The sequence below is a fragment of the Hyperolius riggenbachi genome, chromosome 6, assembly GCF_040937935.1.
Source record: "Hyperolius riggenbachi isolate aHypRig1 chromosome 6, aHypRig1.pri, whole genome shotgun sequence".
NCBI lineage: Eukaryota > Metazoa > Chordata > Amphibia > Anura > Hyperoliidae > Hyperolius > Hyperolius riggenbachi.
In genome coordinates, this window is record NC_090651.1 from 381710319 (window position 1) to 381777472 (window position 67154).

At 45.1% G+C, this 67154-nt stretch overlaps 1 protein-coding gene across 1 annotated transcript; it reads left to right on the forward strand.

The window, feature by feature from the left end:
* Window positions 1–5282: 5282 nt before the first annotated feature.
* Window positions 5283–49233, forward strand: LOC137523103 (phospholipase A2 inhibitor and Ly6/PLAUR domain-containing protein-like). The gene is made up of 5 exons (XM_068243320.1): window positions 5283–5404; window positions 12166–12282; window positions 34176–34325; window positions 37898–38041; window positions 48497–49233. The coding sequence occupies exons 1-5, from the start codon at window positions 5353–5355 to the stop codon at window positions 48730–48732; spliced, it is 699 nt and encodes a 232-aa protein (XP_068099421.1). The 5' UTR covers window positions 5283–5352; the 3' UTR covers window positions 48733–49233.
* Window positions 49234–67154: the final 17921 nt, after the last annotated feature.

Below are 67154 nucleotides of genomic sequence, written 5' to 3' on the forward strand. Positions count from 1 at the left end.
ACAGTCAGCAGGCACATTGTAGCCAATCAGGCTACACTCCCTCCTGGAGCCACTCCCCCCCCTTATAAAAGGCAGGCACCACCGGCCATTATGCTCACTCGTGTGCCTACAGTAAATAGAAAAGGGACAGCTGCTGCAGACTCTCATAGGGAAAGCTTAGTTAGGCTCTTGTAGGCTTCTTAGCTTGCTCCTTGCTGATTCTTATTGCTAAAATAGCTCCGCACAACAGCTGTTTTGAGAGCTAATCTTTTTCTTGTGATCTATTTTTTTTTCTGTGTGTCCCACTGACACTTGTGTTGCATAGACAGCCTTGCTAATTCATACTGTGTGTGTGCCACTGCCAGGCCCAGCACATTCAGTGACTACCTGGTGCACATTGTAATACCCAGTACTGCATATACCTACCTACCTGTTGTTCACAGTGCACCCACCTACCTACGTGAGCTGAGCGCACGCAGTGTCACTGTGCCTGTCCGCCAGGGCCGGCGCTACCATAGAGGCAAAGGGGCAATTGCCCCAGGGCCCCAGAGCTTGTAGGGGCCCCCAGTAGCTACAAGAGGAAAAAAAATTCAAATCGACCTTATAGTTTTTGAGAAAACTGATTTTAAAGTTTCAAAGGAAAAAAAATACACATTTAAAAACCCGCCGACTTTAATGGTTAATAGCAAATCCACCTTAAATGCTAGAAACCCTAAATTTGTAGGATATGTTAAGGAGATCATTGGGAATAAGAGGAAAAAACGATTTTTCAAAAAGACCTTATAGTTTTTGAGAAAATCAATTTTAAAGTTTCGAAATAAAAAAGTATACTTTTAAATGCGGTAAATGTCACTTTTAGTAGCAAACCTAACGGTAGTGTAATTTTACATGCATCAAAAGAAAGAGCAATACATTTTCTGGCAGGGTTTCCAAAGAGTCCATACGCAACTGCAGCACTTTGGCCAGGGATTGCTATATAGCCGCAATATGGCTGTATGAAGATCCCTGGCATTTTTTCCTATTTTCCCAATTTTTTTTTATGTTCAGAGTGTGGGAATTTTTCTTTTAAATTATGTGGGGTCCCCCCTCCTGAAACTTTTTAACCCCTTGTCCCCCATGCAGGCTGGGGTAGACAGAATGTGGAGCTCCGACCGATTGGGGCTTCACACCCTGACTATACCAGCTGCAAAAAAGGTCCCTTAATGCCGATTTTTGTTCCGGGGTATCTGTTGGGGGCCCCCCAGGTTTATTTTGCCCTGGGGCCCCATTGTTGCTTAAACCGGCCCTGCTGTCCACTACCTGTCTGTGTGTGACAGGTGCACATTGTAATACCCAGTACTGCATATACCTACCTGTTGTGTTCAGTGCACCCACCTACCTACGTGAGCTGAGCGCACGTAGTGTCACTGTGCCTGTCCGCTACCTGTCTGTGTGTGACAGGTGCACATTGTAATACCCATCACTGCATATACCTACCTACCTGTTATTCACAGTGCACCCACCTACCTACGAAAAATCAGGATTTTGTGCACAGCAGCGTTTTAAGGGCAGAAATCACATTGCAATGCTAAATTGGGGGCATACGTGCCTTTAAAACATCTTGCATGTGTATACATCAATCAGGTATTGTAATTAGTGTACTGCTTCACACTTACAGACCAAATTCACTGTGTAACGCACCGCAAACAGCTGTTTGTGTAGTGATGGCCATGCTGGACTGGTGCGCACCATGGCGAGAGTGCAGGCGATAGCGGTTTTCAAACCCATATGGTCGCCGGGCTGAGGTAGCTCAATGATAGAACAACAGTGACTGTCCAGCTGATCGAATTTGGTCTGTCTACAATGAAGCAACAACCTTATTATCTTGGGTGTGCCCCCCCAACACACTCATATAGCCGGCGATCATTAATTCATTGTGATACGCAAGCCCCTTCACCACTGCAAGGTAACGATCATGAAGGGGAATTGACACATGTACAGAGCAGGGACAAGGTCCTCCAGAACCCAAGGCTGAGACACCAAAGTGCGCCCCTCCATCCCTCCCACCCCAGCTGTCACACACTGATTGCTATTACACTAAGAGGGCCACAGGGCCCCCAACCTCCCCAACACCTTAATCTCTAGTTATCTGGCTTGCAGTCACTGCTATGTATCCCCTTTTCTTATTTCTTTCTGCTTAATACACAATTAGGAATGACAGGTGAATGAATTGTGCGCCCCCTCCTACACTGTGCCCTGAGGCTGGAGCCTCTCCAGCCTATGCCTCGGCCCGGCCCTGCACATGTACATGCCTTTTGTTTTGTTGTTGCAGCCGCAGTGCATCCAGAAAAATTAGGCAGGCATGTACACGCACCAAAAACATTTTTATTCTTTTTGTTCAGGAATCCACCTGGAGTCCTGGACCCTGTTGGTGGTGGCGGAGAAGGGAGTCAAGCGGCCTGCAGACAGAGGACCACCTGTGGGGACCGACTTAGTCTTGGGGCAGGCAGTCACACGGCGTGCAGGCAGAGATGCTGTGTGTGTGGGGACTGACTCTTCGGGCAGGCAGTAGCCCCCCTGGGATCTATGCCTCATTCATTTTAATAAAGGTGAGGTGCTGAACACTTTTTTTGACCTAGGCGACTTCTCTTCTCACTGACAATGCCTCCAGCTGCGCTGAAGGTCCTTTCTAGGAAGCTTGAGGCAGGGCAAGCCAGAAGTTGGATGGCAAATTGTGACAGCTCTGGCCACAGGTCAAGCCTGTGCACCTAGTAGTCCACCGCTGTTCATACTGTCGATGGTTCTTTCTCTACCATTGTTAAAGAAAGGGTACGGCCGGTGAATCAGGGTCTGATTCTGGTTCGGAGTGGGAGCCTGAGAAACGGCTACCACCACACATCCAAGGAAAGCAGCAAGCAGGCACGGCACACAAGTCCCAACTCGGGGAGGTAGTGATGAAAAATAACAATACAGAACTCTTTTGAGGCCCTGTATAATGATGAGTACACTTGAAATCCTTTAACGGGAATCTGTTATGGAGGGCAAGTCATTCATTCAACTGTGTGGTCAACTCTCTTTGGTACTTTCTGCACCATAATGGCCAGGGAATCAGGGTTCGATTCCGGTCCGGAGTGGGAGCCTGAGAAATGGCTACCACCACACATCCAAGGAAGGACCCAATGTGCTGTATAAGTAATGTACCTGCCTTGACCGTGCTTTGCAGACCAGGCATCTGTGGGCAAATGGACCCTTGACCCAACGCTGTGTGCCAGAGATGACACCACTTGCCTTTAACGAGAATCTGCTTTGAAGGGCAAGTCTGCTATCCATTCAAGTGAAAGGTATGCACTGACTCCCAGCTATAATGCAATGTGCAGTCACAGATGCAGTGAAAGGTATTCCGTGACTGCTGGTATAACAATGTGCAGTCACACAGATGCAGTGAAAGGTATGCAGTGACTAGTATCAATACAATGTGCAGCTGTCACACACACAGGTACAGTGAAAAGGTATGCATGGACTGGTACAAATACAATGTGCAGCTGTCACACACACAGGCACACTGAACAGGTATGCAGTGACTGGTATCAATACAATGTGCAGCTGTCACACACACACAGGTACACTGAACAGGTATGCAGTGACTGGTATATAACACTGCGTGCTGTCACGCAGGTGCAGTGAACATGAACAGGTATGCATGGACTGGTTTTACTAATGTTCAGCTGTCAGACACACAGGTACACTGAACAGGTATACAGTGACTGGTATATAACCCTGTGTGCTGTCACGCAGGTGCAGTAAACATGAACAGGTATGCACGGACTGGTATTACAAATGTGCAGCTGTCACACACACAAGTACACTGAACAGGTATGCAGTGACTGGTATATAACCCTGTGTGCTGTTATGCAGGTGCAGTGAACATGAACAGGTATGCACGGACTGGTATGAGAAATGTTCAGCTGTCACAAACACAGGTACACTGAACAGGTATGCAGTGACTGGTATATAACACTGCGTGCTGTCACGCAGGTGCAGTGAACATGAACAGGTATGCACGGACTGGTTTTACTAATGTTCAGCTGTCAGACACACAGGTACACTGAACAGTTATACAGTGACTGGTATATAACCCTGTGTGCTGTCACGCAGGTGCAGTGAACATGAACAGGTATGCACATACTGGTATTACAAATGTGCAGCTGTCACACACACACAGGTACACTGAACAGGTATGCAGTGACCGGTATATTACCCTGCGTGCTGTCATGCAGGTGCAGTGAACATGAACAGGTATGCACGTACTGGTATTACAAATGTGCAGCTGTCACACACACAGGTACACTGAAAAGGTATGCAGTGACTGGTATATAACCCTGCGTGCTGTCACGCAGGAGCAGTGAACATGAACAGGTATGCAGTGACTGGTATCAATACAATGTGCAGCTGTCACACACACACACAGATACACTGAACAGGTATGTAGTGACTGGTATATAACACTGCGTGCTGTCACGCAGGTGCAGTGAACATAAACAGGTATGCTTGGACTGGTATTACAAATGTGCAGCTGTCACACACAGGTGCAGTGAAAAGGTAGGCACTGAATGTGCTGTCACACAGGCAGAGTATAGCAATTAGCTAGGGCCAGCTGCGACAGACAGAGCTGTATATGCAAGTGTCAGTGGGCCACACAAAAAAAAAAAAAAAAAAACAGATCACAAGAACATTAGCTCTCAAAAGAGCTGTTGAGGGGAGCTTTTTAGCAATAAGTATCAGCAAGGAGCAAGGTAACAAGCCTAGCAATGGCCTAACTAAGCTTTCCCTATCTCGTCTCCAATGTCTCTCCCTTCTCTCCCTAATTCAGCAGCAAACTGAGTGAGGAAATGGCTGACGCAGCTACCTTTTATAAGTGTGTGGGGGGGTCCTCCAGGAGGGAGTGTAGCCTGATTGGCTACCATGTGTCTGCTGACTGTGATGAAGAGGGTCAAAGTTTAGCCCAATGATGTAGTATAGGGGCGGGTCGAACTCGCATAACGTTCGCGTTTGGTCGCGAACGCGAACCACCGATGTTCGCGTGGATTAGTTTGCATGCAAACCGTTTGGGCCATCTCTAGTCTGGTGTCCACTGTCCAGTGTGTGCACAGGTTAGCTGCTGGGCTTCTATCACCAGCCTATAAGTCAGGTTCAGCGCTGTGGAATGTGGCAGACAATCACAGCTCGTCCTACTGACACACCTTACATTTCTGCTTTCTCTGCGTTTACCTCATTCCTGTACTAGTGATGACATCTGGTCTCCCCACCTCCCGCTGCTCTGTACAATATACCTCACCTGCTCTGGGCCCACGTCATTGTCCTGTGTGAGCAGAGCTGCAGGCTGAGCAGGTCAGCATGAGATGGGTTCTGGGCACTACTCTGCTGCTCTCTGTCTATCTGGGTACAGGTAAGTCATTTACTAAACTCAAATACTGAAATCCACATGAGGAAGAGAACGCATACATACCGTATTACATCTTATCTTGATGAGAACCTTGTGTTCTCAGGAATATAAAGTGTAACTCTAGAAAAAAATAATATGATTTTTAATAACCTGGTAGGAGTAGAGTCGATCTTTGATATTATGGTGAACACATATCTCTGTGCTTCTGTGCAGCTCTATCTATCTATCTATCTATCTATCTATCTATCTATCTATCTATCTATCTATCTAATTATCTCTCTACCTATCTATCTGTATTTCTGTCTGTCTTGTCTAGTCTAGTCTGCCTGTCTGTCTATCTATCTATTTATCTAATATATTTTCTTTCTTTTTCTTTCTTTCTTTCTTTCTTTCTTTCTTTCTTTCTTTCTTTCTTTCTTTCTTTCTTTCTTTCTTTCTTTCTTTCTTTCTTTCTTTCTTTCTTTCTTTCTTTCTTTCTTTCTTTCTTTCTTTGCATCTTCTCTCTCTCTCTCTCTCTCTCTCTCTCTCTCTCTCTCTCATCAGTCTATCTATCTATCTATCTATCTATCTATCTATCTATCTATCTATCTATCTATCTATCTAAAGTTAGAGAAACCGAGAGCCCAATATAGTGTAGTATGTTCAGCATAAAATTAGTAAAGATAATCAGGGCTAAGAAGTCGCTCTTTGTAGATCAGAAAAGTGGTAGATCACCCCTCCACCAGGGGTGGACACGGTACAGCAAACGGGGAACAGAGGTGCCAGCAGGATAAAAATGGATAAAACCTTTAAAATTTGCTTGGAGGAAGCGGTGGAGTTACCTCCTTAACCACTTTACCCCCACGCATACTAATTTCTCCGTCCCTTTTTCCATCCTTTAACCCCCAGGGACGGAGAAATCCGTACTTTGCGCACTCTCGCCGCTGCCCGTGCTCCCGCTCGTAAACACGCCGCCCGCCCCTAGTAAACACGTCGCCGCCCGCTCGCCCGGAGATCAATGAACGGGAAAATCCATTCCCGTTTGTTGATCTAAGCCCCGCAATGATCCGCTGCTCTCCGATGGGCAGCGCGATCATTGTGATCTTACCCAGCCTCCAAGTACTTCCTCCAAGCTTCCGGAAGGACGCTTGGAGGTCGCATTAAAACAAAAAGTTACTGTGGCCATCTTGTGGCCAAATAGTAAAACTACACCCTAAACATTTTTCCCATACAAATAAATTACTTTTACACAAAAAATTAACTCATTACCTCCCACACTCCCAATTTTTTTTTTTTTTGTAATAAAAAAAAAATTAAAAAATGTACAATAAAAAAAAATACATAAATAGTTACCCTAGGGACTGAACTTTTTAAATATTTATATCAGGAGGGTACAACGCTGTTACTTTATAAACTACGGGCTTGTAATTAGGGATGGACGCAAAACTGAAAAAAAATGCACCTTTATTTCCAAATAAAATATTGGCGCCAAACATTGTGATAGGGACATAATTTAAACGGTTTTATAACTGGGACAAAAGGGCAAATACATTTCATAGGTTTTAATTACAGTAGCATGCATTATTTAAAAACTATAATGGCTGAAAACTGAAAAATAATTAATTTTTTTCCCACATTTTTCCTATTTTCCCATTAAAACACATTTAGAATAAAATAATTCTTGGCATAATGTCCCACCTAAAGAAAGCCTAATTGGTGGCGGAAAAAACAAGATATAGTTCATTTCATTGTGAAAAATAATAATAAAGTTATAGACGAATGAATGGAAGGAGCGCTGAAAGGTGAAAATTGCTCTGGTGGTCAGGGGGTAAAACCCCTCAGTGGTGAAGTGGTTAAAGCAGACACGAAAGACTGTCTGTATAATAATAATCGCCCACACTGAGGAGCTACTCCTGCTACTGCTGAAATTCTGTTTGTCCCCACTTTTATTGCCTGATGAAGCGGGCTGGGCCTGCAAAACGCGTTGCATTTTTGGGGTACCATATAATAAATGTGATTACTATTATACAGACAGTATTTTGTGTCTGCTTTCTTGAGGCTAGTCCACCGCTTCCTCCAAGCAAATTTTAAAGGTTTTATCCACTTTTACCCTGCTGGTGCCTCTGTTCTCCTTTTGCTGATCTATCTATCTATCTATCTATCTATCTATCTATCTATCTTTCTTTCTTTCTTTTGAAATAGGTTTTATGTAGTTCCGTTAGACAAACATTTGTAGCGTAGAGAGTTTTGCCTGTTAAGGTTCTCATTTATCTGATGGTGTATTTAAGAAACCTAATCATGTTTATCAGTGTATGTATGACTCATGACTCAGTATGTCCAAATCCAGAACTCTCAGAAAGTAAATTATCCCTTCACATTTACTCTGTATAACACAGGACTCACAAACAAATCAACTTACAAACAATCTCCCAGAACTGACCCTGTGTGTAAGAAGGGGACAGTCTGTATATATTCATTTTCTGTCCCCAGATGAGTATCATAGTTTTTTGTTGCGCTCCCAGCATGGTATGATGATTGTGCAGGTCGCTTAGTAACTTGTTGGACGGGTTTTCCTGCCCTCTGGGATGTGTCTGTCTCTGATCCCGCTGCATTCCTTCCTCACACTTACACACTTTTATACCATTTTTTAACCAAAATACTTGTAAAGTAACTTCTGATCAGTAAGGCAGTTTTGTTGTATAAGGCCTAGATCACACTACAAAATGCAATTACTAAGCGTTCAGCGATTGCGATTTTGCAAGGCTATTTTCAGAGCGTTTTTGCACATTCCGTTAAGAAAAATCACTCTGAAAATTGTACAGGCAGCACTTTTTCGACTTTCTCAAAATCAGAACCCTGCAGTGAGAACACCCTCATAGGGTGACACTGCTGTAGCGATTTAACGATCGCTGGTGATCAGCAAACTGAGTGCAATTGTTCACAGTGTAAACCAGCAGGGAGCACGATGGTGTAGTGGTCAGCGCTCTCGCCTTGCAGTGCTGGGTCCCCGGTTCATATCCCAGCCAGGTCAACATCTGCAAGGAGCTTGTATGTTCTCCCCGTGTATTTGTGGGTTTCCTGTGGGCACTCCAGTTTCCTTCCACATCCCAAAAACATACAGATAAGTTAATTGGCTTCCATATAAATTGGCCCTAGACTATGATGCATACACTGCTGAGTACCGATTTCCGAGTAGTCTTTATTTTGGGGGGGATTGTCATGTTTTGCATTCACTGATTGGCCAAATACACCAGAGTTGCCTCTGCACTCCCTGATTGGTCCAATGCTTTCGAGTTCTGTGATTGGGCTACAATTACCGAGTTGTGGTAATGAAGTATTTCTGCAGAAATACGATTTCTGATTTCCATTTTCCGATTTCCAAGGAGTCTTTCTTTGGTCCTTTTTTGCATTCTCTGATTGGCCAAATACTTCCAAGTTCAGTGATTGGGCTGAAATTACTGCAATTCAGTATTTCCGAAGAAATCTGATTTCCAATCGAAAATGCTGAATCGGAATGAGCATCCCTACTTTTAATCCAATTACTGTATTTAAGGATGACTCTATTGTTCCCAGAGCTGTTACTGAATAACCTTTTCCCCCCTAATTATCTTTGATTATCTGTTGACGCAATAAGAGGAGTTAATTTGAGTGTTTAAAGTTTCTGCACTTAATAACTACTGAAAGGCAAAACATTTTTTATGTTATTCCCATTGATTGCTCTGTTTAACCTTTTTGGGACCGGCCGCCTACCCCCCCTTAAGGACCAGGCATTTTGCGCAGGAGGGGGGTGTGCGCGTTTGGGGGGGTCAGGCGGTCGGATCCCGTCTGTGGCTGCCTGAATTTGTGTCCCCCCATGGTGGCCTGGGCCTCCCTTCTGCCAGCAGCCTTCAGGCCTTACCTTCCAGGCTCCAGCGATGAGCCGCACAGGACCCTCTTCTCTGGCCGGCATCTCCGTTCTGTCTGACGATCAGTTCCGGGTCGCGGCTTGATGACGTCATCAAGCCAGGACCCGGCGCTGACGTCAGACGGAGCGGAGATGCCAGCCAGAGCGGAGGGGGTGCCGATCATCGCGGGAACAGCAGGGAGGTGAGTGGATCCTCTTCTTTTCCCCCCTGCCGCCACAGCTGTCAAACTGATCACTGCGATCCGACGGCGATCGTAGTGATCACGTGATCAGCAGCCATACGCGATGGCTGCTGATCACTCGTGGGAGATGTCGCCTGTCATATGACAGCTTAATCTCCCCCTCCGGGTACGGACGATCGCGTCGGAAGCGGAAATTGCGGGCCGGCGTAGATTCTACGCCGCATCAGGTTAGAACAGCCACAAGTGCGGCGTAGAATCTAATGCACTCGGTCCCGAAAAGGTTAAGGACACTGTATAGAACTATTGTTATAATTTAGCATTCATGTTGCGTTGACATCTACCGCAGCACTTCACCACAAGTACCAAGTCCGGAGATGTGACTTCTCTAATGACGAAGACCTGTAGTGAAAGACACTTCTCTTCTTATTAAAGGGTACCTGAAATAACCCAACATGATGAGATGAACATGTGTATGTACAACAAGGCTGTGTTCATTTTTTCTTTTGTTCCCACTGTAAGGGTTAACAATCCATGGTCCTTATTCAATTCACTTTTTCTCCTAAGTTTTCTCCTAGGAGGTAACTTTTCATCTTCTGTTAAAAACAATGTTCTCTGTAGTTACACTTCAGTATCTCTTACTGACAACTAATTAGTACTGATATAACTCCGTTTAGCTAAAGGCTTGTACACACGTGCAACTTTTCTTCATGATCAAGTCGACGACATGACTCACCACACAACCAAGCGGTTGCACAACTTGTATTTTCTGCACACATATTTTCTGCACACCAACCAAATGAATGACCAACTCACTCACTTGCATACTGTGCACGCCATAGAACAATGGACTGAGCAATATATGGCCGCATTCAAAACAAGTACAAGTCATTGAAACTACTTGTACATGTGGCCAACTGTATGATATCAGCCTAATAATATGATGTGAGTTGATCTGCTGGTTGGATCGGGCGTTTTGTTAAAAAATGCGTGCAGCATGCGTTTGCGGATCGCACTGTGTGAACATCAGTGCAGTCTATGCACTTTCTGATGTCCTGCGTGTCGGTCTCCTGCACACGTTGCCGAAATCCAGACGGCAAAGCGTGCAGTGTGAACGGGACCTTAATGGAGTTATCAGGCAATATCAAGAAAATAAGCGCTACTTACCTTAGGCTTCCTCCAGCCCTAATCTCCCAGCATGTCCCTCGCAGCAGCTCTGCAGTCAGCGGTTCGCCGCCGCTGCCTCCCGGTCTCCGGCGATGACGTCAGGCAGACCTCCAGGTCGGCCTGTACTGCACCTGCACAAGCGGCGCTGTCAATCACCGCCATGTAGACCGGAGCGTACTGCGCTCTGGTCCACGTGGCGTCCAAGTGCAGCCTGTTTAAAATAATAATCCTGGGTGGCCTTTTCCACTGCTGTGTTCCGATTTAAAAAAAAACGCAAACGCGCGTCTTTTCGATTATGATGCGTTTTGCATTTCAATGTAAAGTATAGGAACGCATGAAAAACGCTTTGCGTTTTGTATCGATTTAACCACTAGTATTTATTTTTCAAAAATCAAGACACTTGCCAATCAGAAAAATGCACACAAAATGCACATCAAAATTGATTTTGCAGTGGAAAAGGACCCTGTGCAGCTGCAGTTCCTGAATCATCCACTGAACTGATTTGGTTCAGTGTGATGAGTCGGTTCACTCGATTCACAGGATAGACCTGGCTCAAATCACCAAACCAATCACTCATGAACCGGACATCGCTAAAACCTCCTAGTAAGCTCAGAAGTAATGGCTACCACCTGTATAACCCCAGTTAAGGCCTAGTGCACACCAGAGCGGTTCTGCTGCGGTTTGCGATCCGCTTGCGGGTGCGGATCCGCTAGGGTAATGTATTTCAATGGGCTGGTGCACACCAGAGTGGGAGGCGTTTTGCAGAAATGCATACTCCCAGGCTGCTACAGATTTTGGATTGCGGAGGCGTTTCTGCCTCAATGTTAAGTATAGGAAAAACGCAAACCGCTCTAAAAAACGGCACTTCAGAGCGGTTTTGCAGGCGTTTTTGTTACAGAAGCTGTTCAGTAACCGCTTTACTGTAACAATACATGAAATCTACTACACCAAAAACGCTTCACAAAACCGCAAAATGCTAGCTGAAACGCTGCAGAAAAAGAAGAAAAAGCGTTTCAAAATCTGCTAGCATTTTGCGGATCTGCTAGCGGTTTTTGGTGTGCACCAGGCCTGCGAAAAGCAAAGGGTGAAAAGCGTGCACTGAAATGCTCATAGGCTTGGAGGAGTGTTTATTTATCTTTGTGTGTGTCAGAGTGGTGCAACTAAATATTTTGAATTAAAAAAAATGTTTGGTTTGGGTCCGCTTGAACCATTTCATTTTTTCTTTTTTTATCAAGTCTTATAGTCCTTGTTTGGACTATGAGACTTGATGAAAAAAAAAAATGGTCTGCTTAGGAAAAGGACTTTTGATACAATTTGTGATCTCGGTTTATTTTCATTTCAGGTTTGCTTTAAATGTGCCAGTCAAACCAGCAGAGGGAGCTAACAGCTAAACAATAATCAGGATTGTTGCCAGTGTGTTCGCTGTGCATGATGTTATTTTGTTTCCAGCACATCACAGATAGTCAGGGGCGGTTTTAGGTAAAAGGTTTCCCTACTATTGAATGACTCACCTCGGTATCTCTTCTCGTCTTTAGGACAGGCAGTGAAATGTCTGCAGTGCACCAGTTACGATGACATCGGATGCAGTGTGAGCCCCACAGACTGCCTGTCCTCATCAGATGTCTGTGCCACAACGATAGTCCGCAACAGAGGTAATGACTCATTACAGTCCGGAGGTGGCAATGAACGTTCACACTGGTTTTATGCATACACCGATGACGAGAGTTACTGAATTTAGCCAATAATATGTACATAAATTGAGCCCTACTTATAAAGTGGAGATATGAAAAAAAATACCTCCCTTTCTTTGTTTTATACTTGAGTACCACTAGTGTTGGGCGAACAGTGTTCGCCACTGTTCGGGTTCTGCAGAACATCACCCTGTTCGGGTGATGTTCGAGTTCGGCCGAACACCTGACGGTGCTCGGCCAAACCGTTCGGCCATATGGCCGAACTAAGAGCGCATGGCCGAACGTTCCCCGAACGTTCGGCTAGCGCTGTGATTGGCCGAACGGGTCACGTGGTTCGGACCCGAACGCGCTCTGATTGGCCGAACGGTCACGTGGTTCGGGTAAATAAATACCCGAACCACGTCATATCTCCGCCATTTGTCTGTGGGTTTAGCTTTGGGTAGGCAGGCAGGGTAGTTCGCGCTCCAGCCACGCTAGCCAGGGTCCCACCTGTCATTGTGTCACTGCTGGGAACAGTAGTACACCGCTTGCTCAGCCACACTATATAGCATTCTGTTTACTGCCACTCTGTGTACCTCGCTCAGCCACACTATATAGCATTCTGTTTACTGCCACTCTGTGTCTGCTGGGAATAGTAGTACACCGCTTGCTCAGCCACACTATATAGCATTCTGTTTACTGCCACTCTGTGTACCTCGCTCAGCCACACTATATAGCATTCTGTTTACTGCCACTCTGTGTCTGCTGGGAATAGTGGTACACCGCTCGCTCAGCCACACTATATAGCATTCTGTTCACTGTTCTGTGTCTGCTTGGAATAGTGGTACACCGCTCGCTCAGCCACACTATATAGCATTCTGTTTACTGTTCTGTGTCTGCTGGGAATAGTGGTACACCGCTCGCTCAGCCACACTATATAGCATTCTGTTTACTGTTCTGTGTCTGCTGGGAATAGTGGTACACCGCTCGCTCAGACACACTATATAGCATTCTGTTCACTGTTCTGTGTCTGCTGGGAATAGTGGTACACCGCTCGCTCAGCCACACTATATAGCATTCTGTTCACTGTTCTGTGTCTGCTGGGAATAGTGGTACACCGCTCGCTCAGCCACACTATATAGCATTCTGTTTACTGTTCTGTGTCTGCTGGGAATAGTGGTACACCGCTCGCTCATCCACACTATATAGCATTCTGTTCACTGTTCTGTGTCTGCTGGGAATAGTGGTACACCGCTCGCTCAGCCACACTATATAGCATTCTGTTCACTGTTCTGTGTCTGCTGGGAATAGTGGTACACCGCTCGCTCAGCCACACTATATAGCATTCTGTTCACTGTTCTGTGTCTGCTGGGAATAGTGGTACACCGCTCGCTCAGCCACACTATATAGCATTCTGTTTACTGTTCTGTGTCTGCTGGGAATAGTGGTACACCGCTCGCTCAGCCACACTATATAGCATTCTGTTTACTGTTCTGTGTCTGCTGGGAATAGTGGTACACCGCTCGCTCAGCCACACTATATAGCATTCTGTTTACTGTTCTGTGTCTGCTGGGAACAGTAGTACACCGCTCGCTCAGCCAGAGTATATAGCATTGTGTTTACTGCCACTCTGTGTACACCGCTCAGCCAGACTATATACCATTGTTTACTGACACTCTGTGTACACCGCTCAGCCAGACTATATACCATTGTTTACTGACACTCTGTGTACACCGCTCAGCCAGACTATATACCATTGTTTACTGCCACTCTGATTCTGCTGGGAACAGTAGTACACCGCTCGCTCAGCCAGACTATATAGCATTGTGTTTACTGCCACTCTGTGTACACCGCTCAGCCAGACTATATACCATTGTTTACTGACACTCTGTGTACACCGCTCAGCCAGACTATATACCATTGTTTACTGCCACTCTGATTCTGCTGGGAACAGTAGTACACCGCTCGCTCAGCCAGACTATATACCATTGTTTACTGACACTCTGTGTACACCGCTCAGCCAGACTATATACCATTGTTTACTGCCACTCTGATTCTGCTGGGAACAGTAGTACACCGCTCGCTCAGCCAGACTATATACCATTGTTTACTGACACTCTGTGTACACCGCTCAGCCAGACTATATACCATTGTTTACTGCCACTCTGATTCTGCTGGGAACAGTAGTACACCGCTCGCTCAGCCAGACTATATAGCATTGTGTTTACTGCCACTCTGTGTACACCGCTCAGCCACACTATATAGCATTGCGTACTCTGCCAGTCAGTGTGTATATTGCTGGGATCAGTAATACTCCACTCACCGTCAACCACTATATGAGCTCAACATGAGTTCCCCAGAGACCTCCGCTGTGAGCAGCACTCCCAACAACAGCAACAGCCAACGCCCCACGCAAGCTATAACATCCACCCCAGCAGCCAGTGGTCAGCAGCAGCCCTCCCCGGAGGAGAACGTTGTGTCCATCAGTCCGTCGCCAGAGCGATTAATGAGGGCTGCCATTGAGGAGATGATGGGGCCTGATGTGGAGGAGGAGGTCTGGCTCAGGCCAGCATCCCAAGTTAATGTTGAGGACGATGAGGGGTCTGTGTCTGGGGATGTTGGGGTGGCAGAGGTGGTGGGTGGGTCAGACTCAGGAGAAGAGTTGTATGATGAGGATGATGATCGGGACCATCTGTATGTGCCTCAGAGTCCGACCCCGGAAAACATGTTGTATCGTGTGTTTAGGTACTAAAATCTGCGTTCCCTCCCAGTAGTGTTGGGCGAACAGTGTTTGCCACTGTTCGGGTTCTGCAGAACATCACCCTGTTCGGGGTGACTATATAGCAGACTATATAGCATTGTGTTTAATGCCACTCTGTGTACACGGCTCAGCCACACTATATAGCATTGTGTTTACTTCCACTCTGTGTCTGCTGGGAACAGTAGTACACCGCTCACCCGCCACTGTATAGCATTGTGCTCTGTGTCACTGCTGACAATAGTGGTACACCGCTCACCCACCACTGTATAGCATTTCTGTACTGCCACTGTACTGCTGCCAGTCAGCGTGTACTTTAAGGATAAGTGAAATGAGGAAGAAATCCGGTGAAAGAGGGATGGGCAAGGGAAGAGGTGTTTCCCCTGACGGTTCACGTACAGGCCACAGGGGAGCACCCAAGAAAACCCACTCAATACTGCCCATGTTGTCCAGGACAACAACCCTCACAGATCCAAAAGAACAGGACCAGATAATTACTTGGATGACCTCTCAAGCGTCCAGCAGTGGGTTAAGCAGCACCAGCACATCACGCACGAGGTCCGAGTCCTCAGCCAGTTAAAGTCTGGGCTTTCTTTGAAGACTGCACTGAGGATGTTACCATGGCGATTTGCAAGGTGTGCAAGACCCGCCTGAGCAGGGGGAAAAGTATTAACAACCTCTCCACCACCAGCATGAGCCGCCACATTCTATCCAAACATCCCACTCTGTGGGCAAACGCGGCAGGACAGGGTACCACCAGCAACACTGCCTCCCTTGGGTTCACCAGACTCACCACCAGACCCGCCTCAGCAGCAGCAGTAGCCCAGCCATTGCGTGGTTCACAACATTCACAAACATCAGACGATGCTGACACTGTCACTTTCCGGACTAGTGCTCTTGAGGTCTCCCAGTGTTCATCAAACACAACAACCAACAGCCCTTCGGTGTGCAGCGCTACGGTTGAGTTGTCTGTCTCTGAGATGTTTGAGCACAAGAGGAAATTGCCAGCAAATGACCCCCGGGCCGTGGCAGTAACAGCCAGCCAGCATAGCCAAGCTTCTGGCCTGCGAAATGCTGCCATATCGAGTGGTGGAGACAAACAGCTTCAAGGGCATGATGTCAGTGGCCATCCCACGTTACGTGGTTCCCAGCCGCTACCACTTTGCGCGCTCTGCAGTGCCTGAGTTGCATGAGCACGTGGTCAGCTAAATAACCCGAAGCTTGAAGAATGCCGTTGCCTGCAAGGTTCACCTCACCACTGACACCTGGACGAGTGCGTTCGGCCAGGGTCGATACATCTCCCTTACCGCGCACTGGGGGAACCTTGTGGAGCCTGGCAGCGATTCCTCACCTGCTACGGCGCGGGTGTTGCCCACGCCGCAAACAGCTGGATAACAACAGCAGCACCTACCTCTCTGACTCCTTCTCCTCCAACGCATCTCAAAGCTGTACCTCATCCGGAAATGCTAACCCAGCACCAGCAGCAGTAGGATCGTGGAAGCAGTGCAGCACAGCTGTTGGCATGCGTCAGCAAGCGTTGCTGAAGCTGATCTGCCTTGGGGATAAGCAGCACACAGGGGAGGAAATTTGGAGGGGAATAAAGGAACAGACGGATTTGTGGCTGGCACCGCTGGACCTGAAACCGGGCATGAAGCTAGACACCTGGCACGAACTGGCAATGTACGCAATAGAGGTGCTGGCTTGCCCGGCAGCCAGCGTTATGTCGGAACGCTGTTTCAGTGCTGCCGGAGGCATCATCACAGATCGGCGTATCCGCCTCTCCACAGAAAATGCAGACCGTCTGACTCAAATTAAAATGAATCAATCCTGGATTGGAAACGACTACGCAACACTCCTGGACCCCAACCAAGTAACATGACCGATGAACATCTGGGATGGTTTAGCGTTTCCGGTCCCTGTTTATTGAACCTCTCATCTGTATTACATTTATGACTGCATGGCGGCAAAAAGCATTGCTGCTATATCCGCACGCTTTTTGTCCTCATGCAAGGCCTGGGTTGTTGTGTCTCACAAAGCGTGGCCTTCTCCTCCTGCGCCTCCTCCTGTTCCATCACGTGTGCTGCTGCTGCTGCTGCTGGGTTACCGTTGCCGGTCCCTGTTTATGGAACCTCTTATCTTTATTACATTTATGACTACATGGCGGTACAAAGCATGCTATCCGCACGCTTTTTGTCCTCATGCAAGGCCTGGGTTGTTGTGTCTCACAAAGCGTGGCCTTCTCCTCCTGCGCCTCCTCCTGTTCCATCACGTGTGCTGCTGCTGCTGCTGCTGCTGGGTTAGCGTTGCCGCGTGGTCCCTGTTTATTGAACCTCTTATCTTTATTACATTTATGACTACATGGCGGTACAAAGCATGCTATCCGCACGCTTTTTGTCCTCATGCAAGGCCTGGGTTGTTGTGTCTCACAAAGCGTGGCCTTCTCCTCCTGCGCCTCCTCCTGTTCCATCACGTGTGCTGCTGCTGGGTTAGCGTTGCCGCGTGGTCCCTGTTTATTGAACCACTTATCTTTATTACATTTATGACTGCATGGTGGTACAAAGCATGCTATCCGCACGCTTCTTGTCCTCATGCAAGGCCTGGGTTGTTGTGTCTCAAAGCGTGGCCTTCTCCTCCTGCGCCACCCTCCTCCTGTTCCATCACGTGTGCTGCTGCTGGGTTAGCATTACCGGTCCCTTTTCCTGGAACCTCTTATATGTATTACATTTATGACTGCATGCCGACAAAAAGCATGTTACCTGTGCAAAGAAAACAGACATTTCCCGCATTTAAAAGACAGTTTTCCCTTTGAAACTTTAAAATCGATTTTCTCAAAAACTATAAGCTCTTTTTGCTAAATTTTTTTTCCTCTTGTACCCACTCCCAAGGTGCACATACCCTGTAAATTTGGGGTATGTAGCATGTAAGGAGGCTTTACAAACCACAAAAGTTCGGGTCCCCATTGACTTCCATTATGTTCGGAGTTCGGGTCGAACACCCGAACATCGCGGCCATGTTCGGCCTGTTCGGCCCGAACCCGAACATCTAGATGTTCGCCCAACACTAAGTACCACCAGTCTCTGGTAAAGGCCTGCATCTGGTCGGGTATCCGCGGGTACCAATGGGTTACCCGAAATGCGTTTTTGATTTTAATCAGGTTGCGAGTCGGGTGTGGGTAGCGGGTCTGCGGATGCAGGTCAGGTGCAGATACCAAATTCCCCAGAAAGCTGGTTGTGGGTCAGTTGCGGGTATTGGGGCTGCAGGTGAGGGTCGGGTGCAGGTACCAGATTCACCAGAAAGCGGGGCGTGTGCAAGTAGCAGGGCTGCAGTTGCGGGTCGGGTGCGGGTCTGAAAAATGATACCCGCGCAGGCGTCCAGTCTCTGGCCTCATAAAGACCAGAAACTGTTGGTAAAAAAAAAAACAGAGCTGACAGACATCACGCCGCACAGACCCGTTGCTAGGCCCGGGCCGCCCATGACGCCAAGTGAGGAGACTTCCAAAGACTGTGGAAGTGTGGGTTTCTGCTGCCCCCCGTGTCAGCCGCCTGGCAGTTCACCTGGGTGCCCCCTGGCTACTACACAAGACCTCAGATCAGCTGCGACCCACAGCACCACGCTAAAAGGAGGAGAGCATTTCCCGCCATAGTGGCACATTACAGGAAGTACTTACTTCCTGTATATGCACCTTTACCAGGGGAACTGCTTTCCTCCCTACAGGAAGTACTTACTTCCTGTATATGCACCGTTACCAGGGGAACCACTCTCCTCCCTTCACACTGAAGGGAGGAAAGCAGTTCCCCTGGTAAAGGTGCATATACAGGAAGTAAGTACTTTCTGTAATGTGCCACTACGGCGGGAGACGCTCTCCTCCTTTCAGTGCAGAGCTGCGGGGCGCTGCTGATCTGAGGTCTATAGTAGCGAGGAGGGAGACCAGGGCAGACTTGCTATCCTGAAGGAGGCGGGGAGGGAAGGATGGCCATGCTGGCTACCTATCGGGGGAACCTACCTGGCTAACTTATCCTGTGTGCAACTATACTGTATACCTATACTGGGGGCAATTATTTTGGCTAACCTATACTGGGGGCAACTATACAGCTCGCCAGAAACATACCAATACATACACGGCTTTATTTACTACTAGCTGGATGCCCGGCGTTGCCCGGGTATGTATTTGGCTAGTGTTGGCTCTGCCCACTTTTCCTAACCCTAACACACAATTACTTAATGACCAAGTATGTGAGCTTTGCGGTCTTTGGCATCAATAATTTGCAATTAAATAAAATTAATCTGATTGGATGTGGCTCCACCCCAATCACCCAATGGCCAACTGTACCAGGTTCAGATGATTAACAGTGCAAGAATGGCAGCAATTAAATATTCCCCTTAAAAATCAATAGGTGGATTTTGATTGGCTTTTATAAGCTCCACCCACTTTTCTGAATATTAATCCCAGTCACCCAGTGACCAACTGTGCAAAGTTTGAGAACCCTGCCATTAACAGTGTAAGAATGGCTGCAGTTTACATTTGCGCAATGAAATTTGTACTTTTCTCCACCCACTGATTTCCTGACATTGTTCAGGTATGTATTTGGCTGGTGTTGGCTCCGCCTACTATTTCTAACCCTAACACACAATTACTCAATAACCAAGTTTGTGAGCTTTGCGGTGTTTGGCATCAATAATTTGCATTGAGATTAAACAAATCTGATTGGCTGTTTGTGGCTCTACCCCTTTGTCTGAATTTAACCCCAGTCACCCAATGACCAACTGTACCAGGTTTAAGGCTTGTGCCATTAACAGTGCAAGAATGGTAGCAATTACATATTCCCTCTTGAAAATCAATAGGTGAATTTTGATTGCCTTTTGTAGGCTCCACCCACTTTTCTGAATATTAACCCCAGTCACCCAGTAACCAACTGTGCAAAGTTTGAGAACCCTACCATTAACAGTGTAAGAATGGCTGCAGTTTACATTTTCCAGTGAAATGTGTATTTGTCTTCGCCCCTTTTTGGTTATGGGAATAAAAAGTATCCTATACTTTATTCCAGGTAATGTACTATGTGTGTGCCAAATTTCATTCAAATCCGTTCAGCCATTTTTGCATGATCGAGTAACAAACATCCAAACATCCAAACATCCAAACTTTCCCATTTATTATATTAGTAGGATAAATGTTCTGTTATATTTGTCTGACTTACAAGTCAGACCAGTAACCAACTGTGCAAAGTTTGAGAACCCTACCATTAACAGTGTAAGAATGGCTGCTGTTTACATTTTCCCAGTAAAATTTGTATTTGTCTCCGCCCACTTATGACCCGGCGTTGCCCGCTTATGTATTTGGCTGGTGTTGGCTGTGCCCGTTTTTTTCCTAACCCTAACGCACAATTAATCAATTACTCAATTACCAAGTGTGTGAGCTTTGCGGTGTTTGGCATTAATAATTTGCATTGGAATATACCAAATCTAATTGGCTGTTTGTGGCTCCACCACCTTTCTGAAATTGAACCCTAGTCACCCAATGATCAACTGTACCAGGTTTGAGGCTTGTGCCATTAACAGTCTAAGAATGGCAGCAATGTAAATATTCCCCGAGGTAATGATCTAACCGTGCGCTCCTCTATTTGCTCCAATAATGTTTCACCTGGATGTTACTACCAGTCTATGTATATGCAAATGCTACTGGGTCGCTAACTACCAAACAGAGTGTATATCTCAGTTAAATAGACAAAGAAAAGGAAAGGTATAGCGCTCAACAGTTCAAAAACAGATAGTCAGACCGATATGGTCTTGGCTCCTTTTGGGCTCCTTCCAGTAACTACCGTAGTTATCCCTATACCACAGTGTCAGATATAAAATACATGTAGGATTATAAAAATATAAAAAAATATAAAAGTCCCAAGAAACATAAAAGTCCCACAATTTCTTCTATAATTCTTCATACACGATCTTCCTCAATGTAAATGCATAACACACATGCGCTCACCAGATCCTATGGCCAACCAATCACGATCGGCAATCACGCTTATGATAATAATCCGTGGTCATCAACGGCTTGCTGCACGGTTCCCGCACCTTCAGTGCTCGGTACATGTAAACAAATACATAATCATAGTGCAACTCCGCATCAAGCTCCTTATTGCACCGCCACCAAAATAAATTCCACTATCATCAGTGAGGCCCTGATTTTTAATATGCACCCAATGTGCTGTCACCCGTTTTTCAAACCAGCCTCTCACCTGATTTAAATGCTGGCTTTATGACAGACCAGCTTCAGCGTTTTTTTCATAAATCGGCGTATCAGTCAGATTGTGGTTGCCTATGAACTAAACAGGCCTTGACATAGCGTAATACTGTCTTGTTTATTGTAAAAGAATTAAAAATAGTGCACTCACAGATTCCAAATAAAATTGCGCATTATAAAATCCAACTCCCAGGTCAGCGTCTCACTCGCTCCGTAGGCTCCGCCCATCTGACTGATACGCCGATTTATGAAAAAAACGCTGAAGCTGGTCTGTCATAAAGCCAGCATTTAAATCAGGTGAGAGGCTGGTTTGAAAAACGGGTGACAGCACATTGGGTGCATATTAAAAATCAGGGCCTCACTGATGATAGTGGAATTTATTTTGGTGGCGGTGCAATAAGGAGCTTGATGCGGAGTTGCACTATGATTATGTATTTGTTTACATGTACCGAGCACTGAAGGTGCGGGAACCATGCAGCAAGCCGTTGATGACCACGGATTATTATCATAAGCGTGATTGCCGATCGTGATTGGTTGGCCATAGGATCTGGTGAGCGCATGTGTGTTATGCATTTACATTGAGGAAGATCGTGTATGAAGAATTATAGAAGAAATTGTGGGACTTTTATGTTTCTTGGGACTTTTATATTTTTTTATATTTTTATAATCCTACATGTATTTTATATCTGACACTGTGGTATAGGGATAACTACGGTAGTTACTGGAAGGAGCCCAAAAGGAGCCAAGACCATATCGGTCTGACTATCTGTTTTTGAACTGTTGAGCGCTATACCTTTCCTTTTCTTTGTCAATGTAAATATTCCCCTTGAAAATCAATAGGTTAATTTTGATTGGCTTTTATAGACTCCACCCACTTTTCTGAATATTAATCCCAGTCACCCAGTAACCAACTGAGCAAAGTTTGAGAACCCTACCATTAACAGTGTAAGAATGGCTGCTGTTTACATTTTCCCAGTAAAATTTGTATTTGTCTCCGCCCACTTATGACCCGGCGTTGCCCATTTATGTATTTGGTTGGTGTTGGCTGTGCCTACTTTTCTAACCCTAACACACAATTAATCAATTACCAAGTTTGTGATCTTTGCGGTGTTTGGCATCAATAATTTGCATTAAAATGAAACAAATTTAATTGGCTATTTGTGGCTCCACCCCCTTTCTGAAATTGAACTCTAGTCACCCAATGATCAACTGTACCAGGTTTGAGGCTTGTGCTATTAACAGTGCAAGAATGGCAGCAATGTAAATATTCCCCTTGAAAATCAATAGGTTAATTTTGATTGGCTTTTATAGACTCCACCCACTTTTCTGAATATTAATCCCAGTCACCCAGTAACCAACTGTGCAAAGTTTGAGAACCCTACCATTAACAGTGTAAGAATGGCTGCAGTTTACATTTTCCAGTGAAATGTGTATTTGTCTTCGCCCCTTTTTGGTTATGGGAATAAAAAGTATCCTATACTTTATTCCAGGTAATGTACTATGTGTGTGCCAAATTTCATTCAAATCCGTTCAGCCATTTTTGCATGATCGAGTAACAAACATCCAAACATCCAAACATCCAAACTTTCCCATTTATTATATTAGTAGGATAAATGTTCTGTTATATTTGTCTGACTTACAAGTCAGACCAGTAACCAACTGTGCAAAGTTTGAGAACCCTACCATTAACAGTGTAAGAATGGCTGCTGTTTACATTTTCCCAGTAAAATTTGTATTTGTCTCCGCCCACTTATGACCCGGCGTTGCCCGCTTATGTATTTGGCTGGTGTTGGCTGTGCCCGTTTTTTTCCTAACCCTAACGCACAATTAATCAATTACTCAATTACCAAGTGTGTGAGCTTTGCGGTGTTTGGCATTAATAATTTGCATTGGAATATACCAAATCTAATTGGCTGTTTGTGGCTCCACCACCTTTCTGAAATTGAACCCTAGTCACCCAATGATCAACTGTACCAGGTTTGAGGCTTGTGCCATTAACAGTCTAAGAATGGCAGCAATGTAAATATTCCCCGAGGTAATGATCTAACCGTGCGCTCCTCTATTTGCTCCAATAATGTTTCACCTGGATGTTACTACCAGTCTATGTATATGCAAATGCTACTGGGTCGCTAACTACCAAACAGAGTGTATATCTCAGTTAAATAGACAAAGAAAAGGAAAGGTATAGCGCTCAACAGTTCAAAAACAGATAGTCAGACCGATATGGTCTTGGCTCCTTTTGGGCTCCTTCCAGTAACTACCGTAGTTATCCCTATACCACAGTGTCAGATATAAAATACATGTAGGATTATAAAAATATAAAAAAATATAAAAGTCCCAAGAAACATAAAAGTCCCACAATTTCTTCTATAATTCTTCATACACGATCTTCCTCAATGTAAATGCATAACACACATGCGCTCACCAGATCCTATGGCCAACCAATCACGATCGGCAATCACGCTTATGATAATAATCCGTGGTCATCAACGGCTTGCTGCACGGTTCCCGCACCTTCAGTGCTCGGTACATGTAAACAAATACATAATCATAGTGCAACTCCGCATCAAGCTCCTTATTGCACCGCCACCAAAATAAATTCCACTATCATCAGTGAGGCCCTGATTTTTAATATGCACCCAATGTGCTGTCACCCGTTTTTCAAACCAGCCTCTCACCTGATTTAAATGCTGGCTTTATGACAGACCAGCTTCAGCGTTTTTTTCATAAATCGGCGTATCAGTCAGATTGTGGTTGCCTATGAACTAAACAGGCCTTGACATAGCGTAATACTGTCTTGTTTATTGTAAAAGAATTAAAAATAGTGCACTCACAGATTCCAAATAAAATTGCGCATTATAAAATCCAACTCCCAGGTCAGCGTCTCACTCGCTCCGTAGGCTCCGCCCATCTGACTGATACGCCGATTTATGAAAAAAACGCTGAAGCTGGTCTGTCATAAAGCCAGCATTTAAATCAGGTGAGAGGCTGGTTTGAAAAACGGGTGACAGCACATTGGGTGCATATTAAAAATCAGGGCCTCACTGATGATAGTGGAATTTATTTTGGTGGCGGTGCAATAAGGAGCTTGATGCGGAGTTGCACTATGATTATGTATTTGTTTACATGTACCGAGCACTGAAGGTGCGGGAACCGTGCAGCAAGCCGTTGATGACCACGGATTATTATCATAAGCGTGATTGCCGATCGTGATTGGTTGGCCATAGGATCTGGTGAGCGCATGTGTGTTATGCATTTACATTGAGGAAGATCGTGTATGAAGAATTATAGAAGAAATTGTGGGACTTTTATGTTTCTTGGGACTTTTATATTTTTTTATATTTTTATAATCCTACATGTATTTTATATCTGACACTGTGGTATAGGGATAACTACGGTAGTTACTGGAAGGAGCCCAAAAGGAGCCAAGACCATATCGGTCTGACTATCTGTTTTTGAACTGTTGAGCGCTATACCTTTCCTTTTCTTTGTCAATGTAAATATTCCCCTTGAAAATCAATAGGTTAATTTTGATTGGCTTTTATAGACTCCACCCACTTTTCTGAATATTAATCCCAGTCACCCAGTAACCAACTGAGCAAAGTTTGAGAACCCTACCATTAACAGTGTAAGAATGGCTGCTGTTTACATTTTCCCAGTAAAATTTGTATTTGTCTCCGCCCACTTATGACCCGGCGTTGCCCATTTATGTATTTGGTTGGTGTTGGCTGTGCCTACTTTTCTAACCCTAACACACAATTAATCAATTACCAAGTTTGTGATCTTTGCGGTGTTTGGCATCAATAATTTGCATTAAAATGAAACAAATTTAATTGGCTATTTGTGGCTCCACCCCCTTTCTGAAATTGAACTCTAGTCACCCAATGATCAACTGTACCAGGTTTGAGGCTTGTGCTATTAACAGTGCAAGAATGGCAGCAATGTAAATATTCCCCTTGAAAATCAATAGGTTAATTTTGATTGGCTTTTATAGACTCCACCCACTTTTCTGAATATTAATCCCAGTCACCCAGTAACCAACTGAGCAAAGTTTGAGAACCCTGCCATTAGCAGTGTAAGAATTGCTGCAGTTTACATTTTCCGGTGAAATGTGTATTTGTCTCCGCCCACTTTTTGGTTATGGGAATAAAAAGTATCCTATACTTTATTCCAGGTAATGTACAATGTGTGTGCCAATTTTCATTCAAATTCGTTCAGCCAGTTTTGCGTGATCGAGTAACAAACATCCAAACATCCGAACATCCGAACTTTCCCATTTATTATATTAGTAGGATGCACTTTGCAGTAATAGTGAACTCCAAGTCCATTACATTACAAGCCCGTGAGTGCTGTAAGTCACATGATGATTTCCTTTGAGATCATTATACTTAAATTTAAAGGAAAACTATGTAAATAAAAATGCAAAAGTTAATATACAAGTGTTCACATATGCATCATATATACATTTGTCCCAGAGTAAAATGCATTGTAAATTACTTTCTTCCTGTCACTTAAAGGGGTTCTGTTGGGGTTCCTGAGGAGAAAAACAGACCCTTACCTTGGGCTTCTATCAGCCCCGTGCAGCGGTAATGTTCCACGCCGTCCTCCTCCCATCTGCTGTTCTCCGCCGCCGGCCCCGGTCTAAGCGGCATGGGATCCAACTGCGGCTGCGCTAGAGTGGCCGCGCACCCGCTCGCTTCCGCCTGCGTCATCGGAAGCTTACTGCGCAAGCGCAGTACAAGGCTCCCTTGTACTGCGCCTGCGCAGTAAGCCTCAGATGACGCGAGCGGAGGCGCGGCAACGCACATTATTCGTCTGCGTGACAGACGAATAATAGCCCGGTGCCGGCTGCGGGGAACGGCAGATGGGAGCAGGACGGCGTGGGACATTACCACTGCAGGGGGCTGATAGAAGCCCCAAGTAAGTGGCAGTTTTTCTCCTTAGGAACCCCCACAGAACCCCTTTAAAGCAAGTGTGATTAATCTGAAGACTCTGACCTCTTACCAACAGGTTTTGGACTGGTTCATCTCCTCATGTAGGATTCTCAGGTTTTTATTTTCAAAAGTACTTTCAGTTCAGTTGCTCAGTCTAACTGGCAGACTAGTGAGCGAGCAAAGAGGCTGGCTGTCCAACACCTTCATAGAGATGCTCACCGGGGCGTGCTTTTAATAGAGTAAAGGAAACTCTTAGATTCCCCCATGAGGAGACTGACTAGTCCAAAACCTGTTGGTTACAGGTAAGTACTAATATCAGATTAACACTACTTTAAGTGACAGCTATATAGAAATTAAGATAATTTACAGTGTATTTTATTATTATACCATTATTATAGCTTGAATTTAAGCCTCAATGGTTCCCTATTTTTTACTTTATTTTCTTAGAATTGTTTTCATGCAGTTTGGGTGCATTTTAAGAATACATAATATAATCTAAGTATCCCTAGTTCTTAAAGTGTACCCGAGATCGTAATTATATACAGTAAATATAAATAAATATATATATATATACTAGCTGATTGCCCGGCGTTGCCCGGGTATGTATTTGGCTAGTGTTGGCTCCGCCCACTTTTTCTAACCCTAACACACAATTACTCAATGACCAAGTTTGTGAGCTTTGCGGTCTTTGGAAACAATAATTTGCATTGAAATGAAAAAAATCTGATTGGCTGTTTGTGGCTCCACCCCTTTTCTGAATTTGAACCCCAGTCACCCAATGACCAACTGTAGCAGGTTTGAGGCCTGTGCCATTAACAGTGCAAGAATGGCAGCAATTAAATATTCCCCTTGAGAAGCAATAGGTGAAGTTTGATTCACTTTTGTAGGCTCCACCCACTTTTCTGAATATTTAACCCAGTCACCCAGTGACCATCTGTGCAAAGTTTGAGAACCCTACCATTAACAGTGTAAGTATGGCTGCAGTTTACATTTTCCCAGTGAAATTTGCATTTGTCTCCACCCACTAATGACGTGGAACTGCCTGTGTATGTATTTGACCGGTTTTGGCTCCGCCCACTTTTTCTAACCCTAATGCACGAACACTCAATGACCAAGTTTGTGAACTTCGGGGTCTTTGGCATCAATAATTTGTATATTCCCATAGAAATTAAACAAATCAGATTGGCTGTCTGTGGCTGCACTCCTCTCCAACATTTGAACCCCAGTCACCCAATGACCAACTATAGCAGGTTTGAGGCATCTGCTACAGCCCCGTTTCTATGGGTGTGTGATACGTGCAATCGCCCGGGGTGCTTTATTGTGCGGCAGGAGGGGGGGCGCCGGAGCGGGGGAACGGACATAATAGTTATAACTCACCTTCTTCATCCGTTCCCCGCAGTTTCAATATCTTTCCTCTCCCGGCGTCCGTCGCCTGGTAACAGCGCCCCCTGTGATGACATACCGCATGTCATCACAGGAAGCACTGTGACTAATGAGATAGATGCCGGGAAAGGAAGGACATTGAAGCAGCGCGGGTTCGGCGGAAGCAGGTGAGTTATTACTATTATGTTCGCTCCCCCCGCTCCTGCGCCCAACTCATACCGCCCATACCAACTAACCTAAACTGTGGGAACCTACCTAACTAACCTAAACTGCAGGAACCTACCTATTTATCCTACACTGCAGGAACCTACCTACCTAACTAACCTATACTGCGGGAACCTACCTAACTAACCTATACTGCGGGAACCTACCTAACTAACCTATACTGCGGGAACCTACCTAACTAACCTATACTGCGGGAACCTACCTAACTAACCTATACTGCGGGAACCTACCTAGCCAAGCTATACTGTAGGAACCTACCTAACTATCCTATACTGCGGGAACCTACCTAACTAACCTATACTGCGGGAACCTACCTAACTAACCTATACTGCGGGAACCTACCTAACTAACCTATACTGCGAGAACCTACCTAGCCAAGCTATACTGTGGGAACCTACCTAACTATCCTATACTGCGGGAACTTACCTAACTAACCTATACTGCGGGAACCTACCTAACTAACCTATACTGCGGGAACCTACCTAGCCAAGCTATACTGCGGGAACCTACCTAACTATCCTAAACTGCAGGAACCTACCTATCTAACCCATACTGGGGGGACCTACCTATCTAACCTATACTGGGGGAACCTACCTATTGAACCTATACTGGGGGAACCTACCGATCTAACCCATACTGGGGGAACCTACCTATCGAACCTATACTGCGGGAACCTACCTATCTAACCTATACTGCGGGCACCTACCTATCTAAACTATACTGGGGGCACCTACCTATCTAACCCACACTGGTGGCAACTATACGGGCTACCCTATACTGGAGGCACCAACGTAGATAACCTATAAAGCAGGCACCTACCTATCTAACCTACACTGGGGGCAACTATGCAGGCTACCCTATACTGGAGGCACCTACGTAGCTAACCTGTTCAACCTGTACTGCGGGCACCTATGCCTGGCTCCATGGGGGTGGGGTGGGGGGCGATTTTTACACCCTCGCCCTGGGTGAAATTTAGCCTAGAAACTGCTCTGATCTGCTAATACCAGTGTAAAAATGGCAGCAATTTAAATATTCCTTTTGAAAATCAACAGGTGAATTTTGACTATTTTGGCTATTTTGGCTATTATAGGCTCCACCCACTTCCCTGAATATTAATCTCAGTCACCCAGTGACCATCTTGGCAAAGTTTGAGATCCCTGCCATTAACAGTGAAGAAGGGCTGCAGTTTACATTTTCCCATTGAAATTTGTTTTTGGCTCCGCCCACTTTTTGTAAACTGGACACACAGTCACTCAATGACCATGTTTGTGAGCTTTGGGTCCTTGGCATCAATAATTTGTATTTTCCCAGTGAAATGAAACATCTGATTGGCTGTTTGTGGCTCTATCACAGGCATGGGCAAACTTGGCCCTCCAGCTGTTAAGGAACTACAAATCCCACAATGCATTTGCCTTTATGAGTCATGACTGTGGCTGTCAGACTCCTGCAATGCATTGTGGGACTTGTAGTTCCTCAACAGCTGGAGGGCCAAGTTTGCCCATGCCTCCTCTATCCCCTTTTCTGAATTTGAACCCCAGTGACCCAATGATCAACTGTACCAGGTTTGAGGCTTGTGCCATTAACAGTGCAAGAATGGCAGCAATTTTAATATTCCCTTTGAAAATCAACAGGTGAATTTTGATTGTTTTTTTTAGGCTCCACCCACTTTTCTGTATAATAATCTGTGCCATTAACAGTGCAAGAATGGCAGCAATGTAAATATTCCCCTTGAAAATCAAAAGATGAATTTTGATTGGCTGCTGTACACTCCACCCACTTTCCTAAATATTAATCCTAGTCACCCAGTGGCCAACTGTGTCAAGTTTGAGAACCCTGCCAATAACAGAATGGCTGAAATCAATCTAACAAATCTGATTGGCTGTTTGTGGCTCCACCGCCTTTAGTGAATTTGGTCCCCAGTCACCCAATTACTGACTGTATCAGGTTTGAGGCCTCTGCCATTAACAGTGTAAGAATGGTAGCAATGTAAATATTCCCCATGAAAATCAATAGCTGAATTTTGATTGGCTGTTGTAGGCTCCACCCACATTTCTGAATAATAATCCCAGGCACCCAGTGGCCAATTGTATCAAGTTTGGGAACCCTGCCATGTAAAAAATTAAGTTTCTGGCACCGCCCACTTTTTGTAACCTTGACATATAGTCACTCAATTACCAAGTTTATCAGCTTTGGGATCCTTGGTATCAATACTTTGTATATCTGATTGGCTGTTTGTGGCTCCGCCCCTTTCTGAATTTGAACCCCAGTCACCCAGTGCCCAGCTGTACCAGGTTTGAGGCATCTGCTATTAACAGTATAAGAATGGTTGCAGTTTAAATATTCCCTTTGACAATCAAAAGTTGAATTTTGATTGGCTGTTGTAGGCTCTACCCACTTCCCAAAATCTTAATCACATTCACTCAATGACCAACTGTGCAAAGTTTGACAACCCTGCCATTAACAGTGTAAGAATGGCTGCAGTTTATATTTTCCCAGTAAAATGTGTTTTTGGCTCCACCCACTTTGTGTAACCTTGTCACACAGTCACTCAATGACCAATTTTGTGAGCTTTCAGGTTCCTGGCATCAAAATTGTGTGAATGGAAGCAGTTTATCCAGCAAAGAAATCTGATTGGCTGTTTGTGGCCCCGCCCCTTTAGTGAATTTGGACCCCAGTCACCTAATGACTGACTGCAGCAAGTCTGAAGCCTCTGCCATAAACAGTGTAAGAATGGCAGCAGTTTAAATATTCCCCTTTAAACGCAATAGGTGAATTTTGATTGGCTGTTGTAGGCTCCACCCACTTTCCAAAATCTTAATCTTATTCACCCAGTGGCGAAGTGTGGCAAGTTTGAGAACCCTGCGATTAACAGTGTAAGAATGGCTGCATTTTTTCCCATTTAAAAGGAATGGCTGAATTTTGATTGGCTGTTTTATGCTCCACCCGCTTTTCCTGGATTTGTAACCTCGGTCACCAAGTGACCAACTGTGCCAAGTGTGGGGACTCTGGCTTGATTACTGTGAGAATGGCAGCCTTTTACATTTTTTCCATTGACTTGAATGGGTGGAATCTGATTTGCTGTTTGTAGCTCCGCCCAGGTGGGCAGGGGGGCTGCGAGACCCCCAGAACCTATCATCCCAGGTAGTAAGGAACCTGTATACCAAGTTTCGTTCAAATCGGTCAAGGGGTTTTCGAGTGATCGCGGCACATACACACACACACACATACACACACACACACACACACACACACATACATCCGATTTTATATATATGTTACGGCCAGAACCCGAAGTCTGGCCACTTCGGGTTCTGGCCGGTCAAATCTAGAAGTGGCCGGCTGATGCGGCCAATATTAGAAATAAACGTTTCTTCCGGACTTTGGCCGGCCAGAACGCGTTCTGGCTAAGTGTGGCCGGCCAAGTCCCGATCTGCCGCTCACCTCTCCCTCCCCTGATGCCGCTAGTCACTGCCAGACCTCACATCAGGACGACCCGGACCGGAGAGGTAAAGAGAGGCAGAGCAGCGCCGCACACGCGACCCGCAAAGACGCATACACTTCCATGCAGAGGTGACGTCATTGCTCACTTCCGCATGTGAAGTGTATGGGTCAGGGCGGGTAGTGTGCGCGCTGCTCAGCTCCTCTCCGCCGCTCTGATCTGGGGTCTGGAAATAGCGCAGGCTGCCCCCCCCCCAGTCATGCAAAGCAGCCAGAAAAGCCCCCACAGCCATGCAAAACTACCCCAGCAAGGCACAGTGCCCAGCAAAGCGCCCAGCATTTACCCCCCAGCCATGCAAAACGGCCAGCAAATCCCCCCCCCCCAGCCATGCAAAACGGCCAGCAAATCCCCCCCCCCCAGCCATGCAAAACGGCCAGCAAATCCCCCCCCCAGCCATGCAAAACGGCCAGCAAATCCCCCCCCCCCCAGCCATGCAAAACGGCCAGCAAATCCAAAGTGTCATGCAAAAACCCAGCAAATTCCCCCCCCCCCTCAGCCATACAGAAAAGCCCCCACAGCCATGCAAAACTACCCCAGCAAGGCACAGTGCCCAGCAAAGCGCCCAGCATTTACCCCCCAGCAAATCCCCCCCCCCCAGCCATGCAAAACGGCCAGCAAATCCAAAGTGTCATGCAAAAATCCAGCAAATCCCCCCCCCCCCCTCAGCCATACAAAGCGCCCAGCAAATCCCTCCCCCCAGCCATGCAAAGCAGCCAGAAAGGCCCCCACCCCCCACAGCCATGCAAAACTACCCCAGCAATGCACAGTGCCCAGAAAAGCCCCCCCCCCCTGGCTATGCAAAGGGCCCAGCATATCAAACCCCAGCCATGCAAAAACCCAGCAAGTCCCCTCCCCCCCCCACAGCCATGCAAAGCGCCCAGCAAATCCCTCCCCCCAGCCATGCAAAGCGCCCAGCAAAGGCCCCCCCTCCCCTCAGCAAAGCTTCCCCCCCCCCCTCCAGCCACGTATAGCACCCACCTGACTGCCACAACAAAGCAGCTAATTTAAAAGCACATGATGTTAACAATATGCCTGCTCCCAAGAAAGCAGGATGTAGACACACTGCAGATTTATTGCAGGATTTGTATCAGTTGTAACTAACAAATAGTTCCAAGTGCCATTCATGTTTCTGGACTTTGGCCGACTGACTTTGGCCGGTTCTAGAACTGGCCGGCCAATGTCAGAAATTCCCAGCATTTTGGACTTTGGCCGACGTCAAATCGGCCAGTTCTAGAAACGGCCGGCCAATTCTAGAATTGGCCGATTTCTGGTTTTGGCCGTAACATATGTATATATATATATATATATATATATATATATATATATATATATATATATATATATATATATATATATATATATATATATATATATATATATATATATATATATATACACACACTTACCTGGGGCTTCCTCCGCCTCCTGGTTCATTTGCAACTGGCCCTGGAAAATCCTCCAGTTGGGGCAGCCGTAGCAGTGATGGGCCGAAATTTTGCATATGCGGAATATTGCATCAAAACTCGTTTTTTCACATCGCAATCGTAATGCGAAATTTAAGGGAAAATCATAATTGATTTCGTATGTAATAGTAGTCTGTCGCGTAATTTTCGCACAAATTTTGTGCCGACTTTGGCAGTTAATAGCAAAGCCCTCATACATGCTATTGCTACCAAAATTGGTACATATGTTAAGGCCTCTTTCACACCAAGACGTTGCATTTTAGGGGACGTTAAGGTCGCATAACGTACCCCTAACGCAACGCATGGTGGTGTTGGAGGTGGACACCAGAGTGAGCCGTGTTGTGCACCTTTTTAGTCTGATACTCTGCGGGGACCACGTGATCGGAACACTCCGCATCACGTGGTCCCGTCAGCCAATCAGCGGCTGCTCCAGGAAGTAAACACTGCAGTAGTGATGGGAAGTCCGGCTCTTTTCAATGAATCGATTCAATTAATCCAGCCGAACTTCCCATCACTACATGGCAGTGCAGTGAATATTAATTAGCCATGTGGCTAACAACAGGGACTCTCCCCTCCTCCTCTCCTGCTCAAAATAAAAAAACACACACACACAATACTGAGTATGTGCAAACAGTCTAGTAGAACGCACAACATGCTGCATTTTCATTGAATGTCCAGCGTTACAATGTAACACAACGTGGGCACTGTGAACAGCCCATTGATTTTACAGTGCTGTGAGTTGGGCTGCGTTACTGGCTGCACTAACGTGCGCCTGTAACGTCCATCTGTGAAAGCAGCCTGAGGAGAATTTTCAAAAAGACATTGTAATTTTTGAGAAAATCGACCATCTCTAAACAGCAGTCCGGCCACGTGTGTTTTCCCATCACTGTCTCATCGCTGGGAATGTTTTGCGCCTGCGCAGTAGTACTGTGCAGAATTTCCCGGTGATGGGAGCACAGCATGGCCAGTTTGCACATACGTAGATGCCCCGCACCGGTGGACTTTCGGGCCAATTGCAGAAGAACCAGGAGGCGGAGGAGAACAGCATGCAGAGGGCTGGTTGGAAGCCCCAGGTATGTATATTTTTTTCCTGCCCCATGTCAGGTTCTCTTTAAGGTTCATGCACTTAGTCCCCTGACTTGGACCTCTCATCACAGTTCCCTGCTGTAGAGGCAAAGGGGTGTTCCACAACCAATAATGGTGCAGGCCCAAGAAACGCGTAGGAACCCGACACAAATGACTATATCATGCACACAGATCAGGTCCATCAAATATTGAGAGAAAAATATTAAAATAGACATTGATCTTTGAGATAACTTATTTTGAAACAAGCAAACTAATCACATCTTGTATGTCAATGTTTTCTCCTCTTAAGGATTCCGCTATACAGGTTACTATTTCATCCGGTCCTGTGTGAGTGCGTCGGAATGTCTCAATAATGGACGGGTGACGGGCCTGTATACAGAGACAGCCTTCAATACATCGTGCTGCCCTGGGGATGGCTGCAATACAGGCAAACCAGCATGTAGGTATTTTACATGTGATGGACATTTTTTATTAATTTATTTAGTCTGTAGAATACTTAAAGAGACACTGAAGCAAAAAAAATTATGATATTATGATTTGTATGTGTAGTGCAGCTAAGAAATAAAACATTAAGATCAGATACATCAGTCTAATTGTTTCCAGTACAGGAAGAGTTAAGAAACTCCAGTTGTTATCTCTATGCAAACAAGCCATTAGCTCTCCAACTAAGTCTTAAGGCCCATACACACGTCGGATTTTTGCGAACGACCCGCCGTTTGAACGTTCCGTCGTTCCGTCGTTCGCACGTCAAATCCGGCGTGTGTACAGACTATCGTTCGGGTGATAAGACTGGTTTTCAGCGATCCGCCGAACCAGTCTTATCTCCCGAACAATAGTCTGTACACACGCCGGATTTGACGTGCGAACGACGGAACGACGGAACGTTCAAACGACGGGTCGTTTGCAAAAATCCGACGTGTGTATGGGCCTTTAGTCTTGGAGAGGGCTGTTATCTGACTTTTATTATCTCAACTGTAAGTGAACTGTTTACTTTTTCTCTGCTAGAGGAGAGGTCATTACTTCACAGACTGCTCTGAAAGACTCATTTTGAATGCTGAGTGTTGTGTAATCTGCACATATTATAGAATGATGCAATGTTAGAAAAAACACTATATACCTGAAAATAAAAGTATGAGAATATTTTCTTTGCTGCTAATCTTCTAGTAATTATTCATAGTACACAACCAATTCACTATATCATATTTTTTTTTTCGCTTCAGTGTCTCTTTAAATTACTGTTCTCCTGTAAATACATCCAAACTATTCCTCTTGTAGATGGACAGTCACTAGTTCTGAACCCCATCTTTCTTGTAACCTTTACTTCTCAGCTGTCTCTCATCTATAAGTCAATGTATTATTAAATTAACAAATCAATAACTGAAAGTGGCAAACTGGGGCGAAGCAGGAAAATCTGGCGCATAGCTCCGCAGCTACTTTCTGGCGCGCCATTCAAATGTACCGAAAACGTAATATACCGTTTTCAGGTGGCATCATTGCTGGATGGCTGCCTTTGGTGTGGTGGAGTGCATTACCCGGCTGCCTGCGGTGGGGCGGGAGGAGGCAATAGCTGCCCGGGGAAAAGTAGCAGATGTGCGCAGGGAGTGGGGGCCATCTCCCACCCTCTGTTCCTCACCTCGGGAGCCCCTTCAGTCAGTGCAGCGGAAGATACAGCTGATCAATCACCTCCCCAGGCTCCGGTGTTCCAACACCGGTCTTCAGCAAACATTAGAGCTGCAGGTCTACGCTGTTCTCTCTGCAATGCTGATTACACGGAATCAGGAAGTAGTGTAATCAGCATTGCAGAGAGAAGAAACAGCGTACACCGTCACCTGCAGCTCTAACGTTTGCTGAAGACCGGAGCCTGGGGAGGTGATTGATCAGCTGACGGCTGTATCTTCCGCTGCGCTGACTGTCATTAAAAGGAGGGGGCTCCCGAGGTGAGGAACAGAGGGTGGGAGATGGCCCCCACTCCCTGCGCACATCTGCTACTTTTCCCCGGGCAGCTATTGCCTCCTCCCGCCCCACCGCAGGCAACCGGGCAATGCACTCTCCCATTCCACCACACCACAGGCAGTCTGGGGAGACTGTCGCAGTCTCCCCAGGCTTCTTGTGCAAAAAAAAACTTTTTTTTAGCAAAACTCAAAACGACAAATTGCGTTTGGAACACAATCACATCAAAACGCTAAATATCGTTTTAGTCAGAACCATGCGCCATTTTTTCCCCTGGCGCCGGTTTTTACTGTATGCAACTGGGGACCTATAGGATAATGATATGACCATTCCTCCCAACTTTTTGAGATGAGAAAGAGGGACACTTAAGCCACACCCCTGCCACACCCCTGATCACACCCCACCCCACCCCTAGTGATGCATACCATAAAGATTTCATGAGAAAAATGTGTTGTTTTATAACTCAAACGACACTGGTCCTTCCCATCCTGGTTCATTTTCCTTCATATTAACACTTTAAAATTAGTCATATATCAATTTAAAGATTGGAATACAGTTTAGATTCAAGCAAACACATTTTTCACTAGAAATATATATATATATATATATATATATATATATATATATATATATATATATATATATATTTACATAGAAAGAGGGACAAATGTGGAGGAAAGAGGGACAGAGGGACAGGGCTCCCAAAGAGGGACTGTCCCTCCAAAAGAGGGACAGTTGGGAGCTATGTTATATCTGTTATCACTTAAAAATCAGTCACTAAGAATAATACAGTCACATGCACCATGTCCACAACATGGATAATTAGCACATTAGAAACAGAATTAAATCTTGGGTGCATGTAAATACAAAAATAACTTTAATTAATCATACAATATTATAATATACAAAAAAAAAACACCTATAAAACCCACTGTTAAAGTTAGATGCTAAGTTTAACATTGTTTCAAAAGTGAGTGATAGACTTTTTATAGGGCCTTTTTTTGTATATTATAATATTATTGTATATTATAATATTGTATGATTAATTAAAGTTATTTTTGTATTCACATGCACCCAAGAGTCAGTTCTGTTTCTAATGTGCTAAGTATTATTAAATTACTATATCCGTTTAACCTCTAACTTATTGCATTACTTACTATGAAGTATTTTATGACTGTGCAGCTGGACTCTCTATAGGATCATGCTGTTAGTGTTTTACATTTGAGGCACTTTACCTTTATTTTAACTTTACCTTTTTCATAAACTATGTTGTTAGCCCTTACAGTTGGGCTGCTCAGAGGAGTAGTTATGGGTGGGCGATGGGGGACATGTCCCAGGCGCAGCACTGTAAGGGCACTCAGCACCGCCGCTGCACCCCCATGTGCATGAGAGGCAGCTCACTGGCTGCCTGAAGTGCCCCTGCTTCTCTCCCTCCCTCTGCAGAAGCGTTACCAGCAGCAGAATAAGGCTATCTAAAGGGGCCACATCTGGCCATCTAAACAGGGTGAAGGTAGCACATCTGGCTAACTAAAGGGGCACACATTTGGCTATTTAAAGTGTGGGGGGGGCACATCTGGCTATCTGAATGGGGTAAGGGGGCACCTATAGCTATCTAAATAACTTTTGACTCCACCCATGACCATGACCACATTCTGATATGTGGCTACGCCCATTTTGTCCAAGGGGGGCGCAAAAACTGTCTTTGTCACTGAAAACCCTAGCTATGCCTATGGGGCTGCTTCGGGTCCCATGACCATATTTTACAAGAGGGTTTTTAGCTTTGCCAGTTTTGGTGTGATTGTTATGTACTTCAGAACTATACCTGGAGTTGGGAATTACATTTATAATTATTAATAGTGGCCTTTATCAGAGTTTCATAAATAGTGAGAGAGCAGTGTTTTCAACGAGCACGACATTGCTGTAACAGTGGGTAAAAAATGTGTGGGATTACATTCTATTTTTTCTTTCTCTTTTTGTGCTGCATTTATTGTTGTTTTAACCTTTTTCTTTAAACTTAAAATGTTACTATTATTATTATAATCGTTTTTTTTTCCTGATTAGTGCCTAAACTGAACCTCACTCTGAACGGCCTCCTCTGCCCGGCCTATGCCACCACAGACATGGAGCCCTGTGACATTAAGAACGTATCGGCTTGTACAGGGAATCAGACCCGCTGTATACGATACTCAACAAGTACTAAGTTTGGTATGTAGGGTTTAATCCTATTAGACTAAGTATATGTTCTGAAACCTTTCATCATTTCTCTATAATTTTCCTCTACAGAATAAGGACAGGGTTGCCAAGCGTCCGTATAAATATGGACAGTCTGTACAAATGCCCCCCAAAAACATCTGTCCGTTCCTGTCCGTACTGTCTGTGAAGTGTCCGTCCAAAGAGCAATCGTGGCGGCGCTACTGTCAGGTTGGGCAGCAGAAGCAGCTCGGCCGCATCGGGTATTTAGTTTTGCAGGCGTGCCGATTAAGTTTTGCAGGGGTGTTCCTCCGCCAGCACTGCAGTCACATGTGAAGATTCGCTACAGGACTGCAGTTGCCTGGCAAGGAACACACAAGACTTCCTGGGAGGAGATTGAGCCAATCACCATTGAGTGGGTGTGGGAGAGTCAACAGTGCACACGTCACTGTGGGGAGTGGAACCGGCTACGCAGCCCGCGGTTTTCAAAGGATGTGCCTACTGCCTGGTGAGGATGAATTTTGCTGCTGATTCTAGCTACCACCTTTGGGAATACCAGCACCTTCCTGCTCAAGTGCTCACGACCCTCAGGCTCAGAGCCTCAGCCAGACCCTGCCTGCGGTGAGGACAAACCACGCAACAGATGTATCTCAGGCTTCAAAATTATGGAGAATGGTGAGAGGGGAAAACCTATTAAGCTGTAGCAGAGTGATTTGTTATCATCCCATTCCCTTCTAGCTTTGATCCTTATCTTGTTCTTGTGAAGCACAGATAATCTTGCAGCTGCTTTTAACATTTTGACTCACAGCACAGCCTGCTTGTGGATTTTACGTGAATGCAGTCATTAACCCTGTGTTTGCTACTCTGAATTGCTTGCTTCTCAGCACTTCGCAATTGAGTACGCACTTTCTTGTTTGCTGGTGGCTTATAGTAAACCTAAGATGGGATTTAAAAAAAAACAACAACAAATATATATATATATATATATATATATATATACTAGCTGATTGCCCGGCGTTGCCCGGAAATGTATTTGGCTAGTGTTGGCTCCGCCCACTTTTTCTAACCCTAACACACAATTATTCAATGACCAAGTTTGTGAGCTTTGCGGTCTTTGGAATCAATAATTTGCATTGAAATTAAAACAATCTGATTGGCTGTTTGTAGCTCCACACCCTTTTCTGAATTTGAACCCCAGTCACCCAATAACCAACTGTACCAAGTTTGAGGCCTGTGCCATTAACAGTGCAAGAATGGTAGCAATTAAATATTCCCCTTGAAAAGCAATAGGTGAAGTTTGATTCACTTTTGTAGGCTCCACCCACTTTTCTGAATATTAATCTCAGTCACCCAGTGACCAACTGTGCAAAGTTTGAGAACCCTGCCATTAACAGTGTAAGAATGGCTGCAGTTTACATTTTCCCAGGGAAATTTGTATTTGTCTCCACCCACTGATGACCCGGCGTTGCCTGTGTATGTATTTTACTGGTGTTGGCTCCGCCTACTTTCTAGCCCTAACGCACAAACACTCAATGACCGAGTTTGTGAGCTTTGGGGTCCTTGGCATCAATAATTTGTATATTCCCATGAAATGAAACAAATCAGATTGGCTGTTTGCAGCTTCACCTCTCCAGCATTTGAACTTCAGTCACCCAATGATCAACTGTAGCAGGTTTGAAGCATCTGCTATTGGCAGTGTAAAAATGGCAGCAATTTAAATATTCCCCTTGAAAATCAACAGGTGAATTTTTATTGGCTATTATAGGCTCCACCCACTTCCCTGAATATTAATCTCAGTCACCCAGTGACCATCTGGGCAAAGTTTGAGAACCCTGCCATTAACAGTGTAAGAATGGCTGCAGTTTATATTTTCCCAGTGAAATTTCTTTTTGGTTTCCGCCCACTTTTTGTAACCTGGACACACAGTCACTCAATGACCAATTTTGTGAGCTTTGGGGTCCTTGGCATCGATAATGTGTACTTTCCCATGAAATGAAACAAATCTGATTGATTGTTTGTGGCTCTGTCCCCTTTTCTGAATTTGAACCCCAGTGACCCAATGACCAACTGTACCAGGTTTGAGGCTTGTGCCATTAACAGTGCAAGAATGACAGCAATTTTAATATTCTCCTTGAAAAGCGATAAGTGATTTTTGATTGGCATTTTTAGGCTCCACCCACTTTTCTAAATATTAATCCCAGTCACCCATTAACCAGCTGTGCAAAGTTTGAGAACCCTGCCATTAACAGTGAGGAAAGGCTCCACCCAGTTTTTGTAACCTTGACACACAGTCACTCAATGATCAAGTTTGTGAGCTTTTGGGTTCCTGGCATCAAAATTCTACTAATGGAAGCAGTTTATCCAGCAAAGAAATCTGATTGGCAGTGTTTGGCTCCACCCCTTTACTGAATTTGAACCCCAGACACTTAATGACCGACTGTAGCAGGTTTGAGGCCTCTGCCATTAACAGTGTAAGAATGGCTGCAGTTTCAATATTCCCCTTGAAAATCAATAGGTGAATTTTGATTGGCTCTTGTAGGCTCCACCTACTTTTCCAAATATTAATCCCAGTCACCCAGTGACCAACTGTGTGAAGTTTGAGAACCCTGCCATTAACAGTGTAAGAAAAGCTGAAGTTTATATTTTCCAATGTAAAAAGTTAGTTGTTTTTGGCTCCGCCCACTATTTCTAACCTTAACCACTTGAGGACCCAGCCTTTACCCCCCCTTAAGGACCAGCGCTGTTTACAGAAATTTGTGCTGGGTGGGCTCTACAGCCCCCAGCACAGATCAACCGTTAGGCAGAGCGACCAGATCGCCCCCCTTTTTTCCCCACTAGGGGGATGATGTGCTGGGGGGGTCTGATCGCTCCTGCCTGCGTGTGGCTGGCGGGGGGGGGGGGCACCTCAAAGCCCCCTCCACCGCAGGATTCCCCCTCTCTCTCTCCTCCCTCCCTGCCTCGGAGATCGGAGGCTGCACAGGAACGGATCTGTCCTGTGCAACCTCTAACAGGCTCCTGCCTGTCATATGACAGTGATCCCCGGCCGCTGATTGGCCGGGGATCGCTGATCTGGTACAACACTGCTACTGTTAGCAGCATTGTACAAATGTAAACAAAGTGGATTATTTCCGCTTGTGTTTACATTTAGCCTGCGAGCCGCGATCGGCGGCCCGCAGGCTATTCACGGAGCCCCCCGCCGTGAATTGTCAGGAAGCAGCCACTCGCGCGAGAGGCTGCTTCCTGATTAATTAGCCTGCAGCCGGTGACGCAGATGTGCGTCGCTGGTCCTGCAGCTACCACTTTGCCGACACGCGTTATGAGTGCGCGGTCGGCAAGTGGTTAACATACAGTCACTCAATGACCAAGTTTATGAGCTTTGGGGTCCTTGGCATAAATAAGTTGCATTTTACCATTGAAATTAAACAAATCTGATTGGCTGTATTTGGCCCGCTCCCTTCAGAATTTAAACCCCAGTCTCCCAGTGACTGACTGTACCAGATTTGAGGCCTCTGCCATTAAGAGTGTATGAAGGGCAGCAATGTAAATATTCTCCTTAAAAATCAAAAGGTGAATTTTGATTGGCTGCTGTAGGCTCCAGCCACTTTCCTGAATATTAGTCCCAGTCACCTAGTGGCCAACTGTGTCACGTTTGAGAACCCTGCCAATAAGAGACCGGCTGAAATCAATCTAACAAATCGGATTGGCTGTTTGTGGCTTTAGTGAATTTGGACCCCAGTCACCCAATGACTGACTGTATCAGGTTTGAGGCCTCTGCCATTAACAGTGTAAGAATGGTAGCAATGTAAATATTCCCCTTGAAAATCAATACGTCAATTTTGATTGGCACTGTAGGCTCCACCCACATTTCTGAATATCCATCCAAGTCACCCAGTGGCTAATTGTGTAAAGTTTGGGAACCCTGCCATGTGAAAAATTTAGTTGTTGGCACCGGCCACTTTTTCTAACCTTGACATACAGTCACTCAGTTATCAAATTTATCAGCTTTGGGGTCCTTGGTATCAATACTTTGTATATTCCCATTGAAAAATAAACAAATATGGCTGTTTGTGGCTCCACCCCCTTTCTGAATTTGAACCCTAGTCACCCAATGACTGACTGTATCAGGTTTGAGGCATTTGCTATTAACAGTATAAGAATGGTAGCAGCTTAAATATTTCCATTGAAAATCAAAAGGTGAATTTTTATTGGCTGTTGTAGACTCCACCCACCTTCCAAAATCTTAATCTCATTCACCCAGTGACCAACTGTGCAAAGTTTGAGAACTCTGCCATTAACAGTGTAAGAATGGCTGCAGTTTATATTTTTCAGTGAAATTAGTTTTTTGCTCCGCCCACTTTTTGTAACCTTGACACACAGTCACCCAGTGACCAAGTTTGTGAGCTTTCAGGTTCCTGGCATCAAAAATGTGTGAATGGAAGCAGATTATCCACCAAGGAAATCTGATTGGCTGTAGGTGGCCCCGCCCTTTTAGTGAATTTGGACCCCAGTCACCCAATGACCAACTGTAGCAAGTTTGAAGCCTCTACCATTAAAAGTGTAAGAATAACAGCAGTTTAAATATTCCCCTTGAAAATCAATAGGTTAATTTTGATTGGCTGTTGTAGGCTCCTCCCATTTTCTTGAAACTTAATCGCATTCACCCTGTGATCAAGTGTGGCAAGTTTGAGAACCCTGCGATTAACAGTCTAAGAATGGCTGCAGTTTACATTTTCCCATTTAAAATGAATGGCTGAAATTTGATTGGCTGTTTTATGCTCCTCCCACTTTTCCTGGATTCGTAACCTCGGTCACCAAGTGACCAACTGTGCCAAGTGTGGGGACTCTGGCTTGATTACTGGGAGAATGGCAGCCTTTTCCATTTTTTCCACTGACTTGAATGGGTAAAATCTGATTGGCTGTTTGTAGCTCCGCCCACCTGTGCAGGGGGGCCGCGAGACTCCCAGAACATATCATCCCAGGTAGTAAGGGATCTGTATTGCAAGTTTCGTTCAAATCGGTCAAGGCGTTTTCACGTGATCGCGGCACATACATACACACACACATCCGATTTTATATATATATATATATATATATATATACATATATATATATATATATATATATATATATATATATATATATATATATATATATATATATATTTCTTGTCTCAGGTACACTTTAAACGAAGCCCCAGGAGGGGGTGAAAACCTTAGCTGTCTTTTACCTACCTGGGGCTTTTGCACTGTTGTCTTCTGCAGCACTTTAGAGTACATAGTAATGTCACTGACTGTCCTCAGAGGAGCTCACAATCTAATCCCTACCATAGTCATATGTCCTACCATATTATTAGTATGTATTTGTATAGCACTGACATCTCCTGCAGCACTTTACAGAGTACATAGTCATGTCACTGACTGCCCTCAGAGGAGCTCACACTCTAATCCTACCATAGTCATAGCCTTTCTTTTATGGGGAAACAATTCTTCCCAGTTCAGGAGGGCTGTTTTGCATGAGCCTTATGCAATAATCCCTTGCTTCAGCTATGTTTCTTTCCTCCCGAAATTCACAAGAAGTTCCCTAAAAAGCCCGCTACTGACTCCACCCCTAACTCTGTCCCTTGTCCGTCCAAAACTTGTGGCGTCCAGATTTTTTGACCATTTTGTCCAGGAAAAATGAGAAATTGGGTTGGCAACCCTGAATAGGGGCTGGACAGGCGTCTGGCAGGACTGCTTGCAGCGGTTTATTTAGCTAATGCCCAGGGCGTAGCAATCACCCCTACAACCTCTGACATTACAGGGGGGCCCAGGGGCTTTGGGAGCTCCTCCTCCTCCGTTTCCCTGAACCGCAAGTGCAGCCAATTAGCAAGAGAACCTTACTGTTCGCTCATAAAATGTTTTCCTGCTTCCAGAGGCTGCTTCACAGCAGAACACTCTCTGCTGCCATTGGCTCCCGATCACGTGACCTGCATGGGGTTCAGGGAAAGAGGGGGCTCCATGCTATCATTTTTGCAGGGGGGCCTATTCGGTCTAGATACGCCCCTGGCTGACGCTAAACGTTTTTCTGCTACCGCACTGAAAAGAATTCAGCATAGGTGCACATCAGTTCCTGTCATTCTCTTGTCATGCTTTAGACCCTAAGGGCCCGTTTAGACTGCACGCGTTTCCGGCCGCGGTTTGGAAACGCGTGCAGGTGGCCGACACGCACGACATCAGACAGTGCATAGAGTGCACTGTCTGATGTTCATACTGCATGCGTTCCGGACCAGTGCGGTCCGGGAACGCATGCTGCATGCAGATTTAGCAAAAACGCGTGGCTGTCCCATTCACTTTTCAGTGATGGGATCAGCCACGCAACGCATACAAACGCGGATGGCGTGCGTTCGCATGCGTTGCGTTCCGCATGCGTGGCCGTCCGCGTTTTGTAATGTGAACCGGCCCTTAGGGAGACACGGAACCACGTAAATGCACCTGCCCTTGATGCTACATGATGCGTCCAAGATGAGATAGGATGAACAGATCTAACGTGACATTTACACACACAACATCAACTTCTGACACCATCGTTTGGAAACCTCACCCATTCATTTTAATGGAATGGGGGCAGTGATGGAAATGGGTTCCTAGGCAAGTTCGTATCTTTAGTACCCCCTTAGGCCCCGTTTATCAGTTGCTCTCAGTTATAAGTGAAAGAAAACTGATTTTCAAAGTAATGCCCATGTTTCCCTATGGCCCCTATCACACTTAACGCGTTTTAACGAAAATCTTTTTCATAATGCACTGCTATAGAGAAAACCTGCACCAACACATACTAACGCACACTAACGCGTACCAACTAATTAAGTGTAAATGGGCCCTTATGGTGCTTTTGGAAATCTGAAATGTGAGAGAGGTCAGAGGAAGTGGTAGTCAGGCCCCCGGACACCCATTAGGCCCCAGGCACCTGCATAGGTTGCCTTGTGGATGATTCTGCTCTGAATGGAGTAGAACCCTTTCAAATATATACTTTTGTTGGCTGCCAAAAAAGCCGCGCTTACCAAGCGTGTGACTCAGCCCTATTAGAGTGTCACCTATCAAGAATGTGATTATTTGTGACAGTGACATTATGCTGGTATAGTGGAGCTGCCAAAACTGCTGAATATATATATATATATAATTTTCAAATCACTATTTGTTTATATTTAATTGTTAAAATATTTTTTTTGTAGAAATTAAAAGTAATATTTGCTCAGAGCCCCACTTTGTAGTTTGGCTGCTGAGTTCAGAAAGCAGACAGTTTTTTGTGTCATCAACTGTGGCTGATAAGGAAACCTAAACAAGATCATTTAGTGACTGTAGTTCACTATAAGCTTCTCACTTCAGATGTAAGCTTCCTACTGAAGAAGAAACTGAAGAATAAAGTGCTGTTTTTAGGCCCAGTGCACACCAAAAACCTCTAGCAGATCTGCAAAACACTAGAGGTTTGTGAAGCAGATTTCTGAGCCATTCTAGGCATGTTTAGAGACGTTTTCTAAACATGCCTAGCGTTTTTTGGAACTTTTTTGTGTAGCAGATTACAAATATTGTTAGTTACAGTGCAGCTTTTACTGAACAACTAATGTAACAAAAACACCTGGAAAACAGCTCTGATGTAGCATTTTCCAGAGCGGTTTGTGTTTTCCTATGCTTAACATTAAGGCAGAAACGCTTCTGCAAACCGCAAATGTGCAGCAGGGGGCACGTTTGCGGTTTGCTAAAAAACTCAAACCGCTGGTGTGCAGCATCCCATTGAAATACATTAGCCAAGCATATTCACTGGCAGAAGCAGTTTGTGGATCGCTGCAAGAACCACTCGGTGTGCACCAGGCCTGATGCGTACGTACAAAAAGGGCGTCGGGAAAAAAGGGCGCGGGGTGTAAACGATAATACTGTTTTGTATTTAGTGTACAAATAATGTTTTACAAATCTATAAATCATTAAATAATGTGTATGAAATCGGCAATAGTGAAAACGTTAATCTTCTCTGTTTCAAAAGTGAAACTTATATTTATGTTTATTAAAAAACGATAATATATGTTTAATCGTTATAATTGTATATTATTGTGATGAACCTTCATTTATGGTTTCTTCTTATAATAAAATCTGAAAATATTGTTTATAACGATGATATAAATATAACTACGTTCATAATAAGTGCTGTAAAACATTAGTAAGTATTACTAAAATTTTACTAAAACTGTACCTAACCCCTACCTCACACAGAATCCTCTCTGTACCTATCCCTAACCCCTAGACCCCCCTGGTGGTGCCTAAATCTAAGACCCCCTGGTGGTGCCTAACCCTAAAATTCCCCTGGTGGTGCCTAACCCTAACTCCTCCCTGGTGGTGCCTAACCCTAACTCCTCCCTGGTGGTGCCTAAACCTAAGACCCCCCCTGGTGGTGCCTAAACCTAAGACTCCGCTGGTGGTGCTTAAACCTAAGACCCCCCAGGTGGTGCCTAAACCTAATGCTGGGTACACACTATGAGATTTTATGGTCGATTTACTGTCAGATTGATTATTTCCAATATGTTCGATTTGCTTTCCGATCGATTCCCGAGCATTTGCCAACATATTTCCTATTAAAGTTAACGGAAATGGACCAGAAAATGCTCGGAAATCGATCTGAAAGCAAATCAGACATGTTGGAAGTAATCAATCTGACAGTAAAAATCTCATAGTGTGTACCCAGCATAAGACCACCCTAGTGGTGCCTAAACCTAAGACCCCCCTGGTGGTGCCTAAACCTAAGATCCCCTGGTGGTGCCTAAACCTAAGATCCCCCCTGGTGGTGCCTAAACCTAAGACCCCCCCCCTAGTGGTGCATAAACCTAAGACCCCCCTGGTGGTGCCTAAACCTAAGACCCCCCTGGTGGTGCCTAACACTAAGACCCCCCTGGTGGTGCCTAAACCTAAGATCCCCCTGGTGGTGCCTAAACCTAAGACCCCCCTGGTGGTGCCTAAACCTAAGACCCCCTGGCGGTGCTTAAACCTAAGACCCCCCCTGGTGGTGCCTAAACCTAAGACCCCTCCTGGTGGTGCCTAAACCTAAGACCCCCCCTGGTGGTGCCTAAACCTAAGACCCCTCCTGGTGGTGCCTAAACCTAAGACCTCTCCTGGTGGTGCCTAAACCTAAGACCCCCTGGTGGTGCCTAAACCTAAGACCCCCCCTTACTGATCGCTTTATTATGTGGATAATAATGTTTTACAAATAGTGACTGTAAAAAATATATTACAATTTACGTTTGGTACTGATCGCTTTATTTTGTGAATAATAATGTTTTACAAACAGTAAGGGATAACATTTTGAATAATGTTTTAGTTATAAATAAGATAATATGTTTAGTATTTTTATAAATGTTATTTGTCACTGGTGCATTTTTTAAACGTAAATCACCACAAGCACAGTTCTAAAACATTAAAAATCTCCGGGCGCGGTTTGTAAAACGTTATTTATTTCCGGCGCCCTTTTTTCCTGTTCAGCGCCCATTAAACGTTATTTATTATGGGAGTGAATGACGGCGCCCTTCTTGTCCACTAGCTGCCTGCGCCCTTTTTTCCCAGCCCTCAGGCCTGACTGCTTCCTTATTATTCTAGTAGTAGTAGGTTTCATACTGCAAATAATATTTTAGAAGAAATGCTAAGTTTCATACCAATTTAGCAAAGCAATGCTTTTATCTGTGTAGTCAGAGAAGTCAAATTGCATCCACAGCTCTCCTGAAAAGTAATTAGAGGCCAACATACTTGTATCTGGCTATGCAAACATTTCTATTACCAGAATAGGGCTTAAAAAAATCAAAAATGCATAATTTAATGATTCTTAATAACTTAGGATTTTTTTTTAATGTATTGCTTCTTACAATTCTTCCTTAAAAAATCTCTATTGGTGACTAATACTAGAGTAAAGATATTTCAACAGAAATGAGTTAAAAGTAACACTTCCACATGTGCAAGAAGCAGTACCCATAATGCATCCTTTCAGAACAGTGGACAGAGTGTAAAAAAACCTGTCCATGAATCAGTGATGTTAAAAATGCCAATATTCGATTTGCATTAACGTTCACACAAAAATGTTAGATTAAACTTTTGAGCAAAAATACCACTGAAAATCATTTTGTAATAAGTTTTAGCAAATTTTCATTCTAAAAATAAACAATTTTTTGCATTTTCACACTAAAAGAAATGCCTTTTTGTGTGTTTACGAACTTTCACAATATTGCAAAAATATAATGTATTTTCTTAAATTGTTTTTCAAAATTTAAAATGACATTTTTGATGATAAAATGATTTTGGCAAAAATTCACGAGCAAGTATTTTTCCAGAAACCCTGGTTTATTGCTCATCTGAAATGTAAAATTTTACATTTAGGTCACATAATCTGATGGTCTAAACGTCATCAGTGTCAGTCAGATACAGTATGGACTGATGCTTAACTACTCTTTATCTTTTGCAGGTCCTTTAGGTTCCCGGAAGTCCATGTTCACCTCCAACCTCTATCTTGGAGGATGCACCACAGAAAGCGTCTGCACGTCAGACAAGAGTTACATATCAGCAGATGGCGTCAGCTTCGAAACAAAGAGGACTTGTTACAACAGCGCAAGCAGTCTTCAGGCCAGGACACTTGTCTGTGGACTGCCCATCTTGTTACTGTTACTGAAGGCATTCCTCGGATCATGCATCTCCGTATAATGCAGGCAGCCAATAATAATTATCTGTCCATCTGGGGATTGGTACAGAGGAGCAGTTCTTATTTGCTGATGAAATGAATCTTTTCAGTCCTTCCACTCAAATGATTGACTCATACCAAGTAATATATATTTATTTAACAAACAAGGGGAGCGGGGGACCTCATGGACTGTCTCTCTTACTGCTGAACATGGATCTTCAGCAAGCTCTCATCACCAACTATCACAATAACAGCAATGGTATAAAAACAAACTCCTAATGTCCTTCTTTAATGTCTTTATGTTGCAGTCACGTAACCCCTATCCAATGTTTCCTCCTTACGCTCTACCTGCACTGAAGATATTATCTATGAAAAAAAAAATGACCCAACCCTCTACAGTTCTTCGCAATACCTATAAAAGAGGGCATGTCTCAGACTTTTGGGGTCCTGCACCACATTGTCCTGCAGACTGAGACTGAATCGAGGAACGATCATTTGTCACCACAATTTGAAGACTTAAAAAACATTTCAAACAGGTTATACCAGGTTTTTTATTTTTTTTTATTTTTTTTTTTTTTTTTTTTTTTTTTTTTTTTTTACAAATGTGATGCACTGTGCAAATGGTATACTAGGTATGCTAGGTTTTCTGATAAGAAATTCTAACAGTGCCTACAGACAACCTTTGTAGCTGTGATGAAGGTTTACATTAAACTGATCTGGAAGCTTACAGTGTGTATCCTTTATAATAAAACCCTACAGTCTCTGCGTCCCATGTCCGTGTGTGTGTCCCTGTGTGCTACTGCGAATGTGCCGCAGGGACAGCCGTTGGATGGGAACAGGACAGACAGGGGCGGCCGGGCGCACAACGCGCATGCACGGTGAATGTGCGGCAGTGGCGGTGGTCACGGCAGAATGGATGGGATGGCGGAGGGGAGGGGTTTAAACACAGAGCTAAAGCCCATTTTTAAATGAGCTTAGGTCTACTAGTAATATATAATATCTTCCAAACTGCAGGTGCACTTCAGAACAACAGAGGCTGAACAAGCAATACTACCGTACTTACAGTGGAATTAAACTCTGACACAACATTCAATAAAAATGTGTCTTCTTACTTTGCATTACCCATTCAGTTACCATATTTCTTTTTGTGCACAATTGATATTGCCTGATTACAAATTGCAAGTTCCCAAAGTACAGTGTATTTGCTCTGAAAGCTGCCATTGCATTTTAGGCATAGATTTTAATATATAAATACAGCAGCTATCTAGTGAAAACTTTTCATCTGTCTCTGCTATTTAGCTCCATACAGTTCTGATTCATTTCTGTGGCTGGTTGTAACTAATTTTAACAACTAAGTCATTTTATCACCTCTTTGGATGCGGATCACAAGCTGAAGGAGCTTTCCACTGCAGAACAATGTGCTGTCTTTAACTGTTTAAATGCTGTTCTGCTATATATTTTTTTAAGGCTGTAAATAATCTTTAAGGGCTTGTTCACACCTAGGGCGTTTTGCACTTTTTTTGAGCGCCGGCGACTTTGAAAAATGCCCGAAAATACCTTGTGCAATAAATCCTTATGGAATAGTTCATATCACCTTGTTTCCTCTGTTTTCCATTCACAAAATGCTGCATGTACCATTTTCGGGTCGATTTTGCAACAATGGAAGGTATAGGAAAAACGCAAAACTCTCACAAATCGTTTTTTTTTTTTTTTTTAATCCGGCAATTGTGTTTGCGTTTTTAAGAATAAATACATTTTATTTATTCTTTTCTGGGTCAAAGAGTTCACTTCCTGACTTGAAGTGAAAAAACAGAATTGCTCTGCAAAAGCGCTTTGCAAAAAATCGTACTGCGCAGTGGAGCGCCGGGAGGGGGAAAATTAAAAACGCTCCCAAAATCGAAAATCGAAAATTTCGAATTTAGATGTGAACAAATCCTTAGAGCAAAGAAGAAAATGCTAAGTTTCAGACTACTTTAACTTTTGTTAAAGTGGTCACAGACAGTATCCAAATCCTTGAAAAGTTTTCAACGCAATGGCATAGGATGGACAAAAAGGTTGACATATATTTCACTCTTGCATGCTTGGTGATGACTAAAAATGTTTTAGAATAAAAGGTTTGTCTGGTCACCTGCTATGCGTCAGGCTGTATGCCCATATGACTGACCTATAGCCCAGCCCTAACGCCTGCAAAAAGCTCCTACTTAATACAATTCTACAATACCCTGCAGGCAGATGTAGCATACAAACTTAAAGACAGCAATCACCAAACACAGCAATGAGCAATGCAAACACAGTATACTTAAACCACTTCCGGATTCCGGGTGATTTGGCTGATCTGTGCTGCGGGGGCTCTTCAGCCCGCAGCACAGATCAGAAATCAGGCAGGGCGATCAGACTTCCCCCCTTTTTTCCCCACTAGGGGGATGTCCTGCTGGGGGGGTCTGATCGCCGCCGCGCTGCTGTGCCTAGCGGGGGGGGGGGGGGGGCTCCTCAAAGCCCCCCTCCGCAGCACTAGTCCTCCCTCTGCCTCCTTCCCTCCCTCTCCCGTTCCCTGTGTGCGGCGCAGGACGGAAAGCCGTCCTGCACCGGATAGGATAGGCTTTAGCCTATCAGATGCCGGCGATCCCCGGCCAATCAGAGGCCGGGGATCGCCGATCTCCTCTACGGGGCTGCTGTATATATATGTAAAGGGTGTTCATGGAGACACCCTCTGTGAACTGACATGGAACGACCGCTCGTACGAGCGGCCGTTTCCATGCAATCCACTTCAGAATTCAGGGGCGTAGTGAAGCGTACGCAGAATCCTGAAGTGGTTAATGTTCACCTGAGGCCTATAGGCAATCCAGATTATGGCAAGATCGCAGGCTGTGGCCAAAGTCAGTCCAGGCAGAGTTCATGAAAGTCCTTTTACAAGCTGGGGTCAGTCCAGGCAGCAGTCAGAGGAATCAGGGTACTAGCTGAGTCGGCAACCAGTAATCCAAAAGAGAAGGGTGGTCAGGTACAGGCAGAGGTTGGCAACGATAAGGCAATCTGGAAGAAGCTTAGCTAAAAGACAGACACAAGTCGGCAGCAAGACAGGCAACTTGGTGTGAGTGCAGTCTCAGCAACGAGTCCAGCATAGGCTATCACGGGCGATGACAGAGGGCGCTCACCTTTCATTTCACCTTTCATACTAGGACTAACCAATCAGAAAGTAAAGGAATCCAAAGTACCCAATCAGCAGAGAGCGTGTCAGCAGAGATGCTGACATGCAATGCACACACGTGGTTAATGTTTACAGCGGCAGAATGCGTACTGAGATCGCGTCCGCTGCTTATCGAATGGGAGCTGAGTGCCATGTGCTCCAGTGACGTCAGAGACAGGCCGAGGCCCAGAGGCTAGCGCCTCGGTGTGGGTCTCAACGTTCCGCTGCCATGAGTGGCCACCGGATCTTACAGGTATTATTTCTATTTCCAAGAAGGCTTAGCATCTACCATTGCATACTGACATGCTCTGGAAGCAGGGGGCGTAACTATAGGTGAGAAGTACTTGCAGGCACAGGGGGGCCCAGAGCTGTGAAATAGCCTAACTACTACTCCACTCCCTCCGATAAAGGGGTCCATGCATCAGATCAGGTGTTTTTATGACTACACTTGTTATGGGTGTGAAGATCATGATGGCCATACTTGTTTTATCATTGGAAGATGGGCCCTCAAGCTTTGGATAGGCAAGGGATGAGTTTTTGTGGAAGGCCCAGTGATTTGTAGGTAAGTCTCTGTCTGGGACAAACCATGAAGTACCATAAGTTAACTAAACATATAAAGCCAATTTCAGAATTCTTATTTAAAGTACACTTGTAATAAAAAAAAAAAAAAAAAAAGCTACATATTTATGTCAGTAGGGGGGAATCCTGGGTGCTCCAGAGGCTTTCCCAGTCCTCTATGACCCATTTGCTGCTGGTCGGGAAGCTCTTCCTCTTTGTGGCCATGCCTCCCCCCCCCCTTCTGTTTACGAGTGCAGCCTCCCTGCACAGCAGAAAACAATCCATGTACGAGTGGCCCCATGCTACTGAGCAAGCTTAGGCCATACTTTGCACCTGCTATGTTCCCCTCCATATACGAGAGGAAATTGCTTTATTAAAGAATTTTCTAAGTGTCAATACAGAGTTTACCTTAGTAGTCTGATACCCTCAAAATTAGTGTAACACCATTGTGTGACCTTTTTATTTCTCCTGCATTGGTCTCAATTCACTAAGGTTATCTCCTGTCTTTAATAACGTTTCTGGAGTTATCACCATGGTGATAAGGCATGTAGTATTCCGGAAACATTTGACCTCAGGCAAAGCTAAAGATAACTCTTCTGTCTTTGAATTAAGGAGAGATTTCTAAAATTAACTCTTCAATTCTTAAAATAACACCAGAATTCTAAAGTTAAAGACAGGCTGTTAAATAACTCTATGTGAAAATAACTACAGAGGAGGTAACTTAAAGAGGAACTCCAGCCTAAACAAACATACTGTCATTAACCACCCTGGCGTTCTATTAAGATCGCCAGGGCGGCTGCATGAGGGTTTTTTGTAAATAAAAAAAAAACTATTTCATGCAGCCAACTGAAAGTTGGCTGCATGAAAGCCCACTAGATGGCGCTCCGGAGGCGTTCTTCCGATCGCCTCCGGCGGCCAAAATTAACAATGAGCAGCCTTCCGTGTTTGGCTTCTCCTGTCGCCATGGCGACGAGCGGAGTGACGTCATGGACGTCAGCCGACGTCCTGACGTCCGCCGCCTCCGATCCAGCCCTCAGCGCTGGCCGGAACTATTTGTTCCGGCTGCGCAGGGCTCAGGCGGCTGGGGGGACCCTCTTTCGCCGCTGCTCGCGGCGGATCGCCGCAGAGCGGCGGCGATCGGGCAGCACACGCGGCTGGCAAAGTGCCGGCTGCGTGTGCTGCTCTTTATTTCGTCAAAATCGGCCCAGCAGGGCCTGAGCGGCAGCCATCGGCGGTGATGGACGAGCTGAGCTCGTCCATACCGCTAAGATGGTTAAGTTACATAAGTTATGTTAATTAAAATAGATAGGTAACATAATCTCTTACCCACACTGTTTTAAAAGAACAGGCAAATGTTTGATTTCATGATGGCAGCCATCTTTTTGGTTGAAAGGAGGTGACAGGGAGCATGAGACACAGCTCCAACTGTCCTGTGTTCTGATCACCCCTCCCAGTTGCTAGGCAACGTGAATAACAACATAGGAAATCCCATCATGCTCTGCTCAGCATCAGGGGAAAAAAGCCTGGGCTTTTTTTCTTTGATGGGTGGAGCTTAGCTAAAAATGCAGCTAAAAATGATGCTTTGGTAAGAAAACCAGTTCTGATGCTGTGAAACTGTTAAAGAAACACCAAGCCTTTTCAGTTCTGCTGAGTAGATTTTTAGTCCGGTGGTTCACTTTAAGGACTGAAGTGATAAGACAACTCTCTCACTGTGAAAACGTACCTCTACACCTTAATAAGGCACGATCGATGTGTGGAGGTAATGCTAGGTACACACTATGAGATTTTCTGGCCGATTTACTGTCAGTTTGATTATTTCCAACATGTCCGATTTGCTTTCCGATCAATTTCCGAGCATTTTTCAATTGATTTCCATTCACTTTAATAGGAAGTCGATCGGAAAATACTCAGAAATCATTCGGAAAGCAAATCAAACATGTTGGAAATAATTGATCTGACAGAAAATCTCATAGTGTGCACCCAGCGTAAGTTTTCTCTTGCCTTATTATCTCCAGCATGATCTTAGTGAATTGAGGCCATTGTCGCCAAACTTGGGCCCATATGTAATTATTTTTTTCACCTGAGTTATCTCCTAGGAAATCATTTTTATATTCTGTTTAAAATAACTTTTAATTATTTTACAATTGAAAAGGTATCCTAAACTTTATGAAAAAGTACAATCAAATGTATTTTGAGTATTGTCAGGTAAGTTGGTGGTTTAAAAGGCATTTTATGGTAAGGTGTGGGAATATTACTAGGAAACCAGGAGAAAATGCAGAAGAAAAAGTGCCTTGCATATGGGCCCTGGTGCTAAATACCGCTACAGAACTTGATAAAGGATCATTGAGGACATGCATGGAATGGACATGTAAACCTGGCCTTGATGCTTTGGAAAACCCTACAAACATGAGTGATGAAGGAATGAATTGCTGTAAAGCTAGGTGCATATAGGCCAAATTTAACAATTTTCCACAGTGTGTTGCAACAGACAAATGGACATGTTGATTGTATGCTATTAGGGATGGTCAGAATTGCAGAACTGGGAATCTATTGAAGTTTCAATATTTCACATAAAATTTTGAAATCATTTCCAACTTTGTGGACTCTGACTTTTTTTTTGTGAATATATTTTCCCACAAATCCTAAAGTTAAATTAATATGGTTCAACCTACATTTCGGATCTTACTCAGAGGTACACACCTAGCCGCTCACTCCGCTTCTCCAATGAACTTTACCTGACCGCCCCCTGCATCATCCAGTCTCATTCACACCTCCAGGACTTCTCAAGAACTGCTCCAACACTATGGAACTTCCTACCTCCACCCATTAGGGCAGCCTCCTCCTTCAACATCTTTAAGAATGCCCTCAAAACTCACCTTTTCACTCTGGCCTACCTCTCCTCACTGGTGCTCTAAACCCTCAGCTGAACTCTGGTCCCCTACCTTTCGTGTCCCTACCTCTCCCTGTAAGCTTTTGAGCAGGGTCCTCCTTTTGTGTCCTACCTGATCATGCACCTCCATTACTGTGCACCCATGATATGCATCTGAGTGAACCTAACTTGCCTAATCTCCATGCTCCCCTCCAGTGACTGCCTAAGCATTACCTTGTACTCATACTGTGCTGCATGATCTGGTCTTTCTTGTATTCCTGTATTGTCTTATTGCTGTATGCAAAGAAAAAAAGTTCATGTACGCTCAACCCCCCACCAATCACACCAGTTGGTGCAGGATCTGGTAAGCCAGGCCAGTCTCAATACACAAACAAGGAAGGATCCACAATCCAGACCAGGTCGACGAAAAGGGCTGATAAATTTATTGAAAAGATTCCACAATACAGTGCAATAAAACTATACAGCAAGAAGGTCCGCACCAATCCAGGATTCCAAACAGAAACTTTATTTAGGACGTATCCAATATGAAGATATGCACATGCATCAAAACGCTATAAAACTATAGGATCAACTGACGCATATCATGCATACAGTCTGCCCTTAGTCACAGTGTAAAGTGAGCCAGTTATGGAGCAGGCTTATATAGGGGCAGGAGGGGACATGACTCCACCCCATACCGAATACAGCCAACTCCTTAAAGGAACAATACATCTTTTAATTGGCATATAAAACATAATACAAATATAGAATAATAACAATGGCAGTTATTTAAAACGATGTAAAAAAGTTACCACTGGGTTACAAGGACATCATATTCATGGTGATTAAACTCCACAAAATGAGAAAGCATTATCTAGTGAGAGTATAATAAAGTATCTGTCATAGATAAAACGCTGGTAGAAAGGTATCAATATGTATATACAGTACTAAGCTAAAATCCCAACGTTTATTCAAACCCTGTGGTGTACGAGTACCCATTCTATGAATTCATCCAATTTCAAAATGTTTAGAAACTGCCGATTTACGAAAAGTGTTCCAGTTAGTGCCGCAATAATGCTCTGCTATACGTGCAAGTGGTGCATCCCACATATTGGATGCGGCATAGTGTACAGGAAATCACGTATACCGTATATTTAGTGTTACAATTTACATACTGTTTGATAGGAAAATTTTTATTATGTGCAAAAGAAAAAACTGAGGTGCCTCGATTGTGACAGTGGCAATAATTGCAGGCGGCGACCGGAAAAGACTGGGGGAGAGAATGGATCCCAAAGTTTGGGCCCTTCTAGCTGAGAAGCGACACCCCCTATCCAGGATCACTTTGAGTTTTGAATCCGAATGCAGCACCGGAATATATTTTTTAACGATATTAGTGATTTTATTAAACTCCAGGCTGTACTCGGTAACAAAAGTCACCCCATCTCCTCCGGCTCCATCTCGATTTCTAGTTTTCAAGGGTTCAGAACGTTGTCTTCTGGTGCCTTTAAGGTGCCCCGCCGCCAATTGTTTATTTGAGTATTCCCTTTGTTTCAATCTTGCTTCTACCAAAATGCACTCCTGATCAAGTTCTTCTCGATTTGAACAATTGCGTGCTGCCCTAGTAAACCTAGTGGGTATAGCATTGATAGTGTGTCTGGGATGAGCGAGCAGAATAGAGTTACCTGCTGTAGGCTTACAGTAGGTTCGCGTTGAGACCGTATGGGATAGTGAAGTCCTACGTAATCGATCTTGACCGGATCAGAGGTCATGGTAAATTCTGTATGTCACCTCTAATCATTGTCTATAACTTTAACTAATGTTCAGCGCTGCGTAATATGTTGGCACTTTATAAATACAATAAATAAATAGAAATGGTTAGCGCAAATTTGCAAAAACCTGACCACAACAGGTTATAATTTTGCTTCAATTTTTTTTTTTACATTTTTACATAGAATTTTTGTACTTTTACATAGAATTTTCCCATTCATGTCCGGAATGGTTGCAATGGGCGGGGCCAGCTTTGGAACGAAGAGATGCAGAGAGGACCAGGAAGGCTTTATGGGAACCGGAGCCTTCGCTCTTCACAGGTGAGTTTGCCTCTAAAAACAGAAGGTATTTGCGATTATTCAGGTTGGAGTGAGCAAATGAGGTCTCCCACAATGCATCACTGCTGAATATGCAAATCATCTCTTTGTTGTCCCTGATAGCTAAACACACCTCCAGAACTGATGAAATGCAATAATCGGAAATCCCTTCTGTTTTAAGAAGGCAAACTTCTGTTTTTCATAACATTTTCGCAAGAGGGCTTTTTGGTCCTTTGTAGCCCCTTACACACTCCTAGGAGTTCTGGTTCACCATGATCTTGCTGGGCAATCTGTAACACAGGTGAGTAAGTAAGTTGTTGTTATTATTATTAGTATTATTTATTTATAAAGCGCCAACATATTCTGTGGCGCTGTACAATGTAAGAAAACAAACAAGGGATACATAATGATACAGACAATGATATACATCAAATATGAACACTGATACAAGATACAGCACTGCTGATTACAACTTGATTTAACATGATGACTAAAATGTATACATTTCTAACAGTGTGCAAGCAATTGATTAATAACATTCCATGACACAAAAGGGTGAGAGCCCTGCCCTTGCGAGCTTACAATCTAAAGGAATGGGGTGGAAACAAGAGGTGGGGGAAGTATACAGTATATGTACAGGCAGTGCGTAATTAGGTTATTTAGTGGGTGCATGGCCTAAGCTAGAGAATATGCTTGTCGGAAAAGGTGGGTTTTGAGGGAGCGTTTAAAGATTTTAAAGGTGGGAGAGTGGCGGATGTGTTGTGGAAGGGCATTCCAGAGGAGGGGTGAGGCACGTGAGAAGGAGGAGGTAATTGTAGAAGAGGATAGAAGAAGCTCGTGTGCAGATCTGAGATTGCGGTTGGGTTGGTATCTGGAGACTAGTGAGGAGATGTACAGGGGAGAGAGATTGTGGAGAGCTTTGTAGGTTATGGTTAAAAGTTTGAACTGAATCCTCTCATTAATTGGTAGCCAGTGAAGAGCTTGCCATAGAGGAGCAGCAGAGGAAGAGTTAGTTAGTAGGTTAGTTGGAAGTCCACCAAGCAATATATTGCAATAGTCCAATCGAGATATAATAAGAGCATGTACTAACATTTTGGTTGTGTCATGGGAGAGAAAAGGTGGGATACGTGCTATGTTTTTCAGTTGGAAATGGCAGGAGCTGGTTAGGGAGTTAATGTGAGGAGTAAATGAGAGAGAAGAATCAAATATTACCCCCAAGCACCGTGCTTTGGGAACTGATGTTATAGACGTGTTGTTAACATTTATTGTAATATCAGGCAAAGGGGTGGACAGGGATGGTGGAAAGACTATTAGTCCAGTTTTATTCATATTAAGTTTTAAGAAGCGAGAGGACATGAAAGAGGAAATAGCGGACAGGCAGTCGGGAACCCGTGTGAGGAGGGAGTTAAGGTCTGGGGCCGAGAGGTACAGTTGTGTATCGTCTGCATATAGGTGGTATTGGAAACCAAATGAGCTGATTAAGTTACCAAGACCGTGCATGTAGATGGAGAAGAGGAGGGGACCGAGGACAGAGCCTTGAGGTACCCCTACAGACAGAGGATGTGAAGAGGAGGCCTGATCTGAATAAGAAACAGTGAAAGACCTTCCAGACAGGTAGGAAGATATCCAGGAGAGAGAGAGGTCCTTTATTCCTATAGATGAAAGGATCTGTAGGAGTAGAGTGTGGTCGACAGTGTCGAATGCTGATGACAGATCTAGAAGGATGAGTATGGAATAATAGCCTTTGGATTTAGCTGTGAGGAGATCATTAGCTACTTTGGTGAGGGCTGTTTCTGTGGAGTGGTTTGGCCGGAAGCCAGATTGGAACTGATCGGGCAAGGAATTTGCAGATAAATACTGACTTAGTTCTGCATGGATGTGGCGTTCAAGTAATTTAGATGCAAATGGAAGAAGTGACACTGGGCGGTAGTTAGCAAGTTCGGTGGGGTCTAGAGATGGTTTTTTAAGTAGTGGTGTTACAACAGCCCTCTTGAGTGAGGATGGAAAAATTCCTGTGGAGAGGGATAGGTTAAACAGCGATGTTAGGGCAGGGATGAGGGATGTGGATAGCTGTGGAATGAGATGTGATGGGATAGGATCCAAAGAACAGGTAGTTAGATGGGATTTGGAGATAAGGGAAGAGAGCGAATGTTCGGAGAGTGGAGAGAAACTGGAAAGAGAGCAGTCAACAAGAGGAGTGGAGATGGAGTTTGATGTCTGCGTGGAAAACACACTACGGATTTTTGCAATTATCTGTAAAGTATGTTGCAAATTCTTCAGCTGATAAGCATGAAGAAGGAGGAGGAGGGGGTGGACGGAGAAGGGAGTTGAAAGTACTGAACAGGCGCTTTGGATTGTGCAACTGTTGTTGCCCCACTACAGTTACCCTTTAAAATGTGCCACATGTTAGTTGTAACAACCTACATTTTTTAATGCAATATTTTATCATTTTAAAGAGACTCTGTACCAAAAAAATCATCCTGTACCAAAAAACCGGGGGGGGGGGGGGGGGGGGGGGGCACTTACCTCGGGAGGGGGAAACCTCAGGGTCCCAATGAGGCTTCCCCCACCCCTGTAGCTGCAGGCAGTCCAGTGCTGGCTCCCCCACAATCCGGGTTCGACAAGCCTGACAAGGCTTGATATATTTACCTTCCCTGGCTCCAGAGGGGGCGCTGTTGCTTCTCTCTGCACAGAGATAGGCAGTGATCGGCTATTTCCACCTATCTCCGAGCAGAGAGCCGATACTGCGCCTGCGCTGGAGGCAGGAAGGTAAATATTTACATCCCTGCTGTTTGGAGCGGCACAGCGAGACCGCCGTGGGACCAAGGAGGATGGGGGAAGCCTCAATAGGATCCGGAGGGTTCCCCATCGGAGGTGAGTACCCCCCAGGGGAACTTTTTTTGTGACAGGTTTTCTTTTAGATTGAAATCAAAATAAAAACTTTTAAAACAGTATTACAGTTGCATTTTCAGTTTTTTTTCAAGCTGGGTACATTATTTATTTTATCCTGCAAGCCTGATTATTTTGCACAGGGAAAGCACATCACAATAGCAGCTTCAATAGAGTTATCTTGTTTGAGTTACATACACTGCTTTAGTTTTTACCTCAGTTGGCAGAACTGCAATGCAGCAATAACCCTCACAAATGAAATGCAATGATTACTCCACAGTGCAGCAATCACTCCACATAAGAACCCCACCTCGCATAAGAATGGCAACAATTACCCCACAGTGCAGCAGTTGTGCTGTCAATTCTTGGAATGCTTTGATTTCTCTCTGATAACAGAAAATACAAAAGCTGAAAGCAGAGATCCTCTGTTACTGCTTCACACTGCTACCTAGCGAAAAGTGGCCATCAATACACATTACAGCAGTACTAATTAGAAGCTAGGAAATGTAACAAATAAGAAATAAAAAAATGCTAAAATAAATTGGCTTGGAGCACTTACAAGCCTCTATCTCTAGGTGACAATAGCTTGTATGGAGGCTTTACTATAAATCACTGAAAGGGCACAAAATTAAGTGAAAATTATGCAAAATTACGAATTCATGGTTCTTGATTATGTTTACAAATGAAATGAATGACACATTTTCCCGAAAATTTGCATTGCTATTTTGCATATAATGATGGAAAAATATGATTATTCGAAATGTGTGCTCATCACTAACAGATAACAATATTGGCAGCCACAACAGTTAAAATAGTCCTGATCCCTGCTGGGCATCTTAACGTGTACGAAGCTTTAGCTGGAGGTCAGAAATGGCTGCCTCCTTCTTTCTGCTGTGACAGGTTTACTTGAAATAACTTGAGAAAAGCCTGTGCCCTGAAGGCAGCGCTCTCTGTTGCTGTAAACCTGTCACTTTCCTCCGGAGGGAATTTGTACCCAGTGAATTCCTCTTCTCGAGTCCTCCGGGACTGGCATCAGCTGGCACACAGAACATTTTCTACAGAAAGGCTTGTTTTATGCTCAGACACTATGAAGAGTCTGGTCACTGCAGCCTGTGTCTTCTCTGCCATTGTGGTTACAGGTAAGTCAGGCCGCAATCACGGGGGCCTCATTCTAATAGTGCACTGAAAAGATGGACAATCTGTTGTCTTCTGTCTTATTTTTCTGAGATTTTTGTTGGTGGGATCTGATTGCAGCTGCAATCTCAAATTTTTTTTTTTTATTAATTGTATTCTTATTTTTTCTTCTTATAAAAATGACTATTTTGTTTTTTTCTCTCCCTCCATCCCCCTGAGATCCAATCACTAGAGGTGGCCCGAACGGTACACCAGCGAACGGTTCCCAGCGAACATCCGGGGGTTCACGATCGCAGAGAACCGCAAACTTTTGCGGAAGTTCGGTTCGCCCTCATAATGCACCATTAGGGTCAACTTTGACCCTCTACATCACAGTCAGCAGGCACATTGTAGCCAATCAGGCTACACTCCCTCCTGGAGCCACTCCCCCCCTTATGAAAGGCAGGCATCGCCGGCCATTTTACTCACTTGTGTGCTTGCAGTAAATAGAGAAAGGACAGCTGCTGCTGCTGCTTGCAAACTCTCATAGGGAAAGATTAGGTAGGCTCTTGGCTTGTTAGCTTGCTCCTTGCTGATACTTATTGCTAAAATAGCACCCCACAACAGCTCTTTTGAGAGCTAATCCTGTTCTTGTGATGTTTTTTTTTTTCTGTGTGTTCCACTGACACTTGTGTTGCATAGACAGCCTTGATAATTCATACTGTGTGTGCCACTGCCAGGCCCAGCAAATTCAATGACTACTTGTGTGTGTGACAGGTGCACATTGTAATACCCAGTACTGCATATACCTATCTACCTGTTGTTCACAGTGCACCCACCTACCTACGTGAGCGCACGCAGTGACACTGTGCCTGTCCTCTACCTGTCTGTGTGTGACAGGTGCACATTGTAATACCCATTACTGCATATACCTACCTGTTGTTCACAGTGCTCCCACCTACCTACGTGAGCTGAGAGCATGCAGTGTCACTGTGCCTGTCCGCTACCTCTCTGTGTGTGACAGGTGCACATTGTAATACCCATCACTGCATATACCTACCTGTTGTGTTCAGTGCACCCACCTCATCACTGCATATACCTACCCTGCAGTGGGATATACCACTCCTTGCATACCTGTTAACTGCACCTGTGTGACTGCACATTGTATTAGTCAAGTCAGTGCATACCTTTCACTTCATCCCCCCCAATATGGACAAAACAAAAGGCAGAGGCAGGCCACCTGGCAGGTCTGTTCGAGGTTGCGCTGTTGTGTGGCCCTCGACCAAAGTACAGTGTTCAGAAGAAGGCATGTGCCATGAACCCCCAATATTGTCTGGACGTAGTTGACTATTTAACACAGAACACCTCATCTTTCTCAGCTTCCGCGCGGAAGCGTGACATATCTTCCTCCTCCTGCTCTGATTCTGGCACCCCACTTAACACTCAGTCGGCCGCCACCACCAAAGTGCCATCACCCCAAGGCTCAGCGGTTTGGAAATTTTTTTGTGTGTCTGCCTCAGATGAGAGCAATGCCATCTGTACTCTCTGCCACTGAAAATTGAGCCGTGGAAAGACCAAGACCCGCGTAGGGACAACTACCTTACGAAGGCACATGATTACAAAGCACAAACTGCAATGGGATGACCACCTGAGGAAAAGCAGCACACAAAAGCAAAGCCACACACCGCAGTGGAAGATACCAGGCCGCAAATTTTTCTCAAAAAAGGCGATGCCTAAACTGTACCGTGATGTTGAAAGGCAAGTGGTGACATCTCTGGCACACAGCGTTGGGTCAAGGGTCCATCTGACCACGAATGCCTGGTCTGCAAAGTACGCTCAGGCCTGCCCGAAGACTAAGTCAGTCCCCACACACAGCATCTCTGCCTGCATGCCGTGTGACTGCCTGCCCCAGGAATAAGTCGCTCCCCACGCAGCATATCCAACCACCACCAACAGGGTCCAGGACACCAGGTGGATTCCTGAATTTTTAAGGCCGCTGCAAGCAATGGCCGCAAACAAAAACAATATTTTTTTCTGGTGCATGTACATGCCTGCCTAATTTTCTGGCTGCAGTGCAGCTGCTACAACAAAACAAAAGGCATGTACATGTGCCCATTCCCCTTCGTGATCATTACCTTGCCGCGGTAAAGGGGATTGCGTATCACAATGATGCAATGACCGCCGGCTATATGAGTGTCTCTGGGGGGTGGCACACCAAAGATAATAAGGTCGTTGCTTCATTGTGGACAGACTAAATTTGATCAGCTGGACAGTCACTCTTGTTCTATCATTGAGCTACCACAGCCCGGCGACCATATGGGCTTGAAAACTGCCATGGCCTGCACTCTGGCTATGGTGCGCACCAGTCCAGCACGGCCAAACAGATGTTTGCGTTGCGTTACACAGTGAGTTTGGTGTGTCAGTGTGAAGCAGGCTATACTGGTGGGGAAGGTCACATGGCTACCTATACTGGAGGGAAGGGGGTCATCAGGCTATCTCTACAGTGGAAGGGTCATCTGGCTTCTTATACTAGAGGGAAGGGGAGGGAGTCATCAGACTACCTATACTGGAGGGAAGGGGATCATCAGGCTATCTAAACCAGAGGAGAGGGGGGGAGGGTCATCTGGCTGCCTATACTAGAGGGAAGGGTCAATGGGCTACCTATACTGGAGGGAAGGGGGTCATCAGGCTATCTCTACAGTGGAAGGGTCATCTGACTTCTTATACTAGAGGGACGGGGAGGGGGTCATCAGACTACCTATACTGGAGGGAAGGGGGTCATCAGGCTATCTATACTGGAGGGAAGGGGATCATCAGGCTATCTAAACCAGAGGAGAGGGGGGGAGGGTCATCTGGCTGCCTATACTAGAGGGAAGGGTCAATGGGCTAGCTATACTGGAGGGAAGGGGGTCATCAGGCTATCTCTACAGTGGAAGGGTCATCTGACTTCTTATACTAGAGGGACGGGGGAGGGGGTCATCAGACTACCTATACTGGGGGTCATCAGGCTATCTAAACCAGAGGAGAGGGGGAAGGGTTATCTGGCTACCTATACAGGAGGTGGGGGGAGGGTCATCTGGCTGCCTATACTAGAGGGAAGGGTCAATGGGCTACCTATACTGGAGGGAGAGGGGACATCTGCCTACCTGTACTGAAGAGGGGAGAGCTGCTGACAATGGCCTTGAGTGCGTATAGTGCTTGTCTTCTTAAAGGACCTCTGTCTCAAAAATCCTAAAATGTAAAATACATGTTAACAGATACAAATAAGAAGCGCGTTTCTCCCAGAGTAAAATGAGCCATAAATTACTTTTCTCCTATGTTGCTGTCACTTACAGTAAGTAGTGGAAATCTGACATTACCGACAGGTTTTGGACTAGCCCATCTTCTCATCGGGAGTTCTTAGGCTTCTCTTTATTTATAAAAGCACTTAGTGAATGGCAGTTGCTCTGTCCAACTGTCAACTAAGTGCAGTGAGTAGGGAAGCTGGACAGCCTCTTTATATAAATCCTTTTCAGGGAATGTCTTTATAAAGAATAAAGGCCATGCTGAGATTCCCCAATGAAGAGTTGGACTAACTCAAAACCTGTCGGTAATGTCAGATTTCCACTACCTACTGTAAGTGACAGCAACATAGGAGAAAAGTCATTTATGGCTCATTTTACTCTGGAAGAAATGTACTTCTTATTTGTATGTGTTTTAAGTTTTAAGATGTTCACGACAATTCCTCTTTAAGGGTGGCAGTGAAGCATGTGCACACACCTTAGGCTACCTTCACACTTACCATGTTTCATAGCGTCGCAGTACTCTTCCCCACTGCAGCTTGTCACGAGGGCAATGTAAGACTATGGGGACTTACGCTTTATGGTGACGTGATGCAGTGCAATAGAAGTAGCGAAATTGACGTAAGGCGACCGCAATTTTTGCAGTGCGTTGTCGCTTGATCTGGGCCTACTGCAGCAATTCATGTCTATGGTGACACAGTTAGGGCTTGATTCAAAAAAGCGGGAAAACTGCTATCACATCAGTTATCACGCGATCTGCCGCATGCAGAGGTTTGCGCGTGTAAAACAGTACTCTGCGTGATAAACGAACTTTTGCGTGCAATCGGTCGTGTGACCTTCGTTTATCATGGGGAGTAATGCCTTATGCGCACAAACCTCTGCGCGCAGCAGATCGCGTGATAACTGCAGTGATAGCAGTTATTACGCTTTTTTGAATCAAGCCCTTAGTGTGAATGCTTGATCCAAGGGCGTAGGGCCCGTGGTCGCAGCGGTCGCCTTGGCGACCGGGCCCGGCTCCTGAGGAGGCGGGGGAGGGGCCCGGGGGGCCCATCTCCGTTTGGAGGGCCATGCGCCCGTTCGCGCTGGTAGGAGGGAGCCGCAGCCGCGGGGAGGGCAGCCCGACCTCTTCCTCCCTTCCTCTCCCCGGGGCCCCCCCTCAGATGCAGAGTAAGCGGCTAACGGAAGCGCTATAGGCAGAACTCACCTCCCTGCGTTCCACTCGCCGCTGATCTCCTCTCTGGCTGGCTCTGCATAGATGTTGTTACACACGCAGCTTCCGGCTAAACAGGAAGCTGCGTGTGTAAGCATCTATGCAGAGCCAGCCAGAGAGGAGATCAGCGGCGATTGGAACCAGGGAAGGAGGTGAGTTCTGCCTATAGCGCTTCCGTTAGCCGCTTACTCTGCATCTGAGGGGGGGCCCCGGGGAGAGGAAGGGAGGGAGAGGTCGGGCTGCCCTCCCCGCGGCTGCGGCCCCCCCCCTCCATTATGGGGACGGGCAGCTACCTAATCTATCCTGGGGGGCACCTACCTAATCTAACCTATTCTGGGGGGCAGCTACCTAATCTATCCTGGGGGCAGCTACCTAATCTATCCTGGGGGGCACCTACCTAATCTAACCTAATCCTGGGGGGCAGCTACCTAATCTAACCTATACTGGGGGGCACCTACCTAATCTATCCTGGGGGCAGCTACCTAATCTATCCTGGGGGGCACTTACCTAATCTAACCTAATCCTGGGGGGCAGCTACCTAATCTAACCTATACTGGGGGGCACCTACCTAATCTATCCTGGGGGCAGCTACCTAATCTATCCTGGGGGGCACCTACCTAATCTAACCTAATCCTGGGGGGCAGCTACCTAATCTAACCTATACTGGGGGGCACCTACCTAATCTATCCTGGGGGCAGCTACCTAATCTATCCTGGGGGGCACCTACCTAATCTAACCTAATCCTGGGGGGCAGCTACCTAATCTAACCTATACTGGGGGGCACCTACCTAATCTATCCTGGGGGGCAGCTACCTAATCTATTCTGGGGGGCAGCTACCTAATCTAATCTATCCTGGGGGCAGCTACCTAATCTATCCTGGGGGGCAGCTACCTAATCTAACCTAATCCTGGGGGGCAGCTACCTAATCTATCCTGGGGGCAGCTACCTAATCTAACCTAATCCTGGGGGGCAGCTACCTAATCTATCCTGGGGGGCACCTACCTATTCTAACCTAATCCTGGGGGGCAGCTATCTAATCTATCCTGGGGGGCAGCTACCTAATCTATCCTGGGGGGAAGCTACCTAATCTATCCTGGGGGGCAGCTACCTCATCTAACCTATACTGGGGGGCACCTACCTAATCTATCCTGGGGGCAGCTACCTAATCTATCCTGGGGGGCAGCTACCTAATCTAACCTATACTGGGGGGCAGCTACCTAATCTAACCTATACTAGGGGGCACCGACCTAATCTAA

Coding starts and splice junctions, on each gene's coding strand:
- LOC137523103 (XM_068243320.1), top strand. CDS start 5,353: ATGAGATGGGTTCTGGGCACTACTCTGCTGCTCTCTGTCTATCTGGGT. Junction 34,326..37,897: donor CAATACAGGCAAACCAGCAT/GTAGGTATTTTA, acceptor TTTCCTGATTAG/TGCCTAAACTGAACCTCACT. Junction 38,042..48,496: donor CTCAACAAGTACTAAGTTTG/GTATGTAGGGTT, acceptor TATCTTTTGCAG/GTCCTTTAGGTTCCCGGAAG.